At 34.2% G+C, this 60,948-nt stretch overlaps 4 protein-coding genes across 7 annotated transcripts in view; 3 read left to right on the top strand and 1 right to left on the bottom strand.

The window, feature by feature from the left end:
• Positions 1-292: 292 nt before the first annotated feature.
• Positions 293-30,039, top strand: LOC110621058 (1,4-alpha-glucan-branching enzyme 1, chloroplastic/amyloplastic). 4 transcript variants are annotated; one of them, XM_043958841.1, is made up of 22 exons: positions 294-510; positions 1,464-1,621; positions 3,470-3,678; positions 4,670-4,768; positions 11,857-11,899; positions 12,329-12,388; positions 13,047-13,127; positions 16,924-17,040; positions 17,627-17,710; positions 18,378-18,499; positions 18,624-18,743; positions 19,256-19,385; positions 19,488-19,598; positions 19,854-19,982; positions 20,085-20,188; positions 20,316-20,460; positions 22,072-22,219; positions 22,358-22,458; positions 26,698-26,775; positions 28,499-28,654; positions 29,358-29,432; positions 29,517-30,039. In XM_043958841.1, exons 1-22 carry the CDS (start codon positions 375-377, stop codon positions 29,655-29,657), a joined length of 2,547 nt encoding a protein of 848 aa, XP_043814776.1. In that variant the 5' UTR covers positions 294-374; the 3' UTR covers positions 29,658-30,039. The 4 variants fall into 4 exon arrangements, with proteins under 4 accessions (XP_043814777.1, XP_043814776.1, XP_043814779.1 ...); XM_043958844.1 differs by having other exon boundaries at positions 370-510; positions 1,469-1,621; XM_043958842.1 differs by lacking the exon at positions 26,698-26,775 and having other exon boundaries at positions 293-510.
• A 294-nt stretch (positions 30,040-30,333) lies between these two features.
• Positions 30,334-33,195, bottom strand: LOC110621057 (growth-regulating factor 3). The gene is made up of 4 exons (XM_021765093.2): positions 32,328-33,195; positions 31,973-32,164; positions 31,289-31,652; positions 30,334-30,939 (listed from the first exon to the last, which is right to left on the bottom strand). Exons 1-4 carry the CDS (start codon positions 32,572-32,574, stop codon positions 30,513-30,515), a joined length of 1,230 nt encoding a protein of 409 aa, XP_021620785.1. The 5' UTR covers positions 32,575-33,195; the 3' UTR covers positions 30,334-30,512.
• A 12,905-nt stretch (positions 33,196-46,100) lies between these two features.
• Positions 46,101-48,104, top strand: LOC110620032 (GRB10-interacting GYF protein 2). The gene is made up of 4 exons (XM_021763590.2): positions 46,101-46,565; positions 47,079-47,189; positions 47,333-47,413; positions 47,780-48,104. Exons 1-4 carry the CDS (start codon positions 46,329-46,331, stop codon positions 47,852-47,854), a joined length of 504 nt encoding a protein of 167 aa, XP_021619282.1. The 5' UTR covers positions 46,101-46,328; the 3' UTR covers positions 47,855-48,104.
• Positions 48,105-57,112: 9,008 nt separating this feature from the next.
• Positions 57,113-60,948, top strand: part of LOC110619943 — a 3,849-nt gene continuing 13 nt past the window's right edge. Inside the window, exons 1-3 of the mRNA XM_021763463.2 lie at positions 57,113-58,388; positions 58,854-59,058; positions 60,260-60,948. The exon at positions 60,260-60,948 is cut by the window's right edge and continues 13 nt beyond it. Coding sequence (XP_021619155.1) covers positions 57,483-58,388; positions 58,854-59,058; positions 60,260-60,765 — 1,617 coding nt within the window. The 5' untranslated portion in view covers positions 57,113-57,482 and the 3' untranslated portion in view covers positions 60,766-60,948. The remainder of the gene's footprint in view (positions 58,389-58,853; positions 59,059-60,259) is intronic.

The raw sequence follows: 60,948 nt of genomic DNA, 5'->3' as shown, positions 1-60,948 counted from the left end.
GTACCGTAATATGTCTTACACACACCAAAAAGGGTAAACGAAGACAGAGCCACGTGGGCCAGTCCACTTTATTTCTTATCTTACAACTATCAAATATCAAATGATTCAAAAATGAAAAAATCTAGAGGCGATTGACGGTGGAGAATGAGTCCCGATGGGACCCACAACCCAATCCCCATGCAACTCTCCACTGCACACGTAGCACCCTGCTACTCTCTATTCTTTTGTCTGCAAGCGCCACTCTCTCTTCACTAGAAAATCTTTCTATTCATGCCTCACGCATTTCTCGCTATTGCTTTCCGTTTATTTCCATATATAAAATATCAAATCTAATCACTTGCGCCATTTCTATCTCTCTCCAAACTCTCACCGAAATGGTATACTACACTGTATCAGGCATACGTTTTCCTTGTGCACCTTCACTCTACAAATCTCAGCTCACCAGCTTCCATGGCGGTCGAAGGACCTCTTCTGGCCTTTCCTTCCTCTTGAAGAAGGAGCTGTTTCCTCGTACTCTCTCTCTCTCTCTCTCTCTCTCTCTCTCTCTCTATTGCTATTTCTTTTTCATTCATGTTGTTTCTTTTGCTTGATTTGGCTACCTCATTTTCTTAATCGCGTTTGTTTTCTATCTACTTGATTGACTGATTTTTTTTTATGAATAGAATATTCGTTCTGATCAAAGAACTGGATCAGTTTGGTTTAGTTTAGAATTGTTCTAATGGAGCTAAATTTTTGTACAGTGAGTTGCTGTTACGAGCTTGAGTATTTTTTTTTTTTTTTAAAGAAGAGAAAGGAATTATTAATAAATATATTTATGCCTGCCTGCTGTTCACTGTTGAATTTTCACTTTTCAATGATCTGTGATTTAAAGCTTGAAAATTATTGGTATGAAGGCATTGCAGTTGGGTTACTGATCTGTAACATTTTATTTTTAGTAAGAGAAAATAGCTCCTCCTTTTGTTTCTGTGATCCGAAGCTTGAGAAATTGGAATGTAGCTCTGGTGAATGTTTCTTATATTAATGCTAGCTCATGGAGCGTTACACAGCTAGAAATGACCGTCTTGTACCTTTGCGCAGTCTCTTTGAATATTTCGCGGCAGGGGTTGGCTACCTTGCCTATAAGTTTAAGGAGATCTGGGGAAATTGGAGACTGTTTAAATGTGGTTTGGTCACATCTCTCCCGTACCTTGGAAAAAGAATAGTCGGCATAGATGAGATACCCCGGTCTTTGATTGGTCATATTCTGCATTATTGTTTAGAATGTTGCTCATTGGTAACTAGGATTATTTTGAGTTCCTTGCGTTATGATTACATCTCCCTCTCCACCGCCCCAAATGGAGATGAATGTAATATCTTATTTACTGTTATATCTGAGTATCTTTAGAATTTTTTAACTGTCATCCCTGCTCTTTTTGTCAGTTATTTCATAATATATCTAAAACTAATCCGATTCTTCTTTGTAGGGAAGATCTTTGCTGGAAAGTCCTCTTATGAATCTGACTCCTCAAATTTAACTGTCTCTGCATCTGAGAAGGTCCTTGTTCCTGATGATCAGATTGATGGCTCTTCTTCTTCAACATATCAATTAGAAACCACTGGCACAGTTTTGGAGGAATCCCAGGTTTGTGAAGTTGTGTATATGTGACTGTGTAGATATTCTTGGTACTTATTTAGGTTAAATGTCATTTGGTTGGAGCTTGAGATGCTTGGATGGCAGCAGTAGGAGCAAAAACTTTATAGATAAATGCAATTATTGGAAAGAAGAGAGGTCCAACTGTGGGAAGAAAGAAAAAGGAGAATTCTAGTTTGTTGACAAGGTTTTGTCATGTTCGTTGAAGGCCTATGGTTATTATTGTGAAGTCAGGCTTAAGTTTAAAGTGGTTTTCAGGGTTGGAATAAGGTTCTGAAAAAGGCAAGTTGTGCTTGCCATATGCTTCCAGGTCGGAGAAATGGTGAAATCACATTCTATCAAGAAATGTCAAGTTGTGGACAGGTATAGTCTAGTGCTTTCTGTGATAGATTATTCCAACTTCCAGACCTGCAAATTCCGTTAGTATCTTGTAGCATGTTCTTATTACCAGGTTTCTTAATTTCCTAATAGGGTCCAACCATGCCTAAACAGTTGAACCCTTAGGGGTAGGGCCTTGCCTCATCCCAAGAAGTAATCCATCTAGGGGCTAATTAGCAAATCAACTTGAATGCTGCATAAGGGGGATAGGTTCAATAAAAATGAGGAAAGGATGATTTATGGACCTTCTTGCCAACGGCATAAACGTGATAGGCTTCAAAGCTAGCTGCTAGGCTGAGTGGTTTCTTATAACTTCATTTTCAAAATTACTGTTATGAAAGTTGTCGATGCCTATTATAGAGTAATGAGTTTTGCATACATGGCATTTATTGTAAAGAAATCAAAGCTCAATGAGCTTCACGAAAAGAACCTTGAGAATTTTGAGTTAAAGTGGCCCGAGTAGAATGAAAGAAAAGGCAGTTTTATTACCCCTTATCTATAACAAGATCACTCATATTTCAAACGCAACCATGAACTTGAACCTGTGACGACATTGTATGCAGCACCTACAGATATTATGCAAGCCATCTGCACTTTACAACTTGAAAGGGTGGAAAAAGCTAGGAAGGATAGAGAAGAGAGGGAAGTGAGAAGTGTTGGAGTTTTCTATTGTCTGATGGGGGAGCAAAAAGATGAGAGAAAGGAAAATAAGGTAGAAAATAAGAAAATAGAATATGGGTATACAGAAATTACTCTCCCAAAGTTGGAGATTGAGCCATATTTCATTCATTCTATTGGAACTAATGATCCTACATCTTGTGTTTTTAGCATATAAATATAAAGAGGGTGTCATCATAAGCTTCAGCATTACAAATTACTCTTTCTTTCCTCCACTTATTTTTTCCCAATTTTGTTTCCAAGCAGTTTAAGTATATATATATATATATATATATATATATATATATATATATATATACATATATATAGGACCTTGCGATATTTTGAATATCTGAAAGGTCTTGCTACAAAAGCTTATGTTTGTGGCAAATTCAGGTATGCCACAAAAGAGCTAAAAGATAGTGGCAAAATCATCTGGACTTCATGAAAACCAGGTACAAAAAGGATTGTATATTGAAACAGCTGCAATTTGGAAACATATCACATAACACTTTTTCAAATGATGATCGGTCTACTTAGATTCTTATTCATGATGTTAGAGTTTTTCTGACAGAATTGTGCTAGGCTTAGTGACAACTAATATTCATGTGTGATCAGATTTCTTGTTCTTCTACTGTAGTCTCTTTTGGTTGACTAATTGTCAATCAGTTTTTGCAATTGATATTTGCGTGTTCTAATTTTGATGTCTTTGCTTGTAAATCGTCATGATGCAAGCAATCTCCGTGACAACAATTTCTGACTGTGCTCATTAAGTTGCTTATGCCTTTATGATTCCTGTGGTAGGTTCTTGGTGATGCAGAGAGTCTTGTGATGGAAGATGATAAGAATGTTGAGGAGGATGAAGTAAAAAAAGAGTCGGTTCCATTGCATGAGACAATTAGCATTGGAAAAAGTGAATCTAAACCAAGGTCCATTCCTCCACCTGGCAGTGGGCAGAGAATATATGACATAGATCCAAGCTTGGCAGGTTTCCGTCAGCATCTTGACTACCGGTTAGATACTCCTCTCTCTGCTAATTTTTTTTTTTATGATCCTTTTCTACATTATTTTCTCCTCATTTTGATGTATGATATTCCAATGATTCTTTCACATTCTTTAATTTCATCAATTATGTTTATGTTTGATTTTTTTTAACACTATCCTAGATTTTACATTCTCAATTTATTAACATAGAATGGCTAAAACAGTTGTATGTATGGTGTGCTGGTATCTCTGATCCTTTTGACTTACAACCTTTGTTTATTTTTCTTCAACTCCAACTTGAAGAAGGATAGAATGGCTAAAACAGATGATTGCGTATCAATTATATCTTTGAAAAGAAAGCCCAACAATGTTCTCCAAAAAAAAAAAATGAATTAGGCAAAGTTTTTGTTGAAAGGTATACTTAACTGTTCAAAATCATCAAAATGAACCATTTGGAAACCCAAGGAAACTAAGACCTTTTCCATAGAAGGGGACCTAAATTATGATTTCCTATCCCACATTTCCACTTCGCATATTACTTGTGCAATTAAGTGGATTTTGCAGTAGCGTTGACTTATTTTAAGGTCGAGACTTGAGAGTTGATATATTATTTTCATTATTTGAAAACATTAAAATTCTTCCTGGAATTCATATGCTGCTGTTCCTCTTGGCTATCCTTTTTTTAGAATAACTTTCTCTTATATAATCTTTTTATTCAGATGTCCTGCTTCTTGCTGATTTTTCATTTTGGTTGTGGTTGAACCAGTAGTCTAGAGACTTTAGCAATACAAAAGGTTGAGCATATTTGCAGGAAAAAAGAAATTTTGGGAGTATACCTAGGATGGCATTAAGGAAAGTAGCAAAAAAGGATTTAATAGCCCTATATTTCTCAATATGTAGCTCTAAATGCGGTGTAATAGTGGAAAGAGATCCCTATAGCCAACCCCAACTATTTTCTGATTAAGACCAGTTGAGTCTAGTATGGTTCAAATACTTATCTGATCTTTTGTCCGCGTACAGATATTCACAGTACAAAAGGCTGCGTGAGGAAATTGACAAGTATGAAGGTGGTTTGGATGCATTCTCTCGTGGATTTGAAAAGTTTGGTTTCTTACGCAGGTATTAACATTTTTGTGATCCCTGCTGGTTCATTTTGTTGGTTTTCCCATTTTCTGCTGCATAAATTTTGTATGTTCCATACGTGCGTGCCACTATCTGTTATTTACTGCAGTTTGTCGTTGTTTGCATTGCAACAAACTGTAATTGAAACATAATGAGACTATCTACCATTGAAATTTAGAGGAAAATATTACTACTAAGTGTGGAATGTATTCGTACTAATACCATCTTCTACTGAAGTATTTTCAACGTGGCACCATTATGTGGATGGGAATCATAATCAGGACAATTTGAAGTAAGAAATACTGATACAGAAAAAAATATTGCTTAGAAGCCTTATAGATCCATTTTTTAAGCCCCAGTGTTTTGAAACAATGGTTCTTCAGCTGATTGTATCCAAGTAACTGTAAGAATTCTCTGGTGGGTTCTAATTTGGTCCATCTCAGTTTGTTATTCTTGAGTTATGATAGAGATCTCAACAGTTTTTTTAGACATTGAATCAGTGATGAAAAGGAAGAGAGAAAGAGAGACTTTGAGAGAAAGATGCTTGATGATTTCCTCAAGCCAATTGGGGTATATACTACTTATAAGAATATATAATAGAAAATAAAATAAATCAATTCTCTAATTGTAGCCTAATCATGTCACATAATCTAAACACCTAATTATGCACACAATCACTATAAATCTAGATTATTTACAGAAGGTCTCTCAACACTCTCCCTCAAACTGGAGCGTACATGTCATATGGTCAAAACTTGTTGCAAATATACTCAATTCTTGAACCCTGAAGAGATTTTATGAAAATATCAACTAGCTTATCATTTGAGTCGACAAAGCTAGTAGAAATGCATCCCGATTCAATCTTTACTTAGTAAAGTGACAATCCACCTCTATATGCTTCGTCCTCTCATAAAAGATTGGATTTGATGCAATATGGAGTGCAACTTGATTACCACATATCAATTTTATTTGGTCGGTGTCGCATACTCCAAATCCTGAAGAAGTTGCTTCAACCAAATAAGTTCGCTTGTTTCCAAAGCCATAACTGGATATTCTGCTTTAGCGCTTAATCTTGCAACCACAACCTGTTTTTTTACTTTTTCAGGATATAAAATTCTCTCTAATCATAATACAGTATCTTGAAGTAAATCATTTGTCTCAATCATCTGTCTCAAGGAGAATCTACCCAATTTGCATCGGAATACCCAACAATTTATGGGTGACCCTTGTCTTTATGTAGTTAATCTTTTCTTGGAGCTCCTTTGATATATTTGAGACTACGAATAACTGCATTCTAGTGGTTACTGTATGGATATTGAAGAAATTGACTAACTACACTTACTGCAAAAGAAATATCTGGTCGTGTGATAGTAAGATAGTTGAGCTTGCCAATTAATCTTCTACATTTACTAGAATCTTTAAGTGGCTCTCCTGTTTAGGAACAAGTTTGACATTTGGGTCAATGGTAGTATTCACATGTCTACAGTTTAACATTCATGTTTCTTTTAATATATCGAAAGCATATTTTTATTGAGAAATAGCAATACTTGTTTTAGACTCTACCATTTCAATCCCCAAAAAGTACTTCAATTGTCCTAGATCTTTAATCTAGAAATGACTAAACAAATGTTTCTTAAGCTGAGTGATAAGCGGTTGTCGAAGCCGTCAAAAATAAACCTATTAAACAATCAACAATAAACTTGCAGATAGTGGCAATAGGGTCGAATCCACAGGGAATTGATACTTACTTATTTTCCTAGTCAAGACCAAGTAAAGAAACAAACAATAAAAGTAAAATGGGGGTTTTGAGGTTTGATAAACTAAACTAATATTGAAAGCAATAGAGAAAAGCAAATAATTAAAGTAGAGAAATTCAATAATGAGAAAGGCCTAGTTGAAGAATTGGGTCCACTTTAGTTGTTGGGATTGATCATTGAAACTTATATTCTCTTATTTAACTCAATAAATTAGTTATGGAGGTGGAAGACGCTTCTCACCAACCATATCCCTCCTTAAGCATAGATTATTTAGGGAACGTCCTCTAATTAATCACTAATTAACAAGTTGCCAAGGAACGTCCTTGGGCCTTTGGCATCTAACAACTGTTAATTGCATTAAGAAAAAGAGAGACCTAATTCTAGCTACCCAAACGTAAGGTGATATTGCTAGATTATGCAATTTCCTAGGTTTTTACACCAAGGGTTACTTGTGTTTGAATAATTCAAGCAATTACGGACTTCAAACTATCCAAACTAACAAAGAATTACTTTGCAATCAAGAATCAAGTGGCCAATTTGATCAAAACAACAAAGCAACAATAAATTAAGCACAAAATTGCATAAATACTGATTAATAAAAGAATAACATGAAGGTTCAGATCTCCCAATCCATAAACAACCAAAGTTTCACCTAACTCTTCAACTAGAAAAAGGGTTTCAGCCACTCATGGCTGAAACTAACATAAAAGAAAAGAAAGAAAGCAAAAAGAAGGAGAAAAAGGGCCAATTGGCCTGCTGGTGTGGTGCGGCTGCTGGTGCAGCTTCTGCCGAGGATGTATGAGGATCCAAAGATACTTGATCTGCTGGTTTGCATGCCCTTTTATAGCTGAAGAGGCTGCCCTAGGTTTCCTTGTTGAGATGGGACTCCTTTTCCCAATTGGAGTTGAATTCTTGGAAGGTAATTGTATTTTGATGAGATTTGCCTTCCTAAATATGTGGGATTGAGTGCTGAGGTGTCTTTAGGGTTTGCTGAGCTGTCCACACGTGTTTGGGAGGGAAAACACTTCTTGAGCATTTGAATTTTGATTTTCCCGCAATTTACTGTCTGCTGGTTGCTGGTGCTGTTTGCCCGGGTTGTTTGGGCAAACAGCTCGGGCAAACAGTCTGTTTTCCCTGTTACCTGCGCACTGCTGGCCTGTTTGCCCAGTCTATTTGGGCAAACAGTCTGATTTTTGTGCTCTGCTTCTGCCCTGCTGATCTGTTTGCCCAGTCTGTTTGGGCAAACAGTCTGGTCAAACAGCAGATTGTTCTTCTTCCATTTCAGCTTCAACTTTGGTTTGGGCAAACAATTTGGGCAAACCATGCTTGTGCAATTTTGCTCTCTTTTGGGCAGATTTAAGGCCATTTTTGCCAATTTACCATTTTACTCCATTTTCTGCAAAATAAGGTTAAAACCACAAAATTAGGTAGAAAATGTGTAAATTAACATAAATATCAATATGGAAAATGGGTCTAAATTTGGCTCTATCACTGAGCGATTTAATCATGATCATTTTTAGTAATGACAATATCATTAACATAAACCACCAAGTAGACATATTTCTCACTATTTCCATCCTGACGAAAAAATACATAATGATCAGATTCACTTTGAGACATTCCAAATTTTTGAATCAAGTTACTAAATCTTTCGAACCATGCTCTTGGAGACTGCTTTAGGCCACATAAAGATGGTCGGAGATGACATACTAAACCTGACTCTCCTTAAGCAATAAATCTCGATTTCGGTTAGCTCACCATGAAGAAAATCATTATTAATGTCTAGTTGGTGAAGGGTCCAGTGGTTGATTGCGGCTAATGAAATGAGAAGGTGAACAGGGGTGATCTTGGCTATTGGAGAGAAAGTATCACTCTTATCAAGACCAAAGATATGTGTTTAACCTTTAATTACGAGGTGAGCTTTGAATTTATTTGTTATAAGTTATAGAAAGTAAATATGTTAATATAGGAAGTAAATATTGATAGATGAGCCAATTGCTTAATCTTAGGGATTGTATAATCATAGACTTGATTTTCTTTCCTGTTTAGATACCGTCTCTCATGTATAAATATGTTGTAATCTCTATTGTGAAAGACAACAAAATATTATCTTTCTACATGATATCAGAGCTATTCTCGTAGAGATTTAATTTTTTTTTCTCTCTAGTCAAGTTTTAAAAAATATATATATATATTTAGAGACTTAGGGCTCTGTTCATTTGGGTTACCCATAAAGAGTAACATTTGGATTTCACCATCGCTGGAGTCGCCACATCGTTCCCTTGTCAGATCTGAGGTTTGTTTACCGTTCAGGTTTTGTTCATTGGTATTGTTCACGGGTACTGTTCATCGGTACTGTTTATGGGTACTGTTCACGAGTACTGTTTATCGGTACTGTTTACGTGGTACTGTTCATGCCGGATACTATTTTCTGATTTTGTGTTTCTTTTGTTGCTATCGGCTTGATTTTCCTTCCTGTTTAGATACCGTCTCTCATGTATAAATAGGTTGTAATCTCTATTGTGAAAGACAACAAAATATTATCTTTTTACATGGTATCAAAGCTATTCTCGTAGAGAATTTTTTTTTTTCTCTCTAGTCAAGTTAAAAAAAAAAAAATTTAGAGACTTAGGGCTCTGTTCATTTGGATTACCCATAAAGGGTAACTTTTGGATCTCACCATCGCTGGAGTCGCCACATCGTTCCCTTGTCAGATCTGAGGTTTGTTTATCGTTCGGGTTTTGTTCATCGGTACTGTTCATTGGTACTATTTATGTGGTACTGTTCACGCCGGGTACTATTTTTTGATTCTGTGTTTCTTTTGTTGCTATCGTTTTGGGTTGGTTATCCTTATGGCTTAAGTTAAAACCACCACCGTAACTGATGTGATTCCTATGACTACTAAAATCACGGAACACAAATTGAATGGATTTTCCGATCAGGGAATTTTGATATCTGCAGATGAGTATCAAGGGCAAAGATCTGTGTTTAACCTTTAATTACGAGGTGAGCTTTGAATTTATTTATTTTGCCGTCAGGTTCTATCTTAACTGTGTAAATCCATCGACAACCAATAGTAGTTTTACCAAGCGGTAAAGATACTAGTTCCCAAATTTCATTTTTAGGAGAATAGTCATTTTCTCAACCATAGCATTATATCATTCGGGATGATTCAATGTTTTTTAACCGTCTTTATTATAGAAACAGAAGATAAAGTGGAAACAAAAATATAGTAAGAAGGAGACAAACAATGATAACTCATGAAATTATAAATGAGATGAGGGTTTTGAGAAGAGTGAGTATGTTATGGATAACAGATAGATTAAATCCATAACAAACAGATTGTATTTATCTCTTATCTTATCTCTAGTATCTTGTCTTATTTTATGCATTTGTTATTAGATTTCTGTTATCTTATTTAGTTCTTTATCTAATAGTTGCTTGTATTAAATTTCTACTTTAATTAGAAGTATTATGATTGTATGAATCTCCACTATATAAGAGCTTTATTTTTATGCAATAAAGCAAGCAGAATTTATTCCTAAAATGATGAGATTTAAGACTTTTTCATCAATGAGTCTGAGGTGTTAAGAGCTCTTTCTAATGAGCTTCTTTCCTATCAATCACATCATGATGCGATCCATAATCTAGGCCGTAACAGCTTGGTATCAGAGCAAGGCGTCATAGGAGATCAATCTTGTTTACAACAGAAATTAGATTCCTATATCCAATTATCTTTAGAACGGTATCAACAACAATATCATGAACAAAAAGAGATATGAGGTTTTCTTTAAGCTATTGCCAAGCATTTAACCTTAGCAGAAAAGGCCACAGAAAGTCGGTCATCATGGGTGATTCTACAAATCTATTAGAGAAGTTGAATTCCTTCGTACAACGATCACGTTTGAATGACTTAGCTCAGCAAATCTGTGAACTAGTTTATATCTTCAATAGGGAGACAAACCAAAACTAGGATATTTTTAGTAGCTGATAAAATTTTGGTGAATGAGAGGAGGTACCTGTGGTGTTCCAAAATGCCAAAGTTGGCTTTTCCTCATGTGATTATGAAAAGGGGCGCAGAGTTATTACTTTTGGTCTATACACCCAAGTTCGGAAATTATTAGTTAGTTGGCAAGGTTATTGTGAATCTAAAGCTACATGAGAGTCAAACAATTATTTTCAGACTGCATATTCTACCTTTCAGCTTGAGGACAAGCTCTCCTGCTTTTTTCAGGAGAGGAGTGATGTCATGGATAAACTTATAGATTAAATCCATAAAAAATAGATTATATTTATCTTTTGCTATTTTATCTTATCTCTAGTATTTTGTCTTATCTTATGCATTTGTTATCTTATCTTAGTTCTTTATCTAATAATTACTTGTATTAGGCTTCTACTCTAATTAGAAGTATCATGATTGTATGAACCTCCTCCACTATATAAAAGCTTTATTTTTATTCAATAAAACAAGTAGAAGTTATTCCTAAAATTGTGAGATTTAAGATTCTCTTATTAATGAGTCTGAGATGTTAAGAGCTTCCTGCTTCCTCTAATGAGCTTCTTTTCTATTAACCACACCGTGACGCGATGCACACCGTAACAGAGTACCTTTGTGAATAGCTATTGGAGGAGTAATTGTTTCTGTTGAAGGCATGACTGCAATAGGTAATTAGTTTTTGTAGACATTGAAACAGTGATGAAAATGAAGAGAAAAAGAGACTACTTACAAGAATATATAATAGAAAATAAAATCAATCAATTCCCTAATTATAGTGTAATCATATCCCAATCATATCATATAATTTGAGCACCTAATTATGCACACAATCACTGCAAGCCTAAGTTATTTATAGGAAGTATCTCAACGGACATCATGAATTTCTGTTGTCTCACTTGATCAAAGGACAAAACAGTTTTTTATTCCTAGGATTTTGAAAATGACTGATCCTTTTACTTCAAAATGGCAGTGAGACATTGGGATTGAGTAAATTAGTGTCCGCCTTGTTGGTTCTAATAATTTACTTTTGGAACCAGGTGCCTTTGGAAGAGGTTGAAAACTTGTAATAGCCCTATAAAGTGAATGCTTTCACTCCTTTTTGGTGGCACTATTTATGCTTATATGCTCTTGGGTTCTTTTCATTCATGTAAAAATTCCCTTTCCGGTACTGCTTTGGTAACGTTCCTTTAAACTATCAACAAGTAAAATAACAGTAGCAGACTAGCAGTTTGAATGCATTCTTTTTATCAATCAATTTTAATTTGTTGAAATTTTACTTCGGTATCAGCAGATTCCATTTGTTGCTGATTATAATATCTACTGGGTTTCAGTGAAACAGGAATAACTTATAGGGAATGGGCACCTGGAGCTACGGTTTGTCCTTCCTCATTCCTTTATTATGTGATTTTGAATATTTGTGGATATGTGTACTCTAAAACATATCATTCAGGTCAGGTAGTCTCAATAATGGTGACATTCTGTTCAGGTTTCATCTTGAAATACATCTGTGTGGTTGTAGTACCTGTATTACAAAACAAATGTACAAGTGTATAGGCATGAATTCATTAATTACCTAATGTATAAATCTCCAGTCATTTATAGAAGGGGCTGCTTCTTTGTGGTTTGTCAATTCAGCAACAGGGATAATGCCCTTTCCAGCTGATACACATTGACTGTTCAGAAGTGCTTGTTGTTTTTATTTCTTGTCTGATGTAGTGATCTATTTGTGTTATTGGCTGTTCAGAAGTGCTTGTTGTTTTCATTTCTTGTCTGATCTGGTGATATATTTATGTTGATTTTCAGTGGGCTGCACTTATTGGAGATTTCAACAATTGGAATCCTAATGCAGATGTCATGACTCGGGTATGCTATCTTTGATATGGTGGTTGATTTTCCAATACAGCAATAAATTTTTTCCTCTTAATTGAGCTGATATCATGTAGAGTGCCTTTTCGTTAAGAAATTCATGGCAGCACCACCAATATAGTCTGTGTCAGTCCCATTCAGTTCAATATCACAACCATTACCAAAACCATTTACCTGATTGTTGTCACCTAGTAAATTTTCTGTTTGAACTTTGAATTGTTCGATAGATTTATATTTTTGTTCTTTTTTTGGTTGAACGAGGATCAATCATCAGAAAGCATTTTCCATGTTCTTATATATGACAGTTGACACTGTTGCTTGGCTGAAGTTCAAGAATTTTGGTTGTTTACAGTGTGAAGTAGTGTTAATAGTCTCATTGAAATGTTGAACATGTAGAATTGTATTGGGGTTGTGTTTGGATCACCCTGAACATGCGGAAGGGGGACCAATTACCTTTTTTTGGGTTGATGGGGGAGGGGGGAGGGGGGAGGGGGGGAGTGTTAACCATGTCAACCACAAAGGTGGTTTATCATGCCCATATTTCATAAAATTATAGGTTTCCCCAAAGGTATATTTTCTTGTTGTATTTTGACTTGCTTGTCCATTAGATCTCTTATAGCAATCACATTCCTAACAAACTGACCTGCCTGTACAGAATGAGTTTGGTGTCTGGGAGATTTTTTTGCCAAATAACGCAGATGGTTCACCACCAATTCCTCATGGTTCTCGAGTAAAGGTATTCTTTCTCACGATCAAATTTGGATTTTCATTGTAAATGTTGCATGCCTTCTTTTGCATTTCATCTCTAGATATTTATCCTTATGCAAAGTGTTAAGTCAAAGCTTGTAGATATTTCATCACATTTAGTTGTTATGTGGAACTAGCTGGAAAAGGAGAAGAGGATTTGTCCTACAAAGGATAAGCTTTTGTGCATTTTCTGGTGAACATCATATAAAATCGAACAATTCTTTTACAACTAGAAAACAGATTTGACAGTGTAATTTTGTTATTGTTAAATGTGGACTAGACCTAACTCACCCCAAAAGCTATCTCGCAAGAGGGAAGAATGTCTATGACCCATATAAGGGGCAGATTATCCCTTTTCACAACAATCGATGTGAGATTCAACACACTCCTTCACGCCCAGAATTTTACTGGTGCGTGACATATTTATAGGAGGCTCAATATCGGATGGAGAGGGTCTGATACCATGTTAAATTTGGACTAGACCTAACTCACCTCAAAAACTAGCTCAAGGGAAAAGAGTGTCTGTGGCTCATATAAGGGGCACATTACCCCTTTCCACAATCGATATGGGATTCAACACACCCCCTCACGCCCAGAATTTTACTGATGCGTGACATATTTATAAGAGGCCCAACATTGGATGGGGAGTGATAGCAGTTGTCGAAGCCGTTAAAAATAAACCTATTAGTAATCAACAATTAAAAACTGTAGATAGTGGTAATAGGGTCGAATCCACATGGATTTGACATTAAGGACTCTCCTAACAATGACTTGGGCAAGTTAACAATAAAAGTAAAATAAGGGGGATTATTTTTTATAATAGTGAACTAAAATTAAAACTAAATAATAAAAGAGAGCAATAATTAAAAGAGAGCAATAATTGATACTTTGATTCTTCTATTTATTTTAATAAATTAGTTTAGGTTGTGGAAAACGCTCCTCAAAACCAAATTCCTCATTACGTTTAGTTTGATTAGGAAACGTTCGCCAATCAAACACTAGTTAACAAGTTGCCAAGGAACGTTCTTGGGGTTCTTCACTTTTCAACTGTTAACTGCTTTAAAAATTAGAGAAACCTAATTTTAACCTTACCAACCGCATGGTTAAGTTAGATCATGCAACTAATTGTTACTTGTGTTCAAATAATCTAAGCAATTACAGACCTAAATCATTCAAACTAACAATATATTGCTTATGCAATTAAAAGCAATGGGCCCTTATTGATTCTAATAGCAAAGCAATAATAAACATGAAGAACAAATTGCATAAATATTGAAAAATAGAAGTTTAACAATGGAGTTTCAGATCTTCCAATGCATAATAAAACTGAAACTTCTCCTACTTCAACTAGAGGAAAAGGTTTTTAGCCACTTACGGTGGACAAAGAACACATAAAAGAGAAAAGGAAGAAGAAAGGGAGAAAGGTGCTACTGGTGTTGCTGCCGAAAAGTGGATGCTTTGCTGCCGCTGCTGCTTATTGCCCTTTTATAGGTGAGAAACCCTAGATTAGTCCTTTATGAACTGAAATTCCAATTTGACTTGATCTTTGATTCCTTCTTTACTTGTATTTCATCATAAATAGACCTCCTTGGGTGAAGGAATTCTTTTTGCACATTATTGGATGTGTTTTGGATGAGTCTTGGCGTGTTTGAGATAGGATAGAACTCTTAAAATTTGAATTTTTGCAATTCCCGTGTTTCTACTGGTGACAGTCGATTTGGGCAGTGATTTGGGCAAATCACTTGCCCCAATCGTTTCTACAAGACACTTCCGGGTTTCAGCTGTCACTAGTTTCTGGCGATTTGGCCAGTGATTTGGACAAATCGATTTTGGCATATCAAAACTTGAGTTTTGGCTTCTTCTTCCATCCATTTGTGCAACTTTCTTGGTCATTCTTTGAGGTCGATTTGACCAAATCACTTCAGCCAAATCAATTTTTTAGCATTTTTAGGTCATTTTTCACCAAGTTTCCATTTTCATCATTTTCTACAAAATATGATCAAAAGCATAAAATTAGTTAGAAAATGTGTAATTTAGCATCAATAATAGTGGTAAAAATATGGCTAAATTATGTTTGACTAGGGAGGCTCTGATACCATGTTAAATTTGGGCCAGACCTAACTCACTCCAAAAGCTAACTCAAGGGAGAGGAGTGCCTATGGCCCATATAAGGGGGTACATTACCCCTTTCCACAACCGATGTGGGATTCAACAATTATTTATCTGCATTATGTACAAATACAATATAAGGAAAATAATCTAATATCTGTATTTGTAAAAGCATATCACTTTTTTTATTGGATAGTGGAGAAATCTAAATCTGGTAACTAGAAGACAATAACTTTCTAATCTTTCTTGTACAAATGAAAGAGTGAGAGTTCCCTGTACCTGAAACTAACATGGTGGCTATTGCTGTGTGACAAAATAATCTTTAAGCTATTTGTGCCATACAACTGATTCCAATAGGATGAGCATCATTTCTAGTACATGTATCCAAGCATTGGCCCAAGCTAGTGATGGCTTTCTGAGTTTGAAAGTCTTTTCCCCCTTCTTTTTCTCATTCGATAGTCGTCAACAATTGAAGTGGAAGTACTTGTTTCTTAAAACCTAGCATCCCTCCCCATACTAGTACTTCAAATTATTGCAAATATGGCATGTTGCCATTTTATTTATGCTTCTTTTCTTGTATGAAAATACATGAAGATATCATTTGAAATGTGTGCACAGATGAGCATTTGTATCTGTGAGTGTGTTTAACTTCTGCAATATACATTTAGCTAATACATTCTTACATCCTTGTGTTATGTGGGATTAACTTATTAAACACTTGAATTAAAATCGTAAGTTTAAACATCTAAACTTATAAAATCATAACAATTAAACATACATTAGACATGTCATCTACAAGTGGGACCTTTTTTTTTTAATAAGTCATCAATGATATGGCTAATTTGTATATAATTGTCATGCCTTTTATGATTTAAGGCGTCCTATTGGTTTTGATTTTAGTTCAAATGTTTAATGATTAATCCAAATTGTACAAGAGTGCAAGTGTGCATTCAACCATGTTCACTTGCTAAGAAGACTTCATGTTTGTTTAGCATCTTTTTAGCTTCTTGTGTCCGGTTGACGTGAGTAGGGGTGATGTTATCTGGTTATATAACCGAACAGAACCAATGAAAATCGGTTATTTTGATAGGGTATATTCATTTCTGTTTTGTTTTAAGGTTAAGTGATTTTTAAAAAAATCAGTTTTTGGTTATTGATTTGTTACCTTTGATTTGGCAATTGAACTAATTGAAATTACCAAATTTTTTATAATTAATATATTAATTTAATTGTATTGTAATTTTACTAAAATAAATTAAATTTATTATTTTATAAATAAAAATTGTTACTATATACTTTTAATTAATTAATAATATAAAATATATATTTTTTATTCTATTTTGGTTAATTGGTTATAACTGACCAAATATTTTGATTTTGGTTAGGTTCATTTTTCTTTTAGTTTCAGTTCTATAAATATTTTTAGAGTCAATAAATTTTGGTTTGTCAAAATTCAAGTTTTGTTCGGTTACTGGATGCTCGCTCCTAGAAGTGAAATCTTCTAGTTTTATCAGCTTGTATTCTTTATTTGTGAAAGGCATTAGCTGTATTTTTTAAGTTCTTTAAAATCATGCAGTGTCAAATGCCTCAATAGTGGTATTGTTTGAAATTTCAATATTATAAACATTGTGAATATCCTCCAAGGTATAAACCCTAACTTGACCATGTGAATGTAGATACGCATGGATACTCCATCTGGCATCAAAGATTCAATTCCTGCTTGGATCAAGTTCTCAGTTCAGGCACCTGGTGAAATCCCATACAATGCCATATACTATGATCCACCAAAGGAGGTATCCTGTCCCATTTTCACATTCCTTCATTTTTTCCCTCTTGAAGCAGTGTGCTAAGTTACTTAATTGAGATCATATGCTGATATCATGACGGAAATTAAATCAAGAAAAATGCAGAAAGTTTTAAAGATCTGCTGTATATTACTAATAATGAAACCAGGTGTTGACAATGCTTGAAAAGACATTATGCATTTTTTTTTTGTCCAACCAATAATCGAATGTTTTAAACTGGGGTGGCCATTCCCAAGGCCAGAAATAACATTGATCTGGGAAAAAAAAAGGGAAAATTGACACACATGGTTGGGAGCTGGGCTTATTATATGCTGGACAAGAGAATGGTTCATAGGTTTGCCAAACATTATTCTAATGAATATCATTTTTCCTTAACCATGTCTTATTTTAAACATATGTGAATTATCCTTATGTTCTTAATTGTAGCTGTATAGGAGCTTTTTCTTTTATAGAGTGATGAATCAACTAGCATCAGTCACACTTAATTTTTGTTACTATGCGAACATATGGGGCTTTCTTGTTCATTTATTTTGCAATTTCTTTGGCATTAATACCCTTGTTCATTTTTTTACAGGAGAAGTATGTGTTCAAACATCCTCAGCCAAAGAGACCAAAATCACTTAGGATTTATGAATCTCATGTTGGAATGAGTAGTACGGTGTGCCTCTTTCCCATTATCTCATGTAAACCTTTTTTTTATTAAATACTGTTATTTACATTGTTAATTTTCAACCATTATGATTTGACATTTTGACACTTTCAAAATGGAGCACTGTTGTCATGATATTCTTAAATTTATTTTTCAAATGATAACAGGTTAAATAGGTTTTCATTTTTTTTTTATAAAAAAAAATATTCTTCTTTTATCTGGAAGGTTAGGCACAGATTCTGATTGAGTTTCTCAATGAAACTTTGCAATCTTGTTGTAAATTCTGGTTTTCTATCAGGCCTGGAAATATCCCTTCGCTTGGTCGAGTCTCACTTGAACTTGTTAACTAAGGTTATATACAGAGTCCATGATTTTCACGTAGTGAAGATACAAATTTAGAACCCTTAGCTTTCTCTTTGGGTCATTTGATACATGATATTGAGTGAGCCGAACTTGAGCATGCCAAAGTCAGTTTGGCTTCACCTGTCACCCTATCAGAATATGGCTCTGGTAGACTAGTTTATTGGCTATCCTAATATAATTCTATTTTTGGTTGGTTTCAAATTTTTTATGGTTTCTAAGCTACTATATCAAATATCTAGCTGATTTAAATCTGTGCCTATTAAGGGTTCGAAAATCAGTCTGGTTTAAACTGCAATATTACTGTGAAATGCAGGAGCCAATAATTAACACATATGCCAACTTTAGAGATGATATGCTTCCTCGCATCAAAAAGCTTGGCTACAATGCTGTTCAGATCATGGCTATTCAAGAGCATTCCTATTATGCTAGTTTTGGGTATAGTCTTTGTTTGGCATAAGCTCCATATTCATTGTTGATCCATGGTTGGTGTTTGTTTCTACGTGTAGTGCCTGCTTTCTTATGACTTTATGAACTTGTGATTACCTTTGGTCCAATTCAGGTACCATGTCACAAACTTTTTTGCACCTAGCAGCCGATTTGGAACTCCTGATGATTTGAAGTCTTTAATAGATAAAGCTCATGAGTTAGGGCTGCTTGTTCTCATGGATGTTGTTCATAGGTAACTATTGCTATAGACATATGAGAAAGCTGTGACATTTAAGTTCTATCTTAATTTTGGGATTAAGGGACTACTTGACAGACTTTTTTATTTATTTATTCATTTGAGCAATTTTTGATTTGCTTGTTAACCAACTTATTCACATAATTTACTGCATCTGATAGATTCATGTTAGTTGCACTATGAATTCAGCCTCATCTAAAGTTATGGATGGAAGTATGTTAAATGCAATATGAACTCAACCTCGTCTAAAGTTATGGACAGAAGCTTATCGATCTGAGACTGCAATTTTACGTGGTAGCAAATATCTTTTTCTGTGTGTTGTTTGCTGAACCTGTTTTGACATCTATGATGATTGATCTGATGCAAAATACCCCCTTATTTTATTTTAACTCAAAAGCAAGTGGGTTCTTTTGCCAGAAATATTAGATAAACTGTACTGCTTCATTGTGTTGGTCTGTTTTACTAATAGTTTGTCTGTTTTTTCAACAAAATTTATGAAACAAATCCAGCCATGCGTCAAATAATACGTTGGATGGGCTGAACATGTTTGATGGTACGGATAGTCACTACTTCCACTCTGGATCACGGGGTCATCATTGGTTGTGGGACTCTCGCCTTTTCAACTATGGAAGCTGGGAGGTATGTAATTATGTGAAGCTTGAGGTGGTACTATGTTTTGTGATGTTCTTATTTCCATTTATCCTGTTGTTTATCAGGACTAATCCTTGCTGATTGATTCAGGTGCTAAGATTTCTTCTTTCAAATGCAAGATGGTGGTTGGAGGAGTACAGGTTTGATGGTTTTAGATTTGATGGGGTGACTTCAATGATGTACACTCACCATGGGTTGCAGGTACCGTTTAGGTGGTTTCATTGTTTTTCTTAGTGAAGCACAAGGTCTTGGTTTCTGGTACAAAAGTTGATTATCAATGGCTATGATTAATTTGTTAGGGAGTAATGATTAGCTGGATTCCTAGCCTAAAGTGAGCAAAACAATATGCTGTCGGTTAATGATGAGTGCAACTTGATCATTTTCTTTCTGCTTTTGTGTTGATGACTTATCCTTCCTCCTTTGCTCACAGCATAAATTTTTGTGTGCTTACTGTAGGTAGCTTTTACTGGCAACTACAATGAGTACTTTGGATATGCAACTGATGTAGATGCTGTGATTTATTTGATGCTTGTGAATGATATGATTCACGGTCTTTTCCCTGAGGCTGTTACCATTGGTGAAGATGTATGTTAATTCCATCACGTAGAGATCATCACCAAGACTGTGTTTTGGTTAATAAAATTCTCAATCAATTTCTGTTTATAATGATAATTTCATTCTTTACAGGTTAGCGGAAAGCCAACATTTTGCATTCCAGTGGAAGATGGTGGTGTTGGATTTGATTACCGTCTCCACATGGCCATTGCCGATAAATGGATTGAGATTCTTAAGTATGTTCCCTTAAAATAACTCTTAGAACTTCCTTTGACTAGTTTGAACTAGGAGTTCCTCAATGTTAGTTTTCAGGTGTAATGCAAATCTAATTTACGTTTTTCTTCATTCTGATACTGGGTGTAGGAAGAGAGATGAGGACTGGAAAATGGGTGACATTGTGCATACACTCACCAACAGAAGGTGGTTGGAAAAATGTGTTGCTTATGCTGAAAGTCATGACCAAGCTCTTGTTGGTGACAAAACTATTGCATTTTGGCTGATGGACAAGGTATTAGAATATCTTATTGATTTGTGGACATCAGTCCACCTAAAGACATGCACACAATTGAAAGTTAAAATGTCAGTATGCTTTATGGTTCTTGATGATTCCGATTTTCCTCTTACTCCATGATAGATCTGATTTTCTTCTTGCTCCATCATATGGGTCTCTCAATGTTCGATTTGATAAAAGGACCTGCAAAATAAGGAAACATGGTCAGGGGTCTACCGGGGATGCCCCTGGTGGAGACCCTCTGACGTTGAAGTCAGGTTCATGAATTATAGTAGTATGGATAGGCAATAGTTGCAGAGAAAAAAAAAATCTTGGAGGCTCCCCCAGGCGAAGGAAGAAGAAGACCCCCTCAAAAGAAGATCTCCTCTCCTTTTTACCTGCTAGTGACGTCTCTCGGCCTCCCTGCTATTGTGTTAGCTGTCTATGTCACTCAAACCCGTACGTACGGACGTGTCAGACCCCCTCTCCATGTCAGACGGCCATTTAATTCCCCCGGCGCGCGTGCGGGCAGGGCTGCGAAGTGACCGGGCCAACTCCTCTCCCTCACGTCACATCACCGGGCTGGGCTTCTTCCTACTGGATTTGGGCTCGCGGGTAACCCATCCGGCCCGGCGTGTCTGGGTCGAGGCATGAAATGCTGAGTTGGTCAGCCTAAGGGGTTTTGTGGGTTTTAGGCCATTTAGTTCACTTGGGCCTGACCTTACCCAGGGTGGATGAGGCCCAGCGGTCATCAGTTCTAATGATGGGGCATGCAAATGCATCAAATTTTTTTTTGCTAGTTGCTTGGTAGAGTAGTTATTTAAAATTCATATAGTGAAAACTCCATTCTGTTCTGTGATTTATTCTTAACCAGTCAACCTTCTTAAGATCATTTTAAATTGATAATGTAATTTCATAATCACAACGAAACTTGGGGAATAGCTTATCTGTATATGGACTGAGCATGGATGCCAGTACCAGAGTCACTTTGTGTCTCATGCATTCTCTATCTACATGACAATAAGTGATAGATTATGCAAAGTTTCTGCTCTGTGAGTACAAACTCCAAGGAATGGCCAAATTGGTAGTTCCACAAGGAGGGTTGAAGATGTTGCATGATCTAGAATATACACTGTGATAGTGTGATACTTATTTGCCATCCATTTGCATTTTGATTCAGAAGATCCAAGACTAGATTATAACATCAGAGAAGTTCAAACGTTATGCATTTCATGTTTTTACAATCCCGTCTGCTATTCAATTTTATTTTGTCTACCAATGCATTATAGTCTTTCTACTTGTCACTTGCCAACATAGATTGAAAAATGAGAGAATAAATGCATATCTATTGTTGTTTAGAGCCTAAGGTTTTGGTTGCTTTCCTTTAATTTTTCATCTTTTCCAGTCTTTTACAATTCAGAAACATGTTTGGAATGACATGGGGAAATGGATATCATGTGAATTCCTGCATTTACGTTGGAAACAATGTGAAATAACATTGTTATTTTTGTGGTTCTGAGATTGACATGAGGTTCTAACTGATTTTTCTCCTCTGAGATGTTCTGGTGAATGTAGCTTAAGAAATTTGCATATTTTTCTTTTTATCTTAGACTCTATTTTCTTTCTCAGGACATGTACGACTTCATGGCTCGTGACAGACCATCTACTCCTCTTATAGATCGTGGAATAGCATTGCACAAAATGATCAGGCTTATTACCATGGGCTTAGGCGGAGAAGGATATTTGAATTTTATGGGAAATGAATTTGGACATCCTGGTAAGACTGGTTAGCTCGTTAAGCTGGTTTGTTGCTATTTGTTTGTCTTCTTTCTTTGGATTATCATTATTTAATGAGCTAATATTCCACCCAAAGTTTTTAACCATGTGGGTACTTTGTTTATTTTTGCTTAATTAGAGTGGATTGATTTTCCAAGAGGGGATCGACATCTGCCCAATGGTAAAGTAATTCCAGGGAACAACCACAGTTATGATAAATGCCGTCGTAGATTTGATCTAGTAAGTTTCTACCCGATTTTGTAACTCAATTTCACTATTCCAATCTCTTTACCCTATGTTTTGTATGATAAAAAAATAAGGGGGTAGGAAAATAAGGGTGGAAATTATGAGTGAATAGTGATTTTCCCTTGTTTGGTAAAGGGAGAAAAATAAAGTGAGGAAGGAAAATAACCATTTAGTTTCCTTTGGCACAATCTAATTTGGAAAGAAATGGAGAGAGGAAAAATTATATGATTTAAACTAAATTACTCTTTTGCCAATATATAATTCAAATTTGAATTTGTAAAAGGATAAATAGTAATTTAATCCAGGATAAACAGTAATTTAAAAGGACCAATAGTAGTTCATATTCTCCTCGTATTTTTAGATTTCCAAATAAGAGAAGATAAAATTATTTTCACTTCTTTCTTTTTTATTTTCGTTTTATCCAAACAAGATAATGGAAAACAAATAAGGGATTTCCTTCTTTTTTTCCTCTCTTATTTTCTTTCCTCCCATTATGCCAAAATGGGGTTAGTCTCATTAAGGCGATATTCATGATTTGATGGCCAAGTCGCCTAGTATTGGTATTAGCACTGATATATTACATGATAAAGCAATTTATTGTATGCAGAGATGTAGAAATCTACTAATTGTGCCTAGGTTTGTATGGAGTAACTTAATACTGGAGGCAGATTACTTGCTGAAGCAACTGACATGCAATGCTATGAATAGAATAATGAACAACCAAAATTTTAGGCTACATTTTATAATCATAAATAGTATCTTATACAGCAATCATGATTCAGCTTTGTTTTTCATTTTGTTTAATTTTTTATTTTTCATGATCATTGGGATTTTCTGTATTTTCTGAGTTCACTTGTCATAGTAAGCCTTGATGACTATATGTAACACCTTTGCCTAAAGCTGCGATTTATTTTGTTATGTGTTGGAACTTATTTATTCATTTCTTTGGTTCTTGAATGTTATTGTTTTTCCTTTCTTTTTTCTCTCTTTCCAAATTCCTATACATTGCGTGATATTTTATTGAGCATAGTATTTCCCATGCAAGATTTCTTTCTTCCTGATTTACTTATGGGATCCTCACGACCTATTGTACTTGGACTTGGTTATAAGTATTTTCTAAAATTTCATAACTTCCACTACTTTGAAGTTTCAAAGTGTCATATCAACATCCAAGTACTTATCCTTGTCCATAAAGGTAGTTGAGGGTAAAGGGAAAGTTGAAGTATTTATGGTTGCTAAATGATGCCAAATGTTTGGACTACCTCTCATTTGTTATGCCATAATTTTGTTTTGTTTCTTCATTACTGCAATGTATTTGGAGATTAACTGTCCAGCTAGCCCAAATAACTTTCAAGTTCTAAGGCATGGGGCCAAAGTAGTTATCCCAAGTTATTATAGTAGTTCGAGCTAAAATTATATATCTTCGTATTTTTCTCCTATCCCACCAATGTGTTATCTTTTTCCTTCCACCACATGCTTGGGGCTTGGGATGCTACAATCTCAACCATTAAATTTTGCAACGTCCTTATTGCAACCTATGCTAATGTGCTAATTTTCTTGTGCTATATTGAATACAACGTTGGGGTATTTGGGGTATTGTCGTTTGCACCACTTGATCTCTAGCTAGGAGTAGCCTTTTCCTTCCTGGCCCACCAACTCTGTAGCATGGTTTTAAATAACCATGGTTATGTAATGTAACAGCTGTTAGTTTATGGGTTTTAAGGCCTCTTTACCCGTTATCTCGTTGTTTATAGGCATTTTCCTAGGGTTAGCCTTTTTCCTCCCTAGCCCACCACTTTTTTAGCATGGTTTTAAATAACAATCATCATGTAATGTATCAGCTGTTAATTTACAGATTTTAAGGCCTCTTTACCCATAATCCTATTAATTATAGGCATTTTCTTGGCTGTATGATAATGCCATTATTTACTGCTAAGTGACAGTAATGACCGTTACCCTCGATATTGCAGCTACCATAAATCACATTTAGGTAGTTTTTTCTTCTTTTTCTTTCATCTTTTGCATTTTCCAGACTTCCTCAATCCACACCTATTGCCTTATCTCATACTCTAAAAATTTTACCAAATTCCTCCTTTCTGCAATCTCCCTTTAAGCTTAGATTGTAAATATCACTATTTTCCGCAGCTAGTTTCTTGCAAAAGGCAAGTCTTATGTTTTTACTGTTTCTCTTTTTTTTTTTCAGTATTTGATGTATCTTAGTATAATAATTTATCTATATAATGTCTTTATTTGATGTGTTTATTTATCTATGTAATGTCTTTATTTGATGTGTTTATTCTTGTTATATAGTTGCTTATTTGTGTCTACCAATATCTACTCATTTCATGAATTTTACTAATTTTTCAAGAGAATTTGCATAGTGCCTGGCTGGTTCCTTTGCGTTGTGACTGTGATTCAAAACCATGCTTTACACAATTTTTTTACCCAAAAGTGGCTGTGAACCAATTGTAACATCCTAGCTCCAATTGACCCAAATATCTTTCAGTCCCTACCATAAACCACTGGACCCAAGTGCTTACACTGGGCCCGAGTGCTTAAGTTATTATAGTAGTTGGAGCTAAGGTTATACAAATCAATCCTTTCCTCCTATACCACCAAGGTGGGAATTTTGCTTCCACCGCTTGGCTTGGGGCTTGGGACGTTACACAGGTATCATGTTTTGATACTGACTTGGTTCTGCTGCAGTCAGTCCATGTAAATCTCATTGAACACCATGTTAATGTAGTTAGGTGAGATGAGTGTTAATTTTCTAAGTGCATTGTTGTCACATAGGAGTAGGTGCTGAAGTCAAATGAGAATAGGTCAGCAAATATGGGTAAAAAGTTAATAGAAAGTCAACTAGGAGAATTGGAGGGAAACTAGGGACAGTAGTTAGTCACAGAAGCAGTTATTGAATATCCAGCTGAATATTGGCAGGAACTGGTGCATAAAAAGGCTGAGTAAATCAATAAATATGTATTAGCTTCTCTCATTCTCTGATACCTTCTAATTTTCTTCTGTTCTATTATCTTTCTGCCATTCTTTCCCCTAATTCTGCCTAAATTCCTGCTTTAACTGAATAGTTAGGGTTCCTACCATTGTAATACCATCTTCACATCTTCCAATATCAATCTTGAACCTTTTTTAGAGCTGTTTAGCCATTTCCTTGATCAAAAAGAAGAGAAACGAAAACAAATTGATCTGTAGAAATAAGAACAGATAAACAATGGAGTATAGTCAGTATACGGCACACAGGATTGTTTAGGAAGGGGGGAAAATAAACTTTGTTACTCTTCCTCCTCTTCCACTGACAAAGTATTGAGAGAATATAAAGAGGATAGGATGATTTGCTAACTGGGAGAACTAAATGTGAATTTTAGAATATTAAGTAAACATATGTCTCTGTTAGGTTGTGATTACTCAAAGTTGCGTTTTTTTCTTGTTTTCTCATATTTTGTTTGAGGAGACGATCATGGATGCTTAATACTAAGAAAAACTTGTGTGTTGTTCCTATCACTCTGAATTTGCAATTTTGCATTAATTATAGTTGAGGATCATTTTCATTGTCATTCTGTTATTACAATTTTATTTTTATAGGTTGTCGTACAGGAAAATAATTTTAAGAGGTCTTAGTTCATCTGTATAGATTTACCCTTGAAGACTAGTATCTTTAGTAGTTTTTTAGGACATTGCAGCTAAATTCTTGCCTTTTAACCGGCTATTTACAGCAGCCTTAGTGGAGCATTGCAGCCATAACAATCATTAATAAAAATGTATGCTTGAATATGTTCACATCTTCATGTTCCAGTTCCATGGGTTCCACATGCGTGTAGCACATCTGACCATAAAAAAAATATCTTATATTGCTTAAGTTCAGTTCTATTGTTAACGGATGATAACCAGTTAGACCTAACTATAAACTTTGTGATTGTATAAGTTGGTCGCAATCCATGTATGTTTAATATTTCTATCGAGGACAATTATGTCAACTAGATGATTCAAGCAAAGGAAAAAGACAACCTTTTTATGTGAAAGCCACTGCTCATACAAATTATTGTCTTGTGATTCCAGCAGAAGTAATCACCTTATTGCAAAAGCAATAGATGATTTTCTGTTTTCCTGAGTAGTTTATTTGTCAATATTTACCTTTATGCCTTGAGAAAGTAGCTATTCCAAGAATGGATTCTAGATGAATTTGGATGCATCTGGTTTCTGTTTGTTGTGTGCCTCCAGGGTGATGCAGACTATCTAAGATATCATGGAATGCAAGAGTTTGATCAGGCAATGCAACATCTTGAAGAAGCCTATGGTGTAAGCTCTAAACATACTATTTATTTAGCATTGCTATAGTTAGTATTGTCCTTACCCATTATCCATTTGTTTATGTCTATTTGTTTATACTGCTAAAAGAGTTGTAAATTACTTGTGGTGTATTTCACTTTGATTGTTAATATGGGTGGAGGCAGCTACTGTCTATGCTAGATTCTGTTAGCATCCTCTCTTCTCTTCTTGTTATGAAATGGATTACCATAACACAATCCTCCATTCACAAGTTGAAATGTTAGAAGGGCATCATGATTTTTTCGTGATAGTTTGCAAAAGGACAGTATCTCAATTGGAACAGTAAGAAGATTTTAAATCATTTTAGAGGAAGCCTACAATATCATAGGTAATGCAATATACCAGCACTTCAGAACCAAACAATGGAGTATCTTTCTTTCCCTTTTTTTGGTCGTTCATCAGTAATGTTAAGTGATGTAAACTATTATCTACTATTGTAAATTTGTTGTTGCTGAAATTTAATAATATGTAATTTGTTAGATATTTTTGTATCCATGGAATGTTGGGAACAAATCCCACATTGGTTAAAGCCTAAAGATAAAGAAGTCAAAGGGCATGTAAATGTGGAGCAACCAAACTAAAAGAGGTTTAGGCCATTTGGTGGAGGTGTGCAGATCATGCTCACCATTTCTGCTCCAATCCCTAGGTTTGAGAATCCCAAACTGTACCGAAGCATTAAGGTCAATTGACTGTAGACCTAGGGACCCAAAAGCATGGTGGGCAGAGCCTAAAGAACCAGACCCATGAGATGAGCCAAATTCAAGTGGACCCATTGGGCTAGCCAAGAAGAGCTAACCTTCAGGGCAGAGTCAAGAGGAGTCAAACACAAGGTTTGACAAGTGACAACTGGACTTCAGCTGGTCAGCCTAGTTGCACGTGTAGAGAAGTGTTGGAATGTTGGGAACAAAGTCCCACATTGGCTAAAGATGAGGAATCAAAGGGCATATAAATATGGAGCAACCAAAGCAAAAAGGCTTATGCCATTTTAGTGGAGGTGTGCCAGTCAAGCCAATCGTTGCAACAGACAGCCCATTTGGTTAAATTTATTCTAAGTTACCTTTATTTGTTCTTGTAACCTTGACATTTTCTTAAGCATGATGGTACTTGATGTTTATTGCTCAAACATTGTTAGGTCTTACGAAATATCAGGCTATGGAAATTGGCTCCATAATACAAAGAAAAATATCAGATTAGTGAAGCATTTCTGAATTAAAGCTTCAGTGAAATGTAGCTGGCATCCTTCAAGCTAATAGTCAGAGAACTTTTTCATGGACCACTATGATCCATTACAAAAAGCCTTAATCATGCTGGCAAAAAAGCTAAGCTCTTGCTGGATTATTCATTTTTAAAATAAATCATAGCTCTAATCATGTGATTTCATACCCTTTTTTTTTATTTATGTTGTTTAGGGAGTTGAGAGATTTTTACTTGCGAAACTATTTGTGTTTTTTGGCTTCTAGATTGCTTTATTTTGGACATTTGGTTTGGAGCTCTTGCCGACCTCCAAATGTCGAGCTCCACCGTGGGGAAGGATATTGTTATGATTTAACCACCAGCTTTTTCTTTATATTCATCTAAGATGATGTATCACATTTTAAGTGTATTATACTAATTTTCTATAGTTTATATGCATGCTTCATATGCTATTGAAAATTAAATGAATATAATCCACTAAGGGTAACTCTTGATGCAGTTCATGACTTCTGAGCACCAGTATATATCACGGAAGGATGAAGGAGATCGGATCATTGTCTTTGAGAGGGGAAACCTTGTTTTTGTATTCAACTTTCATTGGACTAACAGCTATTCAGATTACCGAGTTGGCTGCTTCAAGTCAGGAAAGTACAAGGTGTGCTCTCTTTCTTTTTTTCTTTTTTCTTTTTCCTCTTTTCCTTTCTTTGGACTTGAAAAAGCGGACTCGTTAAGGAGATATAAAGGTTGCCCAGAACTTCACTTGCTTTAATTGGCATGTTACCATCGTAAATCACTTGTTTAATTGTGAGAGGTTTAATTTCATCCACAGACGCTAAAATTGTTACTGGATCCCGTTGAAGTTGACCAAATCTCAGTGTCTCCTAAAAATCACTGAAAGTTCGATTTTCTGTGTGATAAATGACTGAAACCAATTTTAACATAATCTCAATCCAAATTTTGGTGCGACTAATATTGAACATTTTCATATATTTTCATGCTCAAAGAGAGAGAAACGAGGAGAGAACACGTTTTTTTTTTCATACATTGACCTGTCCGGGACAAAGAGCAACAGAGAGAGTGAGGGAGAAAAATATGTTGGTTATCTATTAAACCTAGAAAAATACAATTAGGGGTAGGAAACCATATTTCCGGTTTGAGTTTAGTTTTTTATTATGATGTGAGACAAGTCATCATTAAACAATCCTATATATGCATATCAATTGTCTTTATCAATTATGCTATTTTTAGAGGGGGCGAAAAACTACACTCTTTTCATGGAAATGTAGTTGAACAAAAATGGTGCTAGTGTGTCAATTTTTTCAATTGTATGCTTCATTATGTTCTGTTTTCTCTTCCAGATTGTTTTGGACTCAGATGATGGCTTGTTTGGAGGCTTCAACAGGCTTAGTCATGATGCCGAGCACTTCACCTTTGTAAGAAAATTTGGGCGAGATTTTACTACTTAGGCTCTTCCCTTTAAACATGGTGGTTCTAAACTTGCATGTTTTTTTGTACAGGACGGGTGGTATGATAACCGGCCTCGGTCCTTCATGGTATATGCACCATCTAGGACAGCAGTGGTCTATGCTTTAGTAGAAGATGAAGAGAATGAAGCAAAGAATGAAGTAGAAAGTGAAGTGAAACCAGCCTCCGGCTGAGATAGATATTTAGTAAGAGGATCCCCTAAAGCAGGAATGGTTAACCTGTGCATCTGCATTGAACGACGTATATTGAGACTGGAATTGATTTGCTGCTCAGGACACAGAATATTAATTCCAAGGCTCAAGGCAGAGATACACGCCATAATGCATGATCATATGAAAGCTGCAAAACTTGTAAATCATTTAGCAAGCTGCGTGCACTCTGTAAATTATATGTAGTACTTTGGCAAGTCACGTTATTATGGATACCATGGATGTCCGCTAGGAAAAATTTTGTGTATATGCCTACTAGGATTTTTAAATCTCGCATGTTCCACATAAAGTGGTGGTTGAATGTTGCGCGACTATTTTTGAGTAAAATGATTGAAGTTATTCTTCACTTGGGCCTGTGAGACGGAGTAGCCACTGCGTCCCTCGAGACTCGAAAACAATGTACTGTCGGGTGCCCAGATTTGGGGTCCTATAATGCTGCTGAGAATTATTTTCCTTCATTAAAAAATATGAAAAAACACAAAAATAACAAAAATGTTTTCTCAGGGCAGTTTCTTTCAATGGCATTTAAGATGAAAGGCATTTTTAAGTCTACAACTTCAACATGAAAACGTTGGCTTGCATGCTTCACTCTTGGGCTTGCGTTCCAAGTTACAAAAAGAAGCAAATAAAGAGTGCAGTCTTTGGAAGCAAATAAATCAGGTAAATTTTCCAGCCAAAACAATCAAACGCAGCCGTCAAGGCACTAGCCATCCATGCAAAATTACATTGTTGAATCATGATTGGGATTGACTGTAGCCGCCGACGAGCATAGAAACGTGGGGAACCCCTTATTTAAAGTATATACAACAGAAACCAGAATCAAGTGCTAACGTAGCTAATTTCAGAAGCAGAGCCACGAGGTAACTGGTGTAGAACACTTGTCGGAGACGAATTAGAGGTGGAGGATCTCAGAGCCTCAGCAAGAGGCCCTCCCATGGACGCCACCTGAGTTGTGCCCCATGCACCAGTCCAATTCACTTGGGGATGCTCCCTATCATTGCCTCTAGGGCCAACTGATTCCTCTGCATTGCCAGTGGACAATTTCAAGGAGACGTCTGAAGAAGGGTTTCCAGGCATTGAGATAGAGAGGCAGGTCGCAGTAACATTGCTTCCTGCAGTATCTGGTTCTTGAAGCGACCTTGGCCAGTCATCAAAAAAATGCCTCAGAATGTGACCATCACTTCTATGACCAACCTCAGTTTGGTGTCCAAACAGGCCCTTGATTTCATGTTTGGAATCCGAGGAACTGCAGGGGCAAAAAGAGAACGTGGGCAAGAGCAAAAAGATCAAGCAAAAGGACGAATAAAGAAAAGCTTGTTAAAAAAGGATGCATAAGCAAACACAACACTCTTCAAAAGTTGTGGTTAGGATTACTTTGTACAGAATCTAGAGCTCTTCCCCCAGATTCGAGACATTATGACCAGACCTCCACTGGGGTCCTACCAAGGGCATGCATTTCAAGAAATTCTAACACAGTGAAATTCCATCATGTTCCCATGTTTAAAATATCAATTTCTCAAAAAATACAAATGGTTTCGGTACCCTGGGTTTAATTTTTACGGTGAAAGGGCGATGAGACAGGCAATGAGATTTACCGGTGATTGAGGTGAAGGAGATCTGCGGAAGGCGATTGCCCAGAAAAAGAAAAACTCGCCCCGTCAGTCACCGCTGATAGGGGCGGTGTAATAATGGATGTGGTGCTACTGAAAGCAGCACCGGCCACACCACTGGCACCTCCCCCACCAATACCAATAGAAGTGCTAGTTGTTGAGGAGGATGTAGGTGTGGGGATTTCCACAGGCTTTCTTGAACGGTTACGGCCACGGTGAACGTGGCGCTCGCAATACTTTTGGCCGGCCACCACGTCTCTAGAACACCGCCATTTTTTACCATCTGTTCTCCGGCACCGACCAGGCTCTGGATCCATGGCTGCTCTTCCCCAGTACCCTGTTTGCAACACTGATAAAGCATATAGATATCCAACTCCATATTAGCGGAAACACCAAAAAAAAAAAAAAAAAAAGCTTAGATCCAATGCTCGAGGGCGATGTGCGGGGGATTAAATACACATCAAGATTTGTCAGTACAGAAAGAGAAAATATCAAGAAAATGAATTTGCACGAGGTCATGTTTACAAAGAAGATCACGACAAGGTGACAAGCATATCAAAGAGAAAACAATCTTTAATCTTTTCACAAGAAGCAAACAGTAGTAACAAGCGTTGAGAGAATCAAGAATTAAAGAACATGTAACAAAAGTAAGGTTTTAGCAACACTTACAAGCTGGCTGATAATAAGAGTACTGTTGAAGTGGGTGGTGGAGGAAATATGGAGGAGAATGAAGAAGGCTTTTCTTGATTGGTTGGAGAAGTTCAGGAGGAACGGCTGCACCAGCTAACATGTACCTGTAGATCAGAGCTTGGAGCTCAAGTTCCTGCCACTGAGCCAAGCTGAAGTAACTTCCTCCCATCCCTAACAAAATAGAGAACATAAAACAATAGAAAGAAAGAAAACTAGGGTTTGAAGCATCAAAATAGAAAATAAACCAACCAAGAATCTTTCTTTGGCAAGAAGTAAACTTTCTCAGAGGAGGAAGGAAAAAGAAAGGGTGCAAGAAAAGGAAAATAAAGCTTACTGGGAAATCTGGTGGCGGCAGCAGCAGCAGCAGCTGGGGTTGAATCTGGAAATGCTGACACGTTACTGATTTTACTGTTGGATTCAGGTACAAACAAAGGGAGAGGAGCAGTAGACTCAGATGGGTGGTGCGGCTGTGGCTGTGGCTGCGGTGGGTGGGAATCCATGAGGAGTTTTGGCATCTTTGCAGAATGTTGTTCTTCTGACTCATGCTGCCGAGTTCTCCATTGCTTCAGATGGAAGTCCATGAAGAGAGAGAGAGAGAGTGTGTAGTTTGGTTTGTTGTAGGTTTGGTTGGTTTTAATAGGCTAGGGTTGCTTGGGGGTTTGAGTATGAGAAGATAAAGTTGGAAAAGCTTTTGCATAGACTTGTGTGGGTTTCTTTTATATCTTTTGGCAGATAGTGAGAGAGTGAGAGAGAAGTCTGACAAGTAAAGGCTGCAAAGTTTGTTTATGGCCAGTGGAGAAGCCTTGGGAGCACTTGAGAAAAAGACAGTTGGACAAGACAGTTGAGAGAAATTTAAAAGAGACTCCCAAAATGTAATAAACTATTTTAACATGTTAGAGAAGTGATAAGATACCTGCAGTCTTTGTGTCTCTCTATTTTAGTATTATTTTTTTGCTTTTCAAATTCCCAATACCACTTCAGATTGAGAGAGAGAGAGAGAGGTAGAGAGAGCCAGCCTTGTCATTAGCCCTAGCGGCTTAGCCAATAACAAAAGATTCAACCTTTTTCCATGCAAAGGCCGAAGCCAGGTTGAGCCGACATTGCAGTTCCTTCTCAGCCGAGCTCAGTGGCAGTGCAGTTCCACTCTCATCCCCAACCTCACATAACTTTCACTTTTCTCGATCCACTCCACTTCTAAACCCTATTAAAAATGTTAACAGTGGATTAATGGAATGGTTATTCCTCCTTTAGTTAGATTTTTTTAATTTAAAATTTAAATATGAACACTTTTAAATTTTAAAAAACATCTTTTTATTTTTTTCAATGGATATATTAAAAAAAATGATAACAGCTTCTAAAATTTGTGTCTTCTGCTTATACTGTGTCTTCCTCTTATCTTGATCCTGACACTATCCTTCTATAAGTAAAATTAGAGTCTAGTGCCACTTTCTGCAATTTGGTTTCTGCTTTAAAACCATTGAAAACCTCAATCAAGATTGAGCAAAATTTATCTCATATCTCTTATTTCATGTGATATTAATATATAAAATGATAAATTAATTAAAGAGTGATAATTCAATAAAAAATAATTTTTAACATACATGCATTGTATTACTATATAATCACTGTAAAATTAACAAATTTTTTTAATTTGGGATTTAATATAATCTCAACCTCATAATAAAATGAGTTTTATCATTATTTAATTAAATATTTAATAAAAAAATAAATTAAAATATATTAATTTAGATATAAATAATATTTAATCTAACTGTATTCAAGTTTATTATTGTAAAAAAATGTTTATAATAATCGCATCTGAATTTAAAATGTCATTTTTCCAAATGGATATAAAACAATGGGCCAATTGAGTCGGCCCATCACTACTAGCCACTAGATAGCTAGTTACAAGCAATGGCTAACCCGCGTTGACTTCATAGCCGAGCCGAGATGAACAGCAAAACTGGTATGGGAAATAGGGCGCATGAAGGGGGCCCTGGGTTCTGTGCAACCAATTATGAGGAACATTTGTTGACAAATATACCCCTGCTTCATCTCTGAAATTACAGTACAATTCATTTTATGTCTTTATCTTCTCTTCCCACCTGCCCCTAATCCCTGTACCATCCCAATAGCTTTCACTTACCAAGATATTATTGACTTGTTAATTACTTCTGTCTTTCATTTTCTTTTTTTTTTTTTTCTAAATATTTTTTTAAAACTTTATTTTAAATATTAGGCAAATTTTTGTATTATATGCACCACATGCATCTTCAAAAATATAAATAATCATAAAAAAATATTAATAGAAGTGCTAAAATTAATGTATTAATTAAATTATTTTTATTATAATTTTGCAAAATAAACAGATTTTATGAGGAATAAAGAACAACTGAGAAAATACGGAGAAATTTATAGAGAGTGGGAAGCAAAGCAATGACATAGACATTCCTTTTGAAAGGTGAATTAAAATGGAAACCATCAATAATGAGATAAATCAATTATTTTTTATTTTTTAAAAAAATGAAAAATATATAATTTTATAAAAATTACTTTTAATTTTTTTATTATAAAATAAATTACGTGAAACAGCTCTGGAATGAATTTTAATAGTATTAATCAATAATATAAAACAAAATTGTGTTGGGAAGCAAACAAGAAACTTGAACACAGAGCTAGCTTGTATCAAGTAAATTACTAGAAAATAGAAAGTAAAAGACACAAACAAATTGGAGAAAGAACTCAGTTATTGGATGATTAAATAAACAAAAACAATGGCTCTTATATAGCCACAAGATAATAACAAAATTCAGAAAAATATGGCACTAACTGAAAGTGCTTTGACTCAACAAACAAAGAGAAATAATAGGAGACTAAACAGCAACAAAATAACTACGTGATGCTAACAGAAAAGCACTAATGTTGAATCAGTTTTCAACACTCCCCCTTGATTCAAACTTACACAAAGCAAAACAGGAACAGAAGTGTGAATGTTTTTTGAGTGGGAGTGCTTTGGTTAGAACATCTGCAAGTTGTTCATCAGTACTGCAATAATTTAGGACAATTTGCTCAGTTGCGACTAGCTCTCGAATGAAGTGATGACGGGTGTCTATGTGCTTTGTCCTCCCATGAAAAGCTGGATTCTTTGCCATCGAAATTGTGGATTTGTTATCTGAAAATATCTCAGTTGCTCCCTCTTGTTCTTGACCAAGATCTTTCAGTAACCTCCGAAGCCAAATAGCTTGACAAGCTGAAGCAGTGGCAGCCATGTATTCTGCTTCTGACGACGACAAGGCTGCTGTTGGTTGTTTCTTTGAGCTCCAAGACACTGCACATGAGCCAAGGAAAAAAATCTGTCCAGAAATACTTCTTCTATCTTCAAGAGAATTGGCCCAATCGCTGTCTGTGAAACCTTTTAACTTGAAATCGGAATTAGCAGTATACCATAGACCAAAATTTTGAGTTCCCGCAACATACCGCAAAATTCTTTTTGCTGCTCCAAGATGAACCTTTGACGGATTATGCATAAATCTAGAAACAACACCAACAGGGAAGGCTATATCTGGTCTTGTGAGACATAAATAAATCAAACCACCCACCAAACTTCTATAAAACTTCCCTTCCGCAGGTTCCGAACCGTCATTAATTTGCAATTTTTCATTCACATTCATTGGAGTGGCTGTGGAATTGCAATTTAACATCTTAAATTTTCTAAGAAGATCAATTGCATATTTTTTTTGAGATATAAAAATCCCATCTGCCGCTTGAATAATCTCCACCCCAAGAAAATAATGAAGCTTTCCCAAATCTGTCATCTCAAAAGACTTCATCATATTCTCTTTAAAATCAAAAACAAGTGAAGAAGATGACCCCATGTAAATCATATCATCAACATAGAGACAAACCAATAACAGATCATTCACTTGTTTTTTAAGATAAAGAGTTGGTTCATTTTCACTTCTAACAAAACCAGAATTTTGAAAATAAGCATCAATCTTACTGTACCAGGCGCGCGGTGCTTGTTTCAAGCCATAAAGAGCCTTGCGCAGCTTATAAACTTTGCTCTCCTTGCCTTTGATTACAAACCCATCTGGTTGTGACACATAAACTTCTTCCTGCAAGTCCCCGTTTAAAAACGCTGACTTCACATCAAACTGGAAAACAGGCCATTTCATTTGAGCTGCTAATGCTAGAGCAACTCGAACCGTTTCAAAACGCACTACAGGTGCGAAGGTTTCTTCGTAGTCAACACCGTACTGTTGGCGGTACCCTTTGGCCACAAGACGCGCCTTATATTTTTGAATTTTTCCATCAGCTTGGTACTTTGTTTTGAATACCCACTTTAAACCAATTGCTTCTTTTCCAGCAGGTAAGTTAACCAAATCCCAGGTACCATTTCTTTCAATTGACACCATTTCTTCCTTCATTGCATTACGCCATACCTCTTTTTCTGCTGCTTCTCCATATGATGATGGATCAATATTTGCGAACATTGCAAAATGAATTATGTCTCCTTCGACATCAATAGCATCATCTTGAAACACTTCAAAATCTCGCAAACGAGACGATGGCTGAGTTTGACGTCTTGGCCTGGCCTCCAATTGCAAAGAACTTTGAGCATTTGTTGTGGTTTGAGAATCAATGGACACTTCTCTCTGAACAGAAATATCATCTTCAATCTGAATTTCAGCAGTTTGTATTTTTTTATTCTCAAACCAATTCCAGTTAGCAAATTCATCAAACACAACATTCCTGCTAACAATTATTTTGCCACTAGTTGGATTGTACAGCCTATAAGCCTTTGATTGAGATGAATAACCAACAAAAATGCATTTTTCAGATTTACAATCAAGTTTTTGACGATTTTGTTGGCTAATTAAGGTATAGGCTATACAACCAAAAATCTTCAAGTGACTTACAGAAGGCTTCTTACCAGACCACACTTCAAAAGGAGTCTTATTCCAAACTGCTCTTGTAGGAGAAATATTTAACAAATAGATTGAAGTTGCTACTGCTTCTCCCCACAAGCTATTTGGAAGATTTTTTGCCTGTAACAAACTTCTGGCCATTTCAACAGTGGTGCGATTTTTGCGCTCTGCTATGCCATTCTGTTCCGGTGTGTAAGGAGTGGTCAACTCCCTGTGAATGCCATTACTTTCACAGAAATCTTTAAATTCTCCAGATAGAAATTCTCCTCCACGATCTGTGCGAAGAATTTTTAGGAATTGGCCACTTTGTTTCTCAACCATAGCTTTGAATTTCAGAAAATTCTGAAATGTTTCTGCCTTGCTATCCTGAAAATATACCCAGCTGAAACGACTAAAATCATCAGTAAATAACAAAAATATTGAGATCCACCAATAGATTTTGTTTGCATCGGTCCACACAGATCGGCATGTACAAGCTCAAGACATTCAGATGCTCTCCAAGACTTCCCAACCGGAAATGATTTCTTGCTCTGCTTCCCGAAAATACAGCCTTCACATAGCCCAAATGATTCAATTTTGGGTAAACCAAAAACCATTTCCTTTCTGCTCAACAATTTTAACCCCTTTTCATTGAGATGTCCATACCTTAGATGCCACAAGGTAGAATCATCTAGTTCACCACCAGCAGCTAAGGCACATCTTTCAACGCCGGAGACATCAAGTGGGAACAAGTAATTTCGTGCCATGGGAACAGTAACAATAATTCGACCTGATTTCTTTTCTTTAATCTCACAACACCCATTATCAAATAAAACTGAATATCCTCCCGTCATTAACTGACCAACACACAACAAATTATTTGCCAAGCTTGGAGCAAAATAAACATCATCAAGAAATTTTACATTACCATTTTGATTCCGAATGGCAATAGTACCTCTTCCTTCCACTTTGATTTCATGATCATTCCCAAGCTTTACTTCTATCTTAAAGCTTTCATCAAGTTCTTTAAATGCAGATTTTTCACCCGACATGTGGTGTGAACTGCCGCTATCGACGTACCAAACTTCAGTTGCCACATTCACAATATGTTCTTTAGCCATGAATAGCTTTTCTTCAACCTCGCCTTCTGCATAGTTCGCTTTCTCCTTCCTTTTTAGCTTCCAACAATCTGCTTTCACATGGCCATAACCTTTACAATAGTAACACTGAACATTACTTTTGTACTGTTTTTGTTCATCATTGGACTGCCGATAATCAGCTTGTTCATTGGACCTTCCTCTACCTCTGCCTCTACCACTTGCTCTACCACCGCGACCTCCTCTATTGGACTCCTTGCCTCTACCAGATGAAGAAGAAGCTTTGGCTTGAAAAGCTTTTTCATCCACTCTACCAGATGATCTGCTGCTCATTCTTGCTTCATGAGACTGCAAAGACCCTTTCAAGTCATCAAAAGAAAGAGTGGTCAAATCTTTTGATTCCTCGATTGCAACTGCAACATGATCAAATCTAGGAGTTAAACTCCTTAGAATTTTTTCAACCACAACTTTATCAGTAATCTGTTCAGAATACGATCTCATCTGATTCACAATTGTGGAAACTCGTGACACAAAAACTTGTATCGTCTCATCTTCCTTCATCAACAAATTCTCAAATTCGCGGCGTAGTGTTTGGAGCTTAACAGTAACTGTTTTGCTCGTGCCTTGGTACTCTTTCTGCAGAATGTCCCATGCCTCTTTAGCAGTTCTCGCCGCTGAAATTCGACCAAAAATTTCTTCACTAACAGCTTGCTGTATGCTGTAAAGGGCCTTATTATCCCTTTTCTTATTCTCTTTCAATATCCTCGCATCAGTATCAGGATCTGCAAAACCAGTGTCCACCAAATCCCATAATTCTTGAGACCTAAAAAGTGTCTTCATTTTGATGCTCCAGAACTCATATTTCTCTCCATTAAAAATGGGTATGAGTGGCTGAACAGAAGCTGAGACACCATTCATAGCCATAAACTGAATTCCTATTGTGTTTCACTCCCTCACGTGTTTCTCTCGTACTCTCTATTTGAACTCACACTAACCCAAACAAGAACCGTACCGGCTCTGATACCACAATGTTGGGAAGCAAACAAGAAACTTGAACACAGAGCTAGCTTGTATCAAGTAAATTACTAGAAAATAGAAAGTAAAAGACACAAACAAATTGGAGAAAGAACTCAGTTATTGGATGATTAAATAAACAAAAACAATGGCTCTTATATAGCCACAAGATAATAACAAAATTCAGAAAAATATGGCACTAACTGAAAGTGCTTTGACTCAACAAACAAAGAGAAATAATAGGAGACTAAACAGCAACAAAATAACTACGTGATGCTAACAGAAAAGCACTAATGTTGAATCAGTTTTCAACAAATTGATAAGGAAAAAGGCAGAAGACCAATCAAAGACCTTGAAGAAAAATTTATCTGAAAAATGTGTCAGAAAAAAAAGGAATTGCTGACAATACACAGTCAGTGACAAACAACTGGTGGATGGGGTTGTTTATTTCCCCCACTCTTCTTTTACCTTATTTATTTATTTATTTTTATAAATAAAGAAATATTTATAATTATATTATTGGTGTTTTACTTAATCATCATAATTTGCGAGCTATACCAAAATAAAATTACATTCAATGTCTTACCAAAACCCAATTTCCTTATTATTGTAAATTATTTAAGAACTAATAAAAAAATTATTTCATGTGAATTGAATTTCTCCTATACAATTTCTGTAAATAAGTTAATTAAATGAAGTTCAAAAAGGAGCACAAGTAAGGAGGAGTTTCCTTAAACGAAACCATAACTGGAAAACAAATACCACCGAAAAGTTTGTTTGAAACTATTAATAAACTGCTATTTCAAGAAAACCTTATGTTAATAAAATACATTGGAATTTAATTTAAAATATTTTAAAAATATTTCAAGAAAACCTATTACATATGTAATTAAAAAAAAAAAAGACCAAAGAATACAAAAATTCAAATCAATAATCGATCTCAGTTTAATAATATTAAGATTATTTTTGTAAATAATATATTATATAATTACACAAAAGTAATAGGCATAGTGATCTCTGAAAATCTGGAAACTCGGATAATTAGAGAGGAGGACATTTTGGTAAACACGAACCAGTAACGACAGAAGAGAACAGGAACAAGACAACAGCTCCAGGCCCACGAGGCCTGGAAAAAAAACATCTTGGATCAACAGCTGTTGTACGGATCTAACATGGGCCCCACTTGCAGCATCCACGTCATCGTCTATTTTAAAAAATAAATCATTTTAGGTTATTAAAGTAAAAAAGATCTTTCACATGCCTCAGAAGCAATACGTCACTGACACAGATTTGTCAGTAAAGTTTTTATTATTTTTAAAATTTATTTTTTGGATGAGAAATATTGCAGGAAAAAAAAAAAGGTCAGAAGAGACAGCTGCTCACGTGGGTCCCAGCCTTGCTCCTTTTATTTATTTATTTTTTAAAATAAAAAGATAAAAGTAGGGCACGCCGGCACGCGAGGGACTCTATGACCTCACGTGACTCCACGTGACTTATTTTCTCGAGGATCACCAATCTGCTTTTATTATTCGGAGAGGAGGAGACCTTCCCACAGCTTGCATGTGATCCTGTTGCCATTTAATTCTTAATTTTATTTTAAATGTGTATTTTTTTTTATTATTATCTTTTTAGTTTCGTTCATGTAAATCACCGAATAAAGAAATAAATGCTCTGTTTTATATAATTTTTATTTTATTATAACTTAAAATTTTTAGTCTTTATTATTTTCATAATCATTCTTTATGTTGACCTTTTTTAGATTAATACCAATTTCTATATTCCTTTGTTTTTTTTAATTCTTTTCAATATTATAAATTATTTTTTAAATAATGATTTATTTAATAATTTTTAATATATCCATATTTAACATACATAAAAAATAAAATTGATTAATTTCAGAGCAATATAAATATAAGATATATTTTAAAAAATAAAATTTATTATTTTAACTACTTTAACTATATTTTATTAGTTCATATAAAAAAATTTTCCTTTGTGTGTTGAAGAGATAATTTACATAATAAACTTTTAAAAAGTAGAATAAAATAATTAAGAAATATCCTTCAAAATTAGGCAAATAATTAAGAATGAAAATTCAATAAAAAACATTATCATAATAATTAATTAACCATTAATTTTTTTTATGGAAAAAATTAGGGTAGAAGAGGAAGAATAATTAGAAAATCCTTAAAACCAAATGGAGAAGCAGAGAAGGCTCATGTGCATAAAGGCCCATTGATACTTAAAAAAAGAGCTAACCATAAGCATTTCTCCATAGGTCCATCAATTATTATTGGGCTTTCACATTTCACCTTACAAAGTCAAAATTTTACCCAATTTTGGCCCAAATATTTTGTCTAAATTACGACTATGGCCCCAATTGTTTTTGGGCCATCATAGTATGCACAAGCCCAATGGTTAACTCTATAAAACAATTGCATTTCTTTGAAATGATGTAAAAACAAAGAAAAAGATTAATAATAATAATAAATGAGCATTAATGCAATGTTGAGAAAATGACAAAACATAGAAGCCTACCAGAAACCATCTTTCATATTACATTATTAGGAATTGTGACCATCACATCTTATCATGCACACTTCAAAGTCAATTGGGTTAGATGTTAGCCAAGTTCAATGGTTTCCTCATCACACTCAATAAATTTTAGTGACAAAATCTGTCTAACCATTAACGACCTTACATGTCTTAAAATCTAAAACTCCATGTCATCTAAAATTTAATGTCGCTGATTTACTGGTATCGTCTCAGTCTTAATTATAAAAAAAGACCATAACAAATAAAATAACATGCATGCTGAAAAAGATTGATTTAATAATAAATAAAGAAAAAAAAGCAAACAATTTAAGCGTGGATGTAAATCAGAATGATGAAAAATGATTAAATAAGGCCTCAAGATCACTCATCAGAAGAACTCTTAAGAATTTTAATTTATATAAATTTATTGTCTAATCAGAATTTACATATTAATTTAAGTATTTATATAATTAAAATAATAATAAAATTTATTATAATATAATGAATCTTATTATAAAACAATTTTTAAATTTTTAATTAATGAAATATGTAAAACAATTAAAACATCTGGATGTACTATTGAATTCCCCATATGGCTACATGTAGGGACTTGAAATTGCCGTAGACTCGGAGACTTGACCCTATAATTTTTTTGAGCGGAAATGACAAAATAAAATATATATTAAAAAGAAAAATCGAATTTGCAGATTTTTCAATTATTACTATTATTATTGAGGAAAGAGAGGGAAAAAGAAAGCATAATAAAAAGCAATGGTTAAAAAATAAAAAACCATGAGAATCAACGTAGACGGCGTCGTAGTCACCGACTGAGATTTCGGGATGACATATTATTATCCAAGATTAAGAATTTTATAGGAGAAAATTAATAATAATAATAAATAAATTTATAATGCCGTAATCTTTTTTTTTTAAATATTATTTTTCTAACTTTAAATTACATTTTTATTTATATTTCCTTTTCTTACTTCCCACTCTCGTGGCTTTTTCTTTTTATTTTCTTTTTTTTTTATATTGTTTTTCCGGCTAGTCGGCTACTTTTTCATATGCTGACTCTGACTCGATCTTTATTTTATTATTTTTTAATTATTTACTTGATGATTATATATTAAAAAAATAAAATATAACTCTTTAATCTATTAATTTCAATTTTTGGACAAACTTATTTAGTATTATTCTTTCGTTGCAAGCTAGCTTTATTCTTACTTTTTTGAAAGTTGGTTATTTTAAAGCCTTTGAAGTTTCAAGATTTTGATCATTAAGAGTAGTGGTAACCATCATACTAATATTTAAGTAATCAAATTTAATTAAATTTATAAAATTCGATATGTGTCTTATAATAATTATTTAGATGAAGAATTTTTTATTTATATATATATAAATATTTTTTTTTTAAAAGCAAGATTTTGACTTCACATTGTCTAATTTAAGTACGACTCGATCATTTAAATTAGAATGTTGGATGAATAAAGAAACAAAGAAAGACGAGGTCTAGTTTTAGTGTTGGCTTGTGAAAAGGTTTCAAGTTGAAATTCTTAAAAAAACGAAAAAACCTCATTCAACAGCAAACTATGATGTCACAAACGGGACGCAATGTCAATATGTCATAACTATTTTCTTTTTTTAAAAAAAAAATGAATCCTTATAATATATAAATAGCATTTGTCAGATTTCGGTCTTATATTTATAAAATTTCATGAACAAATTATATGTTTCAGTCTTATAATTTGCAGTTAATCAAGACAAAAAAAATCATATTTATTACTTGTAATGTTATTTAATATTTTAATCACTAACTGAAATGTTAGATAAATATATTATTTTCGAAAAAATACTTTAAAAAATGTAATTATATATTATTATAAATTAAAATTGTTAACAATTTTAATTTAGACATAGAAGCTGTGTTAGCCGTCCCAAAGACTTTAAACAAATAGTACGAATAGGCAAAAATATCAGAACTGCCCATCGGATTCTGGCTGGATGACAACCTGAAAACAGGCCTATTTATTTCATTATCTCCTTCTCCTGCACACACTTCCACGTTAGTTAGTGAATAATATATATATATTAATATAATTTCTGAAATTTAGTAAAAATTATAACTTAATTTTAAAAATTTTATTCATTTAATAAATTATTGTTATATCAAATTTGAGTGAATATATTGTAAAGTATTAATTATTCTGAAAAATCCTCACTAACTTTAAAAATAATAATAATAATAATAAAGTCTCTTCCAACCAAAGATTCCAACTCCAACTGCCACAAAAAGATTCTCATTTCTCAACAACACAGCGATTTGTAGAGATTTACCCACACAATGTTTTATTTATTACTGGCCAGGCCAGGCCAGACCAGCCAGGCCTATTCAGACCCTTCAAATCATTGAATTCACAAAAACCAAAAATATTTAAAATTTTTTAAAAGATAAAAGAATTGGAATTGGGCCTTGGCATTATTGGGTAGAATTCTCATTTAATTTAATTTAATTAATTAAAAATTGTGTAAACAAATTAGTAGTACAGGGAGCACGCTGCTGACCCACTTGTTACTTTTGCTTTCATTTCATCACTCACCGTTGGATGGTCCCCACCTCAGATTCCTGGGGCAAAGATGGATATTGGATCCCTTTGCATTCGATTTTTTATTTTATTTGTTTATTGAAGATGTCAAATTCTGAAATTTGGTCCCCACTCTCAGATAAAGAGAGGTAGAAAAGTATTTGCAAGTGATAATGTGATTTAGAAATTTTTTGTGTACCTCTTGACTCTTATCGTGTTCGTACCTAAGTTACCATGTAAAAAAATCTAATTATTTTTGAAAAATAAAGCTTAAATTAAATGACGATATAACCTAGTCTTAATTTCAAATAAATTAACCCGATAATATGAATTATTTTATATTGTACAAGTCTGTCTCCTCATATATTTAAATTAAAAAAAGAAAAAAGAAAAAAAAAGGGGAGAATGTTGCTTGGAAGGCCCATAGAAGAGAGAGGCAAGGCAAGTTAGCTTAGCTTAGCTAAGCTGCCACGAAGTCCAAGTGCCTTAGCTCTTACGCCTTCCATTTTCATTGGTGTGATTATGCGGAGTGTAGGTCACCCTTCCTCTCTACTCCACACCAAACGTTTTTCTTAAGCACCACATTTTGCACATATATATATTTTTTTTAATTTCATATTTTAAACTTAATATTTGCTAAATTTAAATACATTTTTAAAATTATTTTATATTATTCTTACAAAAAGCTAATGTAATTATAATTTTGTTTTATAATATGAAGGAATTATAAGATATTTTTCCCCTCTTATTCTAAAAATAGGAGGGGACATCGTTTGCATGTTCCTGTGTACAGTTTGTATCGGATCGGAGCATTTTTCTAGGTTGGCATCTTTTCAAGTTCTTTTTTTCTTTTTTCCCCTAAAAGAAAGAGAAAATTCCATTCTTGAAACTTAAGTTTTCCCCAATTATTAACGATTTCCAAGCTTTTTAAAATTATATGAGTCAACAAGTGTAGCATATTAATTTCTGGAATTCTTTAAATAAAATTTATTCTATGTCAGTTTGTTGCTTCCGCCCATTAATTAATTATATATAGTTTTCTTATTTTTGATGTTACCCATTTTTTCTATAATTTTGATGAAGACATAATTTTAAGTATGTTTTTTATCTTACAAAATGCCACTATTTATATTAAATATTAGCAAATATGGATAATTAAACTCATAACAACCATAATAAATAATGATCAAGACATCCCATCTACAAAAAAGAAAAAAAAATATTTATCACATTATACAGATCATAAATTGAATATCCTATTATTTTCCATAACCACACAAAAATTGACAATTTTTTCCCTTAAAAAATAAATCAACATAAACACCAATCTTGTAAAATAATATATTTATATAAATTGTAAATTTTATACATGACTGTAATTTTTTTTAGAGAGAATAAATAAAAACCCATTTTCATAATCTCATGTAAATAAATAATTTTGGGTTGTCAGTCATCCCATGTGTATGAGGTAACTGGCAGCAGTCAGTTTGTTGCATGTCTACCAACTTATAATCATAATTAAAATTAAAAATTTTAGAACAAAAACACAACATTCTTGTGAAGACAGGACAATCTGCTTATACAATAATAAAAGAAAAGAAAAGAAAAGAAAAGAAAAGAAGCCACAAACAGCTAATAATAGAATAATGATACTTTGAAAATTTTACTGTTGCTCAAATTCAAACAACTGTCTTAAAACTTGAATGGGAAATTTTGAAATTTGTTTTCAGGTTTGAAAATTTTCAAAGACAACATTTTATTCAGTACTAAATAAAAGTTGAAAGCCCACCACTATACTTTCATCACCTGTTTTGGCAGTGGGTCATTTCATCCCAGCTTTTTTTTTCTCTCATCTAAAAAAGATTAAATTTTTATAATATTTAATTAAATTAATTTGAAAAAAAAATCTGCCCACTTGTTAATATGGACTGGCCTTGAATTTATAATTAATGTTTTTGGTGAATAAAGAGAGAAGGAGAGAGCGAAGCTGGCTTGACACTTTTGCAAACTTTTGTAAAGCCAGCCAGCCTTATTTATAAGCACTAGCCACAGGAAAAGATAGAAAGAAAAAGAGGCAAAAATTCATCATACTCATCAAACAAAAGCACAGAGAGAGAGAGAGAACAGAGAAACAAAGCTAATAAAGAGAGGAATTCAAGGAAGGAGAAGGGTTTCTGTGAAGCTTGAGCCTCGAGGGCTGATGCAGACAATGGAGCAACCACAGCAACAGAACCAGTTAATGGTGCAAAACTCAGGCAGTCTTAGCTTTAGCAGCCAAATGTCTAAAGAAGATGAAGAGATGTCAAGGTCTGCACTTTCTACCTTTAGAGCTAAAGAAGAAGAGATTGAGAGGAAGAAGCTCGAGGTTAGAGAGAAGGTACAAGCTCAGTTGGGTCGTGTTGAGGAAGAGACCAAACGTTTGGCCATGATTCGTGAGGTATGTTTGCTGGAATTTGTGGGTTTTTACTGGGAATTTTTTTCAAGCTTTTTTAGCTGATGAAGTTTTTGTTTGTTTTGTTTTCCCCAATTTTTTTCTGATTTTGGGAAATTTTTAAATTTTTATCCTTTTTTGGCCTGTTTATGCTTTTTACCGTCTCTAAGATCCCTGATCTGAACATAACAGGACATGAGTTTTAAGCATAGAAGCATATGAAACAAGGAAACTCACGTTCAACATAAAATATTTAAGTATGATTTTTTCCCCCTTTTTTAAAAAGGAAGAGAGTAAAAAATATTCTCCTCCCAAAAATTAAGGCCAGTTCCTGTCAAATTTGTCAGTTAATTTAGTGATTTTATGTATAATTGTGCTATTAAGTGATGAAATGTTTTGTAATTTGTGGCTTTAAAGCTAAAACCCTAAGATAATTAGGATGTTTTTGATTCTGGATAGGGAGATTTGTGATGGTTATCTGTAACTTTCTGATTTGAAGCAAAATTTCAAATCTATCAGGAACTTGAAGCACTAGCAGATCCCATGAGGAAAGAGGTTGCTGTAGTTAGAAAGAAGATTGATACAGTGAACAAAGAATTGAAACCGCTAGGGCATACTGTCCAGAAGAAGGTAAAGTTCCAGACATGGCAAATCATGATATGATACCCATGAATTTTTGTCATGTATATGTATGTTAAAATGCCTAAATGATTCATTTGTATGGCAAATAGAGACAAGGACCACTTAATTTTGTATTTATGTTTTTGTCACAGGAAAAAGAATACAAGGAAGCCCTGGAGGCTTTCAATGATAAGAACAAGGAAAAAGTACAGCTCATAACCAAATTGATGGAGGTATGGTTAGCCTCCACACAACTATTCTATGCCTTTACCTGCTTGAATTAGCCTACAAGTAAATTTAGGTTCATTTGAACTGCAAGTTTTCTAGGTAGGTCAATGCTTTTGTGTTTCGCCATAAGAACGCTGAAACTCAATGCCGAGCAGAAAGTTAGCCTTTCACTTGTACATGTTAACATTGTTAAAACATATCAGACATGCAAGTGGAGGTGCAGTCTGGTTTCGGGTACTCCTAATTTTTCATATCGCAGTAGAGTAGATGACATGACAGGATGGGCTATTAGGCTAACTAAAATTCTTTGAAATGTGCATGTTCTGCTGTTTAATTCTCTAACAACCTATTTGGTGGTTAAATACGAGCAGCTGGTGAGCGAAAGCGAGAGGTTGAGGCTGAAGAAACTGGAGGAGCTGAGCAAGAACGTAGATTCGATACACTGATGATGATTATATATAGAGCCTAATGCTGTTAACTTATTAGGTTTGTGTGATGTATTTAAGGTAAGTTCTCTATATTTATATAAGGGTGTTTTTGGGTTTGATGTATTCTATGGTTGTTTGTTTTTATTAGAATTTGATGGAGTTTTTCAACTGATTTAGGATATAGGGAAAATTTCCCTATAAACACAGGTTTGTAACTAAATGTATCTTGACTCTGCATTTTGTTCTCACTTTTTTCTCTTGTGATCAACTGTGTTATTCTCTCTTTTATTTTTATTTTTTCTTAATTAATTCTGAAGAAGAGTGGGTATAGTTTTTTCTGACTAATTAGATGGTTATATTCAGTGGATGTAGTAGATAAGATTTACCCTAATCTATTTTCATTTTCCTTTTACCAACCTTGGATTCCAGTAGGTAATGTAGATAAGAAACATGTGGTGCGCTTGTAATCAATTTCTTTTACTGTAAGATTAGAATTTAGGATTTTTTTTTTCCAATAAATCCGGAAGCTAAGATTAGCCATTAATTTATTGCCACATAAAAGAAGATTTAAAAAGGAATAATAACATTATTCAAAAATTGGTAGGAGCCGTTAAAGTTGGTGAACTGTAGACTCAAAAGAAGGTTTTTGGTAAATGACATGTTGCTTACAAAATGGGTTTGTTGGCTTCAGTAATTAATTGAAAAAGGGCGAAATTTTAAGGTATCAAATTCAATTTAGTAAAGATAGATTCTGAGTACCCATTTTCATAATTCCTATAAAAAAACCTTGAAAATTAATATAAAAATTTATCATGTAAACACATGAAAATTTTTATATGCACTTAATATTTATATTTGCCAATTAATAAATGATAAATAAACTAAAATAGTGGCAGATATATTGAAATTTTGTTGTTTGAAAATTGAAGTCATTCGTATTTGAGGTCTACAACTAACAGCAATTATCATAGCAGCTGTTTGGCAAAGACCATTGATATTAAAAAATAAATTATTATTATTTGCGTAGGCAACTAAAAGGATGATGTTAATGGTAGGATAATTTTTGGGGGAAGCAAAAGAGACAAATTAATTCAATACCCAATGTGTTGCACTTTACTGAAACATGCTAATTACTTTTTAACTCTCAACACCCAACCTTTTCTCACCTCTTCATAATTCAAAGGAAAAAGGAGGCCCACATCTAACCCATACAATCAAGCCCCAGAAGACCCAGCCCACATCTAGCGAATTGTTTGCCAGATTGATTTGGCTCCATATCAGCAACTTTCTTTGAGAATTGAGGTTTGGATGAGGGATTTTACAAAAACCCTCGAGTTTGAACTCTACAAAAAACAAAACAAAACAAAAAGAAATTGAAAATGTGATCCATTATGATGGATGGCCCAATCTCACTCAAGATGGCCTTGGACTTTAAGGTCTTGCCTTACGTTTAACACTTTTGCACATGTATAGAAAGGGCCAGACCATGCACATTCCCATGAATTTAATTTTTTAATTTAAAAAAATAATTTATTTTATATGAGAATCAAATACATAATTTATTTAAAAAGAAGCATAGCTTTTCATTTAGTTAATATTTGATTAATAAACCATTTAGGATAATGAGATTCAATAATTTTTAATTAGGTTGATGTCTAAAGTAGAAAGCATTATGTCATTTCTTTTGGCATTTGCATATATATATATATATATATATTTAGAGCAATAAGCAAGTACTTTTAATATTAATTAACTCAAAATAATAATAAATTATGGTAAGAAAAAGATACATACAATGCAACATGAGGAAGGTGGGCTCTATAGAATGAAGTATGGAGGAACATTCCCTGATTAATCCAAATAGACATGAAAAGACAACTCTATTGTCTCCATAACCCAATTGGTCAATTGCACTTATTGTTCCATAATATTACAATTTTTTTTATGAAAAAAAAAAACACAGAATCTCATATAATCTATGAAACCCATTCCATATCTTACGTTCTTTAATATGTTTGACGATATGTATGTATCCATTCATATGATATAAAGCACCTCATGACTAGATGAAGAGAATTAGCCTTCACCATGTGAATTTGGGAGATATCGTTTCTTGCTTTTCTGGATTTTCATGTCTCCTTTCAGACAGACCATTATTTCTTTACAAATATTATACCCATATGAGATTTTCATGTACTATTTCTGTCTCTAACTATACTTCGAGAAAAAATGTGACTTATTGTGAAATATCAATTTAATACTTCTATTTTTACTTTTAAAATTTATAAAATAATATTATAGAATCGCTTATTATCATATCAAAAACTTAAAAGTTTTAGCATGTTAATTCATCCAGCAAACTGTTAAATTAGAATTTAAATTTTTAGTAAAGACATAATTTTAATTTTTTATAACACAGTTCGAGTGCTATCAAATGGAGTTAAACAAGATCTCGGTCCACTGACCAATAAATATCTATTAGCACGATTTAATTTAATGACTAGAAAGCATATAATTTATTTGATAAATTTCAGTTGAAGTAATTACATACTTAATTTTTTAAAATTAAAATCAAAATTTGATTAATGAAAAAGAAAATTCTAGTTTTACCTTCGTTGGGCTAGAAGTACTCTTATTAACTTTAACTTGTTTTGTGCAATTTGGTATTATTTTGTAACAAGCTGTGATTTCAATTTTTTAATATGACTTGTGTATGGAACCAAAAATTAATGTTGAAAGGATTCCCAACACGTTAATTACAAAAATTAAAATTAACAGAAATATGATAATTTATAAAAAAATTTCAGATTCCACTAACAATGCAAATTATATGCATTATACAGTATCCAATGCTCAACGAGAAATATATTTTTCGGAAAACAAAGGACGAAGAAAAAAGTATCCGATGTAGAGAGTGCCACGTCGGAGACGGGAAGCATTTTTTATTTTGACGCAAGGTAGGTGAGAGAGTGAGGATCCACAATAGGGGTGGACAAAAATCCGACCGCTTCTGACACGTGGCAGCGTTAACATTTTGAACACGTGCGAATTCCACCAGCGTTTTGGTAGCATTGTTGGCCGTATACGTGGATGCATCGAATGACGGTGCATTTATAGGTGATTGTCGTTTCTTCTTTTTGTCCTTTACGATAAAAGCTGAATTCAGGTTTAGAAACGTCTCAATGTTGCAAAGATTGCGTCGTCGTTTCGCATTGAGGTGGCGCCGCTGCAGCCTTAGCCTACAAGATCATATTATTTTTCCAACATTGAATTGAAAAGCTTCGACCAAATAAATAAATAAATAGGATATAAAAGTAATCGGAATTTTTATTAAATTAATTATCAATGGTTTCTCTTAATAAATTTTATTTTTGGCCAATTAGTTATTTTTCTTGCCTTTCTAATTTTTCATTTACTTTTTTTTTTTCCAAATATTTCATTTACTTGTTAGTAGAGGGATAAGGATTGTCCTGTATTTAGAGTTGGAATTTATGCTAAATTACTGAATTCCAAAGCCAAAATAAAACAAAGAAAAATTGTACCAATTAGATCAGACGCTGTAAGTGTTACATCTAGTCATCTACATGTTCATTGATTTAGTTTCTGTTTGATATTCAAGTTGAGAGGGCAAAAAAGGAAAAAAAAACTTTCAGAAAAATTACTATTTTAATCACTGTTTAAAAAATAAATTTATAATAATTGTATATAAAAATTAATATATTTACATTACGAACTCAGTTTATTGAGTCATAGATTGGTCTGCTTTATACGCATTTGTTAAATTAACTCTAAAGTAGCCAATGATTACCAATCATTTAATTCTACCCTTTTTCTACCACAATTATCGCTTTCTCATACAATGCTTAAGGTATTCCCTCATCCGAAAGATTAATGATGGGAATAATCTTAATTAATTATCATTATCTTCTATTATTATATTTAAATATTCATCCACCTTCATCTTCATTATGAACTCTCACTATAATCTATTGTTCTTTTTGTATTCTATAAATGAGTATTGTTTGATCAGAGTAAATAAGTTAAGGAAATAAAATTTTTAGAAAATGTAAATATTTATTTTATTTAATTTGTATTATTAAATCACTTTGTAAAAGAATTTAACAGAATTTTTATAAAAGTATGTAAGATTTTGGGTAAACTGCAATTTAGTTCATGTGGTTTAGTGAAATACAACATTTCGTTCCTCTATTTTAAAAAATCTTCAATTTAATCATTTACATTTAAAAAAAACTACAAAATAGTCTCTACCGTTAAATTTTCAGTTAACCTTCTGTTTATTTTAATAAAAATTACTAAACTACCCTTTAAGTAAAAAAACTCAACCAAACAGTATTCACTCCATCCTAACACAGGAGGAGGAGGAGGAGGAAGAGGAGGAGGAGGAGGAGGAGCTTTTCTTGGATCATTAGGCTACATCTCCAAGTGTCTTACGACAGATATTCAAAAATGCATTGACGGCTTCTATTCTAATTAACATCATTAAGTGCGTTGCCTCCTTTTTCGTGTAAGTAGTTTTTTTTTTCCTGTGATTAATTTTGGGAATAAATGGGTTTTCTGTTCAAGCTTGTTAAAATCCTCTGCTCTCTTCGGTTTTAATCTTTTGGCAGTGATGATATAAATTTGGCTATCAAGTATATGGAGAATTTGGTCAAAGTCCCAAGATTCAACATGCTTATCACGTGTCTTTCAACTCCCGAGAAGAATGAGGAGAAAAGAAAGAAGAGGATCGGGAGGAGGAGGAGAAGAACAAGGAGGAGAAAGGATCGGGAAAAGAAGGAGAAGGAGAAGAAGAAAAAGAAGAAGAAGAAGAAAGAGGAAGAGGAGGAGGAGGAAGATGAGGAGAAAAGGAAGAAGAGATCGGGAAAAGAAGGAGAATGATGAGAAGAAAAGGATAGTTTAGTCATTTTTATTAAAATAAATGGAAGGTTAACTGAAAATTTGACGGCAGGGACTATTTTGTAGTTTTTTTAAATGTGAATGATTAAATTGAAGGTTTTTTAAAATAGAGGGACGAAATGTTGTATTTCACTAAATCAGAGGGACTAAATTGCAGTTTACCCTAAGATTTTTATTTTTTTATAATAAAAATTTATTAAATTAAAAGAATGAATTCATTCATTTAAAAAAAATTATTAAAAAAATTAATTAAATTAAAATTATATTTCAAATTGAATCGAGAATATGAAAAGTAAAACATTATATTTTCATTATGTGAATGAAGTAATTTAATTGCTTAAAACTTAATAAGTTGCATGGGTTAAGTAACTATAATGCATAGTTTGATTGAATGTTTTTTGGCTCGAGAAGTTTGGGCGCAAATTATCCATATATTAATTCATTGATGGATTGATTTTTAACTATGTTTGTTCCAATTTCTATTGATAAATGTAAATTAATTCTTATGATTTGTTGTATATTGTGTACTAATAGGAACTCTATTATGTGGGAATATAAAATAACAGCTTCCCTTTTAAGTTTTTCATATGACCTCATAGTTCGTACAAAATTGGATTATTGCGGCTGCTTTTTCCTTCCGCTACTATGCTCCAAATTTAGACCATCTGCATTCATGGCAACGACTACCAGAATGATGGATGGAGGTCAATGTGGATATATCTATTGACTCGAATCTGAATTTTGTGGGTTTAGGTGCTATTGTACATGACTCATATGATGAATTTGAGGCGGCTAAAGTCTAGCGTTATCTAGATTTCTTTTCAATAAAAAAGCAAAAACTATAAGTATTGTTGAAGTTTTAAGTTGAATAAAAAATGAAAGTTGAGGGTAGATTTTGATTGAATCAAATGCCCTTTCAATTATTTAAATAATTAATTTATCCGAATTTATCGATAGATCATCTTTTGATTTGATTGTTAATAATTATAAATCTCTTTTAAATAAGATTATTGATACTAAATGTTATTTGGATATCCATTTTGAGTCAGACTTAGAGTTTAGTATGTTTATCTACTTTTTTACCGTGACCAATTTTTTGATAAAATAATAAAATAAGATGTTTTTAAAAAAAAATTTCTCATTCCCTAAATTAATTTTAAATAATTAATCAAACTATAGAAGGACAAGAATAACGTTTTTCCACGTGGCTGAAGATTCTCGCGATGAAACCCTTAAGTCATAACATTAAAAAAAAAAAAAAAACCATATAATACCACTAAAAAGGCCAAATTAACAAGGTGAACAAAAAAGAATGTGAAATACTTTATATTATTATATTTTTCCTTGTAGTTATGGTATGCGCATGAATAATTAAAAAATAAATAAAATTCGGCCTATTTCCCGACAGAGAGAAGTGATTTGGAATTAATTATTTAAAAAATTAAAAAAGAATTAAAACAAGAACCTTAAATTAATTTAATTACATATAATAGCTGGGGCAAAAAAGGACCAACAGTTTTGTTCATTGATTCTTGGGCTTTTTGTTGGCTTCTCAAGGTTCTTGAGCCTGGTAAAAAAAAAAATCATCAAGTCAGTACAAACAGTTCAAAAATTAATTTAATTATTACAAAAGGTAATTGGTTTAGCTAAATGAAGAAATTAGGATGCAAATCAAACCGCCACGTGGAGACTAAAAATAAAGGTTCCTGATTATAGGAAAAAACAAAGGAAGATGCAGTAGTTTCAAATGTTGTCTTTGTCTCTCTTCTTGATGTTGGGTTGATTTTCTTCTCTTTTCTTTTGATAAACTGCAGAAGATCCACCACGCCATGTAATTTATATGCAGCAACTTTTTAGGTAAATTCCAGCTATTTCAGTGTCTCTTGCTTTCTACCTAAATGATAAAATTTAAATCCCACCTGCCCATATAATATTATACTTGTAAACATTAAAAAAAAAAAAAACATACTGATTTTTAATTTTTCAATCTCAATTCATAAATTTTTTATGACTGAATATATATTTATATTTATATATTAATTGGAATTAACTCATAATTTATAAAAATTATAGATAATAATGAAACTTTACAGACAAGATCAATAGAGCATCATCATTTAGGTTATTAGTTAATAACAATCGAAATAATACCGACTAAAATAAAGGAGTTACGATCTTTAGCATCTCAGTCGCAACTTGGGAGCTACGATTCAAAGTGAACATGTTTATATATTTACTGCTTGGATGCATGTTTACCATCGAAGCCGTTGTTGATCCTCGGCGCGCATTGGCCTAAATCACATGGAGGCCTAGCCAGCTCCAACTATTTGTTTACATACACAAGCTGTGTAATTTGCTAATTCTTAAGGGACTATACTATAAATTAGTAAAAACAAAAACGAAGAAATGTTATTATCGTCGCCCACACAAACTTGTTATCATGTGATGAGACGATATATAGTTGTCAACACCCCCAAAAGGCACATTCATTCCTTGTAGCATAAAAAAGTGTTATTCTTCCTTGCGTTTCACCTTCACCTGCCAGCTTTAACAATTACTTCTCATATAATTCTGGTGGCCTGGCCCCACTCCCACTCTAACTCTTCTCTAAAATCCATGGTAATTTTATTTTTTCAAAATTTTAAATTAAAGTTGATTTGTGAAATGGACGGGTCATGAATCAGGATAGAAGATAATAATAATAATAATGATAATATAATGATAATGGATACGAACGATACAGTGATTGGCCTGAGACTTGAAAGCTGTCGCGCTTGCACTTACAAGTTATCCTCGCCACGTGTTCCAAACTCATAATCCAGATTAATAATAAGTTGATCGATTCAATTTTAAGATAAAATTATATCAAACTAAATCTTTATTTTGATTGATAATAATTTTAATTTCACTTGTCAATTTTTATTTTAATATTATATAATTACATTAAATTAAAAATAATTTTTAATATTTTCTAATTATTATATTCTAATTAAAAGTTTATTTTATCAACTAGTTATAATAAATCATTTTAAATATAACGATTGTAAACTTTCTGACAGTTAAAAAACTAAAAAGGGAGAAAAAGTCATGCACATCAATGGCAGAGAAGGAGCGTCAAAGATCTTAGTCAAGATGCGGTTTCTGTTTCCTAGTTCGCACGCGCGCTCTTCTCCTTTTCACCTTTTTGTCGTTATCCGCCCCGTTTTGGCTCTAGAGCTCTCCAGACATTGCCACGTCTTCCCTCCCATAATGACATATATATATAAAAAAAGCCTTTTATCGCGTCTTTTTTCATTTTCTCCCGGTTAGTTGCCGGTATGATGATAAAACGTCAACGGTTTCTGTTCTTCGGTCACTGCACAGTTGCTTTACTTTGGGTAAAACCAAAGGACAAAAACCTCTTTGTCGTTTTGACGCCTGATGTACGAGGGTGTTTTCGACATTTTACGAAAACGGTGTCGGTTTTGTCTAAATGGTTTATGGTATTGGAGCATTTTGTCAGATAAAATTTTAAGCTAGATTATCATAGTGTCCAGCTGTAAGGCATCCATCTTGAGTAAATTGGACTGCAATTTTGTCACATAAGAGATATCAATGGCCAATCAGAATTTACCACGTATTTCAACAGAGATGAGATTAAAATATAATCATTGAAATTTAGATTTCAAATTAAAGTCTCTAATCATAAATTATTCAATAGAATTCATTTTACTGTTAGAAAAAGCATATACTAATTAATTTATTATATCAGAATGTATTTTATTATTTAAGTAAATAAATAATCATGATTTATTGCATCGTATTATTTTGCTATTAAAATAGGTAAATAAAAGTGAACTAATATACTAATAATTAAAATGTATAAATATATATAAAATGCAGTTTTTTAAAGAAAAAAATGAAAAGCAACCAGCTCACAAATATCTTTAATTTTATAACTTCTCAAATTGTAAAGGGTTTATTAGCTGCATAGCAGGTGTTTGATACTGTTACCAAGTGAGTATGAGCAGCTATGGTAAAAATGGAGTCAACAGGAAAACACGGGATGTGGGTAGCAAGCAGTTGCGACTGGTAGAGGTTGTAGCGGTGCGCTCTCGCCATTCCTGTGAATGAGTACTATCTTGGTTGCAGTAATTACAGTTAACATGTTATTAGACAAAAAATCTTGAATAATCACCAAAAACACCATCACTCTACACAATACTGATACGTACTTTGTACTCTGTATCTGTTACTGTGTTTGGTCCTGAGAGGGAGAGATTTTTTACAATTTTTATTTTTATTATAAGAAAGGTAGCTACAATTTGCAGCCATATTTCTTATTCATATGTATTATATATTTATTATCACCACCTTGCCTCGTTGTACTAAACTCCGGATTTGAATCAGGAACTCTCCTCATTCCTTCCCTTCTCTCTCTCTCTCTCTCTCTCTCTCTCTTTCTCTCTTTATATGACTAGTGCCCTTCTTTGTAGGCAACTGCTTCTCCTTCAGCCTTCCCTTTTTGCACTTCATTTCCAGTTCAAAAGTTGAAACCTCTTCAACTCTTTCATGCTGTTGAAATTCACTCCCACCTCAAGAAAACGAAGAGAAATAAAACAAAGAAGAGAAATTCTTTGTTTTATTGTCTATTAGATTGGTTTTCATATGCGCATTGTCTTCTTCTTCTGTTAAAAGCTATATATTAGCAGAGAGTTTTGCTTTGCTTGTATCAGTTGCAGAGATTCTGATGATGTCTCAAAAGCCTTTGCACCAGCTCCTGGAAGAGGATCAAGAACCGTTCTTGCTCGACAACTACATTGCTGACAAGCGTTACCAGCTCAAGAAACCCTCTTCAAAAACCCACTTCCAAATCAAGAAACGGAAGCCCATTTCCTATACTTCTAGCTTTTCTCATAATTTCTGCAAGAATGCTTGCTTTTTCTCTGTTAATAACTCTCCAGGCCTCAGAAAATCCCCTCTCTTTCAGTTTCCATCTCCTTCTAAAAGCCCTTGCAAAAGCCCAAATGCCATCTTCCTCCACATCCCTGCTAAAACAGCAGCTCTTCTTCTTGAAGCTGCTCTTAGGATCCAAAAACAATCATCAGCTCAAAAACCCAAAAACAATAACGGGTTTGGTCTCTTTGGGTCTATAATAAAGAGAATAACTCATCGTAATAAAACCCGAATGCAAGAAATCAGTGGCGATGGTGTTAAAGCTTCAGTTAAGGACAGTCGAAGGTGGGGCTCTTCTCTTAACCGTACAAAACTACCCAATGAAAGAGAAAACAAGCGAGAGCAGGAGATTATGGTTAATGCGCATGAGAAGAGTACTTGCGAGGTGGGTTCTTCTTGCTCCTGCAATGGGAGGCTAAGCAGTGCGATTTGGTCAGAGAGCAATGAAGACAAGTCCTGGGATTTGGATTTAGAGACCGCAAGCAGTAGCCAATCTGAGGAGGAAGAAGACTGTTTAGGAAATTTTGAGTTTGTTAGCAAACTAATAGATGTTGATGGTATTAATACTGATTTTGCTTCTTATGATAATCACTCCAGTGAAAATCTGTTCCATTTTGTTCTTCGGGGAAGCCCTTCCGCTGGTCACCGGACCCCGGATTTCTCCTCTCCGGCCACCTCACCTAGTCACCATAAAACAGAGGTCTATATCCTTCTCCTTTTATTCTCATTTTAATTACTTGTTGATATATACACATACGCATTAATGTGACTCAGCTAAGCAATTCGTGACATGACTGAGTTTGACTTTATCGAACTGTCGGCAATAGGGTCTCTTCCTGCAATTTTGGCTGGAAGTTTGACCTTAAATGGCAAATATAGCCCTTCAATTTGGGTGAATTGGGTAGAAGATTGGATTGTTTTGAGGGCTATAAGCGTCATTTGGTACGTTTAATGTCATTAGCATTCTGTTTATAAATACTTATTATAACGAGAGTCTGGCTCTGCCATGCAAATCTTTAAGCATTTTAAAAGATTGGTGTCAAGAAAAGTAATTTTTCCAGTAATGGACAAATACCTCAGTAAAATTGCTATATTCAGTTGTATATTCTTAGCTCATTAACGTTAATGATGTCCTAATCAAGGTTGTTGTGTAATTTTTTTTCAGGGAAAAGAGAATAACGATGTGGAGAACTTAAAGAACTTCCAAGTAGAGCAAGAAAAACAAGAAGAAGAAGAAGAAGAAGAAGATAAGGAACAGTGCAGCCCTGTTTGTGTATTGGACCCACCTTTCGAAGACGACGACGACGGTCATGAGGATGAGAGCGAGGACGATGGCTTTGATATTGAATGCAGCTATGCAATTGTACGAAGTGAGTTCACTATCTCCCACCACCTTATCTCTTATGGCTTCTCAGGCTTTTCAACTTAATCACAGTTCTAAAGACCTGCTAAAATTACTACTGAAGGGAAAAGTTTGTTTTTTTAATCCATCTAAAAAGATGATATTTTGAATTTTGTACCATTCTCTGCTGTGGATTGTGTGGTCTTTATCACTGCAAGCTTATTGTAGTACTGATCACAGTAGTATTGTTTAAATGCCAGTGAGGATCAATGGAGGGCCATGATCATGTGAGATCTATGTGGGTTCCATTGAAAGAGTCGTAGAGATTGCTGTGATTTCAATTTAGACGTGTAAATGAAGTCATTCTGATATAAAAGAGTGCGTACATGCAAATTTCTTGTTAAGACGTATAATACCTGCATGTGTATCATAACTTGATGACCCACTTCTTTTAATGCTTGGAAGGCTTTCACAAGTCTGTAGGGATATTGGTTGTGGTAGATCAGCCTAATTCTTCAAGAAAATTGCTTCATTTAGCTTTGATGATTTCAACCCATTGATGATGCTAAATTGGTGGAACCCATTTCAGTTATGAGCTCACTTCACCTTATAAATCTTTTGAATTGCATAGCCTCTGCTGTATAATCATGTATGCATATTTAAGTTTCTTTCCTGGTAGTACTACTTGTTGGGGACTTAAATGATTAAATTTTCCTTAATAATCTGAAACTGGCTGAAAACTTTTATGTTTCATTAATTAAATTTCCTAAAACTGAAACTTGTGTCTGTGACTAAGGTAAGTCTCAATGATTTCTATCTGAAACTGTGTCTATTGATGGCAAATTTGCTTACAAACCAGCATTTTTATGCATCTATTGGCTTTGACAGTCATTGGCCTTTAATTTTACCTTGGCCTTTTCATTGTTTTTCACCTATTTTTCTTTACAATTTTTTATCTAGTCTTGACAGCAGCCAAACCCATCAAATCGAACTCTCCTAGTCTAACAGAGAAGTCTTGGATCTTAAATATTCATTGTACTTTTGTTAGAAAACTGACTGTGATAAGTGTACTTGGCCTTCTCCTTCAATGGTTAATAACCTTGGGAAACTGAATGTGTTACTGCACAATTGAGAAGTATTTATGGTGCCTCAGCCCTCAGACTGAATTGAAGATTTTTTAACAATTATGAATAAAAGGTATTGATAAGCTCTTTCGTTTCCTGTGTCAGGAGCAAAGCAGCAGCTATTGCAAAAACTACATAGATTCGAGAAACTGGCAGAGCTGGATCCTGTTGAGCTTGGGAAACGAATGCTGGAGCAAGAAGAAGAAGAAGAAGAAGAAGAAGAAGTGGAATCTGATATGGAACAAAGCATCGACAGGTTTATCATTGAAGAACTAAGTAAAACAATCTTCTGTCGTGTAAGAAAAATCCCAAGAGACATGAAGAGATTGGTTTCTGATCTCATCAATGAGGAACAACAACAGCAGAAATACTTTGCAGCTGACAGAGAAGTAATGGCTAAAAGGGTATGCAAGAGATTTGAATCATGGAAAGAGGTGGAATCAAACACCATTGATATGATGGTGGAACAAGATTTTAAGACAGAAGAGCTTAATGGGTGGAAAAGTTACCAAGAACAAGTGAAAGAGACAGCTTTAGAAATTGAACTAGGAATCTTTAGATTATTAGTGGAGGAGTTGTCAGAAGAACTAGTAATGGGAAACAAATTTTGATTGGTTTTTTTTGCTAATTAAATATTAATTAGAGGTTTAATTATAGTCTAACATCCACCATGGAGGGATAGGCTAATTAGATGTTAGAGTATGATCCTGTGCTTGATGAGACACAACATGTAAAATTCCTGTTCTTTAATATATTATATATGTATATTAATTATTTAAAATTTAAAAATAATA

The sequence above is a fragment of the Manihot esculenta genome, chromosome 8, assembly GCF_001659605.2.
Source record: "Manihot esculenta cultivar AM560-2 chromosome 8, M.esculenta_v8, whole genome shotgun sequence".
NCBI lineage: Eukaryota > Viridiplantae > Streptophyta > Magnoliopsida > Malpighiales > Euphorbiaceae > Manihot > Manihot esculenta.
This window is presented reverse-complemented; position numbering and strand designations above follow the sequence as displayed.

Coding starts and splice junctions, on each gene's coding strand:
- LOC110621057 (XM_021765093.2), bottom strand. CDS start 32,574: ATGGACTTCCATCTGAAGCAATGGAGAACTCGGCAGCATGAGTCAGAA. Junction 32,165..32,327: donor TGCCGCCACCAGATTTCCCA/GTAAGCTTTATT, acceptor CTATTTTGTTAG/GGATGGGAGGAAGTTACTTC. Junction 31,653..31,972: donor CTCTTATTATCAGCCAGCTT/GTAAGTGTTGCT, acceptor ATGCTTTATCAG/TGTTGCAAACAGGGTACTGG.
- LOC110620032 (XM_021763590.2), top strand. CDS start 46,329: ATGCAGACAATGGAGCAACCACAGCAACAGAACCAGTTAATGGTGCAA. Junction 46,566..47,078: donor GTTTGGCCATGATTCGTGAG/GTATGTTTGCTG, acceptor CAAATCTATCAG/GAACTTGAAGCACTAGCAGA. Junction 47,414..47,779: donor TCATAACCAAATTGATGGAG/GTATGGTTAGCC, acceptor AAATACGAGCAG/CTGGTGAGCGAAAGCGAGAG.
- LOC110621058 (XM_043958841.1), top strand. CDS start 375: ATGGTATACTACACTGTATCAGGCATACGTTTTCCTTGTGCACCTTCA. Junction 18,744..19,255: donor CTCATGGATGTTGTTCATAG/GTAACTATTGCT, acceptor AAACAAATCCAG/CCATGCGTCAAATAATACGT. Junction 26,776..28,498: donor ATCTTGAAGAAGCCTATGGT/GTAAGCTCTAAA, acceptor CTCTTGATGCAG/TTCATGACTTCTGAGCACCA.